This window comes from Bombina bombina, chromosome 8, assembly GCF_027579735.1.
Source record: "Bombina bombina isolate aBomBom1 chromosome 8, aBomBom1.pri, whole genome shotgun sequence".
NCBI classification, from domain to species: Eukaryota; Metazoa; Chordata; class Amphibia; order Anura; family Bombinatoridae; genus Bombina; species Bombina bombina.
This window is the reverse complement of record NC_069506.1, coordinates 195,683,197-195,755,285: the sequence shown is the minus strand read 5'-3', so window position 1 is coordinate 195,755,285 and position 72,089 is coordinate 195,683,197. Positions and strand designations below refer to the sequence as shown.

Below are 72,089 nucleotides of genomic sequence, written 5' to 3'. Positions count from 1 at the left end.
TCATTTATATGTCAGATACTAAGGTAAATATACCTAAACTTCTTCAGATTATTAACCAATTTGGCTCATTTTCAGACTGCAAAGTAAACACCACAAAATCAGAACTTCTATGGCTTAGAAGAAATAATAGCTCTCTTTCCCATATTCCTTTCCGAGTGGTCAAAGACTCATTTAAATACCTAGGGATTCTTATCCCAAATAAACCAGAGGACTTGTATACTCTTAATATACCCCCAATCCTATCAAACTTTAAGGATAAGCTTAGAACCTGGGAAAATTTACCACTCTCTATCTCGGGGCGAATAGCGTTTTTTAAAATGGTGCTTTTTCCTAAGTTACTTTACATTCTACAGAATACTGCACTAATGCTGTTACAGAGAGACATCCGAGCACTGAATAGTATGCTCAGCAGATTCATATGGCAGAATAAAAAACCTAGGATCTCTCTTGTCAAGCTATCACTCACAAAGAACTTTGGAGGTTTTGCTCTTCCTGATATCCGCCGGTACAATCTGGCTTTTTTGGCAAGAATTGTGGCAGACTGGATTTTTGGCAATGACTATGTTCTGAACAATGTTCTCGAGGAGAATATCTGCGATCCATTTCTGCCACGAGCACTGATACACTGTGAGTCAAAAGAGTGGCCAGTTGGTATTAGAAAACTTAAAATGTTTTCTAACCCACTAAAGGCCTGGCGGAAGATAGGAAAGCTCCTATCAATAAACTGTCAGGTTTCGCAGTACCTACCTCTCATTGGGAATCCAAAATTTCAGGCAGGCCTGGACTCCCCAGTTTTTAAAAACTGGCACTTACTAGGATTGGATAGGGTTGTAAATCTTGTCGACCGGGAGAGAAAATGTATTAAAACATTTGAGGAACTCAAGAATAATTTTAATCTTCCTAATAAGGACTTCTTTGCATATTTGCAGGCAAGGCATTTTATCCTAGAGTAAATGAGGGCAGCAAAGTGGCACTGCGAGATAGGTAGCCTAGAGGGCTGGCTAACTCTGGCAAAAAAAGGGCTCATGTCTATCACTCCATGCTACCATATTTTGGGAGCTGGAAAAGGGAATTTAATTCTGGAAAAAACTACTCATGAGTGGAATTTAATGCTACCACAAGAGAATTTAGAGACTAAACTCATACAAACGTCTATCTGTAAAGTATCACAGGCTACTCTTTCAGCTACCTGGAGGGAAGCACACCTTAAACTTCTACACAAATTCTATTTTACACCTGAAAAAGGGTATAAATTAAGAAATCCAAATTTCAATAAGTGTCCTAAGTGTTCTCTTTTTGCTGCAGACTTGGTGCACATGCTTTGGAAATGCCCACTGATTAGGCAGTTCTGGAGTAAACTAGAATTTTGGATGAAAGTATCACTCAAGATCTCTCCTCTGGCCCTCTCACTGGGTCAGGTTGTGTTTTTTTTTTAAAGAACAGGAATAGAACAGGAATAGAACAGGAATATCAGCCCAACGAAAAATTAATAACTGTATCTCTCCTGGCAGCCAGGTATGCAATCTTCAAGAAATGGAAACTAAGAGATCTACCAACCATCTTAGAAATTAAAAACTTTCTTAAAAGGCAATGTATAATAGAACAGCGAGATACTAATATAGATAAGGAATCTGATATTAGACAATTCTTTAGTAAATGGGCAGCATTTATTAAATCACTCCCGGCTCCAGAAATTGAATATATAATATTCCCTTTCCAAAATTCAGAACTAGTACTCTTGGGGATGTGGTGAGAGGGTTGGGAGGAGAGAGGGGTCGAGGGCGGAGGGGAATCTCTCCCCCCTTCTTTTTTGTTTCTTTTTTTTTTGTCGTTTTGTGTTGTTGGTGGGGGTTTTTTTTTTTTGTTTTGTTTGTTTGTCTTGCTTTATGGTTTACTGAAGGGTTAGGCAGGTACGAGTAGAGGGAAGTTTAGGTAGGGAGGTAGGTTCAGCAAGTACAAGCTACAATCCAAGTTATAATCAAATAAAATTAGGTTTACTATAAGCAGGGGAACGTTGAGAGGAAGATGAATTAAGATGGCAATTAAGAACTATCTTGTATCTACAAGATAGCCAAGCAGAGGGTTGAACATTGTTCTTGATTGGTAAAAGTAATAATCGGCTAGGTGATAAGTTATATATACCAATATTCTTTTTTTTTTTTTTTCTCTCTTCCTTTTTCCTTTTCTTCTTTTCCTTGCGATTTAACTTAATTAGGATTAACTAAACATTGTACTTAAGTCTGGATCTAAATAATGTTTATGATTAAAATGTGTCTTCCATGACGTAAACTACTGTTTGAATGTAAAACAATGAACATTAATAAAAAAGAATTTAAAAAAATAAATAAAAAAAAACATAATTTATGTAAGAACTTACCTGATAAATTCATTTCTTTCATATTAGCAAGAGTCCATGAGCTAGTGACGTATGGGATATACATTCCTACCAGGAGGGGCAAAGTTTCCCAAACCTTAAAATGCCTATAAATACACCCCTCACCACACCCACAATTCAGTTTAACGAATAGCCAAGAAGTGGGGTGATAAGAAAAAAGTGCGAAAGCATATAAAATAAGGAATTGGAATAATTGTGCTTTATACAAAAAAATCATAACCACCACAAAAAAGGGTGGGCCTCATGGACTCTTGCTAATATGAAAGAAATGAATTTATCAGGTAAGTTCTTACATAAATTATGTTTTCTTTCATGTAATTAGCAAGAGTCCATGAGCTAGTGACGTATGGGATAATGACTACCCAAGATGTGGATCTTTCCACGCAAGAGTCACTAGAGAGGGAGGGATAAAATAAAGACAGCCAATTCCTGCTGAAAATAATCCACACCCAAAATAAAGTTTAATGAAAAACATAAACAGAAGATTCAAACTGAAACCGCTGCCTGAAGTACTTTTCTACCAAAAACTGCTTCAGAAGAAGAAAATACATCAAAATGGTAGAATTTAGTAAAAGTATGCAAAGAGGACCAAGTTGCTGCTTTGCAAATCTGATCAACCGAAGCTTCATTCCTAAACGCCCAGGAAGTAGAAACTGACCTAGTAGAATGAGCTGTAATCCTTTGAGGCGGAGTTTTACCCGACTCGACATAGGCATGATGAATTAAAGATTTCAACCAAGATGCCAAAGAAATGGCAGAAGCTTTCTGGCCTTTTCTAGAACCGGAAAAGATAACAAATAGACTAGAAGTCTTTCGGAAAGACTTAGTAGCTTCAACATAATATTTCAAAGCTCTAACAACATCCAAAGAATGCAACGATTTCTCCTTAGAATTCTTAGGATTAGGACATAATGAGGGAACCACAATTTCTCTACTAATGTTGTTGGAATTCACAACCTTAGGTAAAAATTCAAAAGAAGTTCGCAACACCGCCTTATCCTGATGAAAAATCAGAAAAGGAGACTCACAAGAAAGAGCGGATAATTCAAATACTCTTCTGGCAGAAGAGATCGCCAAAAGGAACAAAACTTTCCAAGAAAGTAATTTAATGTCCAATGAATGCATGGGTTCAAAAGGAAGAGCTTGAAGAGCCCCCAGAACCAAATTCAAACTCCAAGGAGAAGAAATTGACTTAATGACAGGTTTTATACGAACCAAAGCTTGTACAAAACAATGAATATCAGGAAGATTAGCAATCTTTCTGTGAAAAAGAACAGAAAGAGCAGAGATTTGTCCTTTCAAAGAACTTGCTGATAAACCTTTATCTAAACCATCCTGAAGAAACTGTAAAATTCTCGGAATTCTAAAAGAATGCCAAGAAAAATGATGAGAAAGACACCAAGAAATATAAGTCTTCCAGACTCTATAATATATCTCTCTAGATACAGATTTACGAGCCTGTAACATAGTATTAATCACAGAGTCAGAGAAACCTCTTTGACCAAGAATCAAGCGTTCAATCTCCATACCTTTAAATTTAAGGATTTGAGATCCTGATGGAAAAAAGGACCTTGCGACAGAAGGTCTGGTCTTAGCGGAAGAGTCCACGGATGGCAAGAGGCCATCCGGACAAGATCCGCATACCAAAACCTGTGAGGCCATGCCGGAGCTACCAGCAGAACAAACGAGCATTCCTTCAGAATCTTGGAGATTACTCTTGGAAGAAGAACTAGAGGCGGAAAGATATAGGCAGGATGATACTTCCAAGGAAGTGATAATGCATCCACTGCTTCCGCCTGAGGATCCCGGGATCTGGACAGATACCTGGGAAGTTTCTTGTTTAGATGAGACGCCATCAGATCTATTTCTGGAAGCTCCCACATTTGAACAATCTGAAGAAATACCTCTGGGTGAAGAGACCATTCGCCCGGATGCAACGTTTGGCGACTGAGATAATCCGCTTCCCAATTGTCTATACCTGGGATATGAACCGCAGAGATTAGACAGGAGCTGGATTCCGCCCAAACCAGAATTTGAGATACTTCTTTCATAGCCAGAGGACTGTGAGTCCCTCCTTGATGATTGATGTATGCCACAGTTGTGACATTGTCTGTCTGAAAACAAATGAACGATTCTCTCTTCAGAAGAGGCCAAGACTGAAGAGCTCTGAAAATTGCACGGAGTTCCAAAATATTGATCGGTAATCTCACCTCCTGAGATTCCCAAACTCCTTGTGCCGTCAGGAGATCCCCACACAGCTCCCCAACCTGTAAGACTTGCATCTGTTGAAATTACAGTCCAGGTCGGAAGAACAAAAGAAGCCCCCTGAATTAAACGATGGTGATCTGTCCACCACGTTAGAGAGTGTCGTACAATCGGTTTTAAAGATATTAATTGAGATATCTTTGTGTAATCCCTGCACCATTGATTCAGCATACAGAGCTGAAGAGGTCGCATGTGAAAACGAGCAAAGGGGATCGCGTCCGATGCAGCAGTCATAAGACCTAGAATTTCCATGCATAAGGCTACCGAAGGGAATGATTGTGACTGAAGGTTTCGACAAGCTGAAATCAATTTTAGACGTCTCTTGTCTGTCAAAGACAGAGTCATGGACACTGAATCTATCTGGAAACCCAGAAAGGTTACCCTTGTCTGAGGAATCAATGAACTTTTTAGTGAATTGATCCTCCAACCATGATCTTGAAGAAACAACACCAGTCGATTCGTATGAGATTCTGCTAAATGTAAAGACTGAGCAAGTACCAAGATATCGTCCAAATAAGGAAATACCACAATACCCTGTTCTCTGATTACAGACAGAAGGGCACCGAGAACCTTTGTAAAAATTCTTGGAGCTGTAGCTAGGCCAAACGGCAGAGCCACAAACTGGTAATGCTTGTCCAGAAAAGAGAATCTCAGGAACTGATAATGATCTGGATGAATCGGAATATGCAGATATGCATCCTGTAAATCTATTGTGGACATATAATGCCCTTGCTGAACGAAAGGCAAGATAGTCCTTACAGTTACCATTTTGAACGTTGGTATCCTTACATAACGATTCAATATTTTTAGATCCAGAACTGGTCTGAAGGAATTCTCCTTCTTTGGTACAATGAAGAGATTCGAATAAAACCCCAGCCCCTGTTCCAGAACTGGGACTGGCATAATTACTCCAGCCAACTCTAGATCTTAAACACATTTCAGAAATGCTTGAGCTTTCACTGGATTTACTGGGACACGGGAAAGAAAAAATCTCTTTGCAGGAGGTCTTATCTTGAAACCAATTCTGTACCCTTCTGAAACAATGTTCTGAATCCAAAGATTGTGAACAGAATTGATCCAAATTTCTTTGAAAAAACGTAACCTGCCCCCTACCAGCTGAGCTGGAATGAGGGCCGCACCTTCATGTGGACTTAGAAGCTGGCTTTGCTTTTCTAGAAGGCTTGGATTTATTCCAGACTGGAGATGGTTTCCAAACTGAAACTGCTCCTGAGGATGAAGGATCAGGTTTTTGTTCTTTGTTGAAACGAAAGGAACGAAAACGATTATTAGCCCTGTTTTTACCCTTAGATTTTTTATCCTGTGGTAAAAAAGTTCCTTTCCCACCAGTAACAGTTGAGATAATAGAATCCAACTGAGAACCAAATAATTTGTTACCCTGGAAAGAAATGGAAAGTAGAATCGATTTAGAAGACATATCAGCATTCCAAGTTTTAAGCCATAAAGCTCTTCTAGCTAAAATAGCTAGAGACATAAACCTGACATCAACTCTGATAATATCAAAAATGGCATCACAGATAAAATTATTAGCATGTTGAAGAAGAAGAATAATATTATGAGAATCATGATCTGTTACTTGTTGCGCTAAAGTGCCAACCAAAAAGTTGAAGCTGCAGCAACATCAGCCAATGATATAGCAGGTCTAAGAAGATTACCTGAACACAGATAAACTTTTCTTAGAAAGGATTCAATTTTCCTATCTAAAGGATCCTTAAACGAAGTACCATCTGACGTAGGAATAGTAGTACGTTTAGCAAGGGTAGAATTAGCCCCATCAACTTTAGGGATTTTGTCCCAAAATTCTAATCTGTCAGACGGCACAGGATATAATTGCTTAAAAAGTTTAGAAGGAGTAAATGAATTACCCAAATTATTCCATTCTCTGGAAATTACTTCAGAAATAGCAACAGGAACAGGAAAAACTTCTGGAATAACCACAGGAGATTTAAAGACCTTATCTAAACGTTTAGATTTAGTATCAAGAGGACCAGAATCCTCAATTTCTAAAGCAATTAGTACTTCTTTAAGTAAAGAACGAATAAATTCCATTTTAAATAAATATGAAGATTTATCAGCATCAACCTCTGAGACAGAATCCTCTGAACCAGAAGAGTCATTAGAATTAGAATGATGATGTTCATTTAAAAATTCATCTGTATAAAGAGAAGTTTTAAAAGATTTTTTATGTTTACTAGAAGGAGGAATAACAGACATAGCCTTCTTGATGGATTCAGAAACAAAATCTCTTATGTTATCAGGAACATTCTGAACATTAGATGTTGATGGAACTGCAACAGGTAATGGTACATTACTAAAGGAAATATTATCTGCATTAACAAGTTTGTCATGACAATTAATACAAACAACAGCTGGAGGAACAGCTACCAAAAGTTAACAGCAGATACACTTAGCTTTGGTAGTTCCAGCACCAGACAGCGATTTTCCTGAAGTATCTTCTGACTCAGATGCAACGTGAGACATCTTGCAATATGTAAGAGAAAAAACAACATATAAAGCAAAATTGATCAAATTCCTTAAATGACAGTTTCAGGAATGGGAAAAAATGCCAAGGAACAAGCTTCTAGCAACCAGAAGCAAAGAAAAAATGAGACTTAAATAATGTGGAGACAAAAGCGACGCCCATATTTTTTTTAGCGCCAAATAAGACGCCCACATTATTTGGCGCCTAAATGCTTTTGGCGCCAAAAATGACGCCACGTCCGGAACGCCGACATTTTTGGCGCAAAAGAACGTCAAAAAATGACGCAACTTCCGGCGACACGTATGACGCCGGAAACAGAAAAGATTTTTTGCGCCAAAAAAGTCTGCGGCAAGAATGACGCAATAAAATGAAGCATTTTCAGCCCCCGCGAGCCTAACAGCCCACAGGGAAAAAAGTCAAATTTTTAAGGTAAGAAAAATATTTGATTCAAGTGCATTATCCCAAATATGAAACTGACTGTCTGAAAATAAGGAATGTTGAACATCCTGAGTCAAGGCAAATAAATGTTTGAATACATATATTTAGAACTTTATAAATAAAGTGCCCAACCACAGAAAATAAGACTTACTTACCCCAGGACACTCATCTACATGTTTGTAGAAAGCCAAACCAGTACTGAAACGAAAATCAGCAGAGGTAATGGTATATATATATATAAGAGTATATCGTCGATCTGAAAAGGGAGGTAAGAGATGAATCTCTACGACCGATACCAGAGAACCTATGAAATAGACCCCGTAGAAGGAGATCATTGAATTCAAACAGGCAATACTCTCCTCACATCCCTCTGACATTCACTGCACGCTGAGAGGAAAACCGGGCTCCAACCTGCAGCGGAGCGCATATCAACGTAGAATCTAGCACAAACTTACTTCACCACCTCCATAGGAGGCAAAGTTTGTAAAACTGAATTGTGGGTGTGGTGAGGGGTGTATTTATAGGCATTTTAAGGTTTGGGAAACTTTGCCCCTCCTGGTAGGAATGTATATCCCATACGTCACTAGCTCATGGACTCTTGCTAATTACATGAAAGAAAAATTGTATGCTCTGTCTGAATCATTAAAGAAAATAAAATGGGGTTTAATGTCCCTTTAGCAGTTTAACTGTGGTGCGCTTTGCCTCCTCCTGCTGGCCAGGAGTGATATTCCCAACAGTAATTACTCAAGCCGTGGACTCACCATATCTTAGGAAAGAAAAAGCCTTTTATTTTAGTACTGGCAGACTTTCTACCAGTACTTAAGAAGGCAGTAACAATTGTGAGGTGGGGGAGGGAAGAGAGCTGTTTGAGAGGGGTAAGGGAGGGATCAGGGGGTGGGATGTGTCAGGTGGGAGGCTGATCTCTACACTAAAGCTAAAATTAACCCTAACAAGCTACCTAATTAACCCCTTCACTCCTGGACATAATACAAGAGTGGTGTGCAGCAGCATTTAGCAGCCTTCTAATTACCAAAAAGCAACGCCAGTCATATATAGGTATACCTCACTTTACAGCGCTTCACTTTACAGAGCTTCGCTAATACAGCACTTTGTGGAGCTGAAGTTCAACCTCCAAGGATTTTGAAACAGTGCTGTAATCATTGTGAGAAAAGTGACTGGCACCATTTTGTTATGTGCAATTCACCCTTTTTACAGCATTACAGTGCAATCTGTGTCTCAGTGCTATAGTCTGGCACATTTTACTACAGTAACTGTCACTATTATACAGGTGCAGTATTTATTGAATACTAATTGAATACTGTGCTGTGCTAGTGTTAAACTAAACACAGCACTATTGCACCACTAATATATATTAGTTAAAACATGTTTTCAAGTTTTTAAACACACTAGCAAGTGAAAAGAAAGCTCAAACTGTCTTGTTTCACTTTAAGTCGGTTTTCACTTTACAGCGGGGCTCTGGTCCCTAACCCGCTGTATGAGCGGGTATACCTGTATGTCTGCTATTTCTGAACAAAGGTAATCCCAGAGAAGCATTTATAACCATTTGTGCCATAATTGCACAAGCTGCTTGCTAATAATTTAAGTGAGAAACCTAAAGTTAGTGAAAAAGTTAATGATTTTTTTTTTTTTATCGCATTTGGGGTGAAATGATGGCATGAAATATACCAAAATGGGCCCAGATCAATACTTTGGTTTGTCTACTAAAAAAAAAATATATACATGTGAAGGGTTATTCAAGGATTCCTGACAGATATCAGTGTTACAATATAACTATCGCTAATTTAAAAAAAAAAAAAAAAAAAAAAAAGGAAATTTATGCTTACCTGATAAAATTTGTTTCTTTTACGATATGACAAGTCCACGGATTTCATCCTTACTTATGGGATATCGCCTCCTGGTCAGCAGGAGGAGGCAAAGAGCACCACAGCAGAGCTGTATATATATAGCTCCTCCCTTCCCTCCCAAGGTGCAGTGGTGACTGAAGTTTAACAAAATTAAAGACCTGTCTTAAAAAAAAAAAAGACAGGGTGGGCCGTGGACTCGTCATATCGTAAAAGAAACAAATCAGGTATGCATAAATTTCCTTTTCTTTTACAAGATATGACGAGTCCACGGATTTCATCCTTACTTATGGGATACAATACCAAAGCTATAGGACACGGATGAAAGGGAGGGACGAGACAGGAACCTAAATGGAAGGCACCACTGCTCAAAGAACCTTTCTCCCAAAAACAGCCTCGGACGAGGCAAAAGTATCAAATTTGTAAAATTTGGAAAAAATGTGAAGAGACGACCAAGTTGCAGCCTTGCAAATCTGTTCAACAGAAGCATCATTTTTAAATGCCCATGAGGAAGCCACAGCCCTAGTAGAATGAGCCGTAATTCTTTCAGGAGGCTGCTGTCCAGCAGTCTCATATGCAAAACGGATGATACTCTTCAGCCAAAAAGAAAGGGAGGTAGCCGTAACTTTCTGTCCCCTACGTTTTCCGGAAAAAACAACAAATAATGAAGATGATTGACAAAATTCTTTAGTCGCCTGCAAGTAAAACTTCAGGGCACGGACCACTTCCAAGTTATGTAACAGACGCTCCTTCTTAGAAGGATTGGGACACAATGAAGGAACAATAATTTCCTGATTAATATTATTGTTGGAAACAACCGTAGGAGGAAAACCAGGTTTGGTACCTAACACTACCTTATCAGAATGAAAAATAAGATAGGGAGAATCACATTGTAGAGCCGAAAGCTCAGAAAACTCTACGAGCAGAAGAAATGGCAACCAAAAATAAAACTTTCCAAGATAACAACTTAATATCTATGGAATGCATAGGCTCAAACGGAACCCCTTGAAGAACCTTAAGAACTGAATTCAAACTCCAAGGAGGAGCAATAGGTCTAAACACAGGCCTGATCCTAGTCAGGGCCTGATAAAAAGATTGAACATCCGGAACATCTGCCAGACGTTTGTGTAGCAAAATAGATAAAGCAGAAATCTGTCCCTTTAAGGAACTGGCCGATAACCCCTTCTCCAATCCTTCTTGGAGAAAGCTCAAAATCCTAGGAATCCTAATCTTACTCCACGAGTAACCCTTGGATTCACACCAATAAAGATATTTACGCCATATCTTATGGTAAATCTTTCAAGTAACAGGCTTACGTGCCTGAATCAAGGTATCAATGACCGAGTCAGAGAACCGTCGCTTAGATTAAATCAAGCGTTTCATTTCTCTACAGCTGACTGCTTGGAGATTAGATTCAGATGATGGAATGGTCCCTGAATGAGAAGGTCCTGCCTCAACGGAAGCTTCTACGGTGGCAGAGAGGACATGTCCACCAGATCGGCATACCAAGTCCTGCGAGGCCATGCAGGAGCGATGAGAATCACTGAAGCCCTCTCCTGTTTGATCTGAGCAATCACCCGGGGAAGGAGAGCAAACGGTGTAAACACATAATCTAGGTTGAACGACCAAGGCATCTATCAGTTCGGCCTGAGGGTCCCTGGACCTGGATCCGTATCACGGGAGTTTGGCATTCTGACGAGATGCCAAAAGATCGAGCTCCGGCCTGCCCCATCTGAGAGTCAGCGTGGCAAAGACCGCCGGAGTTCCCATTCCCCCGGATGAAACTTCTGTATGCTCAAAAAAATCCGCTTCCCAGTTGTCTATTCCTGGGATGTAGATTGCAGATAGATAAGAGTGAGCCTCCGCCCACCAAATTATCTTGGATACTTCTGTCATCGCTAAGGAACTCCTTGTTCCTCCCTGATGATTGATGTAAGCCAATATCTCTGATGAAGGGAATTAGATAAATAAAGCGCTTTGAAACACTTAAGGTATTGTGCAATGGGAGGACCAATAAAGCATTGCCTGAAATCACTGGATATTTTATATGTGCCTATTTCCATACCTCATTTGTTGAGGTTTTTTTAATGTGAGTTTGTATTTGTCTGCTTTTATCTGTGATGTGGTATTATTAAAACGGTATTACACTATATATTTCTCTTTGGCTTTCTTCCATAGCATGGTGATTGAGATCGAAAGTTTCCATCTACCAGAACACCAAGAGAGGCAACCTACACTCACAGCACAGAAAGTTCTACTTGTCGGTGGTCACACCTCCTAGAGGGCTATATCTTCTCCAGCGTTATCGAATCATCCTTACCTCATATGATTGGGGGAACTTAATGTAAGTGCAAACCCAAAAGTCTTGTCTACTATATTGGGGACTATTTGCACGATTTTTTGAATTACTTGTATGTTTTTGTTAGTGATTATATTACTGTGGTAATTAAGAAATAATTTCCATGGTATTTAGACCATATTACTACATATACATATGGGTATTAGCTTAATTACCTAATAATTGTTCTCAGTCTTATATAGCTCCTTCTCTATTTTCTTGTGAGATATATATATATATATATATATATATAAAGAAAAAAAAAAGCATACATGGTGTAAGCCCAGGGCAGCAGCGGTCTTTATGCGTTTCAGATCGTTGCCTTAATCATATTCCCATTTCACCCCTCATGTATCATGTGACACCTATCGGCCAATCACAGAATGCGTATACTGTGCACTCTTGCACATGCTCAGTTAAAGCTGGTGCCGCAGATCATGTGCATATAAAACTACTGTGCGCATTTTTATTTAGGAAACAAACTGGAAAGTTTTTCTTTTCATGCTCCGTCTTAATAACGAAAGTTTAATTTTTGACTTTAGTGTCCCTTTAATTTATTAGAATAAATAAATCACACACAAATCTGAAAGGTGATACTCAAGACAATTTATTTATATCAGAAAGAAAATATACAAAGAAAAAAAACATTTTCTTAAAAAGGGGATAAGGATACTCCTTAAAAAAGACAATTATTTTTTTTATTATCTAAAAACGGCTACTCAGTTTGTTGGTTTTTTGCATAGTCCCAATCTCCCACATTGCCTTTTTGATGCAAACGTGGAGTAAGGAAGCACCAGTTTAAAAACCAGCATGTATATCTCCATGGAGACAGAGGTAATAGTAATCATGAATTAGTCTTGTATAGGAAACCGTAAAAACGGCACAGACTTTCAGCTATAGGCAAGAAGCAAAGTAATTGGCAATGACTAAAGTTCCCTTTTTGACCCTAAGCAACTACGGAGAAATAGTTCTTTTATATTAGAACTGTACTGTTATTGCTCACTTTTTATTATTATTTTCTACCCATGCAGAATTGATAGGCGAGAAAGACAAGGATTGCACAAAAGTACATTTAAAGAGACAAGCATTGTAAGTATACAGTATAAGTTAAGGTAAAACGATTGTCTACAACAACATTTTGAGTGTAAAAGTAGTTTACAAAGAAGTTTGTAATTTGACTTTAATCACAATCCTAAAAAGATTAAAGTGGAGCATATTAAAGGAGGAAAAAAAAGGCACTGAAATCTCTTCACTGCCAACTTCAAAGAAAATCACTGAACAGTTTAAAGCTGAGGTATAACGGTATCAAGTATATGCCCAGTAAGTTTGTGAATGCACAGTTATCCCCATCAACTACTTAAACACCCAAGTAAATATATGTTTTAAAGTGAAAACAAATCATTTTAAAGAATAATCTCTAACATTATCAAATAATAATAAAAAAAACAAGCTCACATATCTGGGATGCAGTCTTCATACTGAATTGGTCAGTCTTTCACTACTAGACTTAGTAGTATTGAGACTTAAAAATGCAAAGAGAAAATGCTCTAATTTTATTCTTGCGTTGTCTTGCATATAACTAATCCCCAAGCAGAGAAGTTAATGGGACATTAAAGGATCATAATAGATTGGATAAGCGGAGGGTTCCACTTGGGACCAGCAGTTCTCTGTGGGTCTTAAGCAGCACTTCTGTGTGTTTAACACAAAGTTGTGTAGGGTCAATAGCCTTAATATCCCATGCTCTAACAAATTATTGCATGTTATTTTTCGACTATTATGGCCCTTTAAACACTAAATGCATTTCATGCACCTCCCCCTAATTATGGGTACCGAATTTTAGAATCTAGGTTACACTGCAGGTATCTGAAGGAGAGTTGCTGCACATGTGCAAACACATCAGCCCTGTAATGCAATGAAAACTAGATTTCAACATAGCAGCACCAGTGACGAGGAGGGAAATAAGATAAATACTATGCTTATATAATTGTATTTAGTGTTTATGTCCCTTTAAACACATAATTAAAGTCTTCTCTAGTAAATGGAATTGTGTCTTAAAATGGCCTGTCGTGTCTAAAACCATGAATGTTTTGTTGACTTTTATATCCTTTTAATGATATGATCATGAAGTTTAATTTTAGGTAATCTCATCTGTGGTCAAGTGATGATACGTTAAAGCAGCACTGAAAAAATGTCCTATTGCACTAAAGTATAACTATGCCACTGCTTTAAAAAAAATGTATGTATACAAAAGAACGGAGTATAAAAGTAAATGTGTGGGGAGCTAAAAAAATATATATTATTTACATAACACGATAATACCAAAGTATACTTGTATCATATAAAATTATTTGTCGTTAAGTTTAAAGAGACAGTCTACTTGAACATTTTTATTCTTAAAAAAGAAATAATCCTTTTATTACCCATTCCCCAGTTTTGCATAATAAACGCTGTTCTATTAATATACTTTGTATCTCAATGATTGAGGTATATAAGCCTCTACAAATTGCCCCTTATTTCAGTGCTTTTAACAAAGTTGCAATTTAGCCAATTAGTGCTGGCTCATGCATAGCTCCATGGGAGTAAGCACGTTATCTATATAGTACACATGAACTAGCACCGAGGTGGTCTGCAAGGGCTTAAAAACAGGCAGAGCTTATAAAGTATATTAATATAACAATGTTGGTTATGCACAAAGCTAGAGAATGGGTAGTAAAAAGGTGTTATCTATCTTTATTTTATATAAAAAAGAAAAAAGCAGACTGTCCCGTTAAGCGTATAACTCAAGTAGGAACTGAAGTAATACATTTATTAAATTATAGAAAAAAAGTAGTTCTCATATTCCTAACAAGGCAACAGGATTACATATGTTCTTTAGTGCTTCACTCTCTACTACAGATAACTCATCTGTGTGCTTTTATCTGGGCCTGGTAATGGATGTGAGAAGAATTGGGCTTTAAAATATTTTTTTAAAGACTTAAAAGTTTAAAGAGGAAATTAGGAAACTTCTAATGTTGCAAATAATCACTGATTTGAATGAATCAAATAATTTAATACATATGGGCACTAAGTTTAAAAATGTTGACCTAGAAGGTTACAAAAAAAAAAAAAAAAAAAAAGAAAAACAAACAAATTAAAAAGGAACACTAAACTTAAATTTTTTCTTTTGAGAGTCAGAGCATGAAATTTTAAGCAACTTTCTAATTTACTTCTATTATCAAATTTTCTTCATTCACATGGTATCTTTATTTGAAATGCAAGTTTAGATGTCGGCCCATTTTTTGTGAACAACCTCTGTTGTCCGTGCTGATTGGTGGATACATTCATCCACTAATAAAAAAAAACGCTATCCAGAGTTCTGAATAAAAAGCTTAGATGCCTTCTTTTTCCAATAAAGATAGCAAGAGAACGAATAAAAATTATTAGGAGTAAATTAGAAAGTTGCATGCTCTATCTGAATCACGAAAGAAAAAAAATTGGGGTTCAGTGTCCCTTTAAGGGCTGGTCATGGAATTTCCATGCCAGGAAATGAAGACATTTATCAGGTAAGCATACATTTTGTTTTCTTTCCAATGGCATGGAAATACCCAAGCTAGAGGACACAGAATGGAAGGGCGGGAGAACAAGACAGGCGGACTTAAAGGGACAGTTTACTCAAAAAATTTCTCCCCTTTAATTTGTTCCCAATGATCCACTTTACCTGCTGAAGTGTATTAAATTGTTTACAAGTAGCTCCTTTACCCTTATATTGGCATTTGAAATAGTTGATTTAGCATGTGGTATCCCCACCTATTCTAAAAGTTTGTGGCCGCAGGTCCCAGCTATAGATAAGCTTTGTAAACACAGTCAGCAGAAGAAACTACACTCCAAGTGGGATATAGCAGAGATAAGGTAATACAATGTTAATTTTCCATTGTTCTCTCCAAGTACTGGTATTTGTTTTATGGAAAGATATAAGATAAAGAAGCAGGTATATGTACACAATGTGATACAGTAATGAGATCTGATTATACCTACAAGCTCAACCCAATTTATTAGGTTGTGGCTTCAAAACATAAAATCAGAGCTTTAATATACACAAAAAAAACAAAAAGCTATTTTTCATACATTTTTTCTCTGCAGTTGGTAAAAAAAAAAGCAATTGTAAACACATTAAGCGAAAAACCATTTTTCAGTATACTGTCCCTTTAAACAGAAGGCACCACCACTTGAAGAACTTTCCTCCCAAAGGAAGCCTCAGCCGAGGCAAAAGTATCAAATTTGTAGAATTTTGAAAAAGGTATGCAATGGAGGACCAAGTGCCTGCCTGGCAGATATATTCCACAGAAGCTTCATTTTTGAAGGCCCAGGAAGAAGAGACTGCCCTAGTGGAGCCGTAAAAAAAAAAAAAAAAAAAGTCGAAGTGGCCTTCTGACCCTTAAAGGGGCAGTCAACACCCAAAATAAACTTGATTTAATCATTTACTTGCCACACATCCTTCTTCCTATTCTGCAGTCCACAGTGAATCGCAAATTTTTTTTTAAAAAACCAACTGCCGTTAATGTAAAAAAAATTGAAGCCAAACTCCCCCTAAGTTTAAGTCATTTTGAAGATGATTGTAACAGCAAATCACATAAGTGTCGGCCACGACGTTCACACCCAATTGCGCATGCGCAGTTATTTTGTATCGTTGCTAGCGGCCTCTTTATTCAAGGAACTGTAAGAAGGTTCCTATTTCAGTGACGGACCGCCAGTTCTTTGCGCATGCGTTTAGCTAAAGGCTCGTCATCAAGTTTGGCGGGCACGAGAATATTTCAAACAAGCTCCGGGGAAGAAGACAATGGGAGGAGGAGTTTGGGTTCCATTTTTTTTTTTCAAAACGGCTCGTTGGCAAGCAAATGATTAAATCAAGTTTATTTTGACTGTCCCATTAAGCTTACCAGAGAAAACAAACAGGGCAGTAGATTGCCAAAAATCATTAGTTGCTTGGAGATAAAATTTTAGAGCACGCAGAATATCCAGGTTATGCAACAGGCGTTCCTTCTGACAAGAAGGATTAGGACAAAAGGAAGGAACAACAATTTCCTTATTGATGTGGCGATCCAACAGTACCTTAGGAAGAAATCCCAACTTAGTACGAAGGACCTCCTTATCCGCATGAAAAATAAAAAGGTAAGGGGAAATCATATTGCAGAGCCGAAAGCTCAGAAACTCTGCTAGCAGAAGAAATAGCGAGGATAAATAAAACTTTCAAAGATAACCACTCAATATCAACCGAATGCATAGGCTCAAACGGAGCATGCTGCAAAACTAGGATAAGACTCAATGGAGGAGCAACAGGTTTAAACACAGGCCTGAACAAAAAAGATTGAACATCTAGCACATCTGCCAGATGTTTGTGTAAAAACAGTGCAGAAATCTGACCCTATAGGAGTAATGACTGACAAACCTTTCTCCAGGCTATCCTGAAGAAAAGACAAAATGTGTGTGTGTGTGGGGGGGATCCTCACCAGACTCCAAGAAAAACCCCTTCAATTCACACCAATAAAAAGGTATTTGCGCCATACCTTATGGTAAATTTTGCGAGCAACAGGTTTACGAGCCTGAAGCATGGTATCAATGACTTCAGAAAACCCATGCATAGCCAAGACTAGGCGTTCAATCTCCAAGCAGTCAGGATCCAAGAATCTAGATTTGAGTGGAGGAACGGACCCTGAAGTAGAAGGTCCTTCCTCAAAGGCAACTTCCAAGGGGGAAGGGACAACATCTTCACCAGATCCGCAAATCAGATTCTTCGAGGCTAGGATGGGGCGATTAGAATCACAGACGCTCCCTCCTGCTTGATATGAGCTTTCACCAGAGGAATACGGGCAAACAGAGGAAACAGGTACACCAGATTGAAGTACCAGGGAACTGCCAGAGTGTCGATCAGAGATGCTTGTGGATCTCGACCTCTACCTTGGAAGCTTGCCTTTTAGACAAGACGCCATCAGATTCAACTCTGGAACCCCCCACCTGAGGGTTATCATTGTGAATACTTCCAGATGTAGAGCCCACTCCCTGGGATGAAAGGTCTGCTCAGAAAATCCACTTCCCAGTTGTCCACCCCTGAGATGTGGATGGCAGAGAAGACAATTGTGAGACACCGCCCACTGGAGAATGTGAGTCACCTCCTTCATAGTTAAGAAACTCAGAGATCCTCCCTGATGGTTGATATACGCCACCGAGGTTGTCCTATTGGAATCTGATACACCAGATCGAACTTAGTTGAGGCCAAGCTGTTAGAGCATTGAAGATTGCTCTCAACTCTAGGATGTTTATTGGGAGAGAAGACTCCTGAGTCCAAAGACCCATAGCCTTTAAAGAACCCCAAACTGCTACCCAGCCCGACAGGCTGGCATCTGTGGTCACAATCACCAAGGATGGTCTGAGGAAGCATGTACCCTTAAACAGATGGTCCTGAGAAATCCACCAAGATAGAGTCTCGAACTATTCTCAGAGAGATCCGAGTGGTCTCCGTTCCATTGCCCGAGCATGCATAACTGTATTGGTCTCAGATGGAAATGAGCAAAAAGGAATAATGTCCATGGAAGCAACCATTAGACCAATTAATATCATACATTGAGCCACTTATGGACAGATAGAGGACTGAAGTGAAAGACAAGAAGCTTGAATTTTCTGACATCCGGCAGAAAAATTTACATGGACTGAGAGTCTATGATAATTCCCAAAAAGCATACCCTGGTGTCTGGTACCAGGGAACTCTTTTCCAGATTTACTTTCCACCTGTGGGAACGAAGAATAGACAAGTCTCGTCTGTATAGGATTTTGCTAAATGAAAAGATGGCGCCTGAACCAAGATATTGTCGAGGTATGGTGCCACCGCTATCCCCTGAGATCTGACCACCTCCAAATTAGAAGTGTTTGTCTAGAAAGGAAAACAGTAAGTATTGGTGATGGTCCCTGTGAATAGGAACATGGAGATACACGGCCTTCAGGTCTATGGTAGTCAAACTGACATTCCTGAATCAAGGGTAGAATGGAATGTATAGTCTCCATTTTGAAGGACGGAACCTTGGGAAATTTGTTGACACTTGGGAGGCCCAAAACGGGTATACACAAAGCATCAGAGTTTAATAAAAATGTATCCCTAAAAATCCTGAGACCGGTGAAGTTCCAACCCGGTCTCAGGTACAGTTCAACATACAAATTAACCTCTCAAGAGCCAGTAAACTATCAAGAGCCTCTATTAAAACTATATATATTAGTTTATATAATAAATCCCCTGAAGCAGTGCCGAGCCACTATTGCCCCTCAGTGTATATCCTAAATTATTAAGAGAAAAGTAAACAGAGTCCCTGTCAACATATATTAACACCATAAGTGCTGTATCGTTCTCACCTAGAAGGCAAAAGCACTTACTTTGTGGATCCACTGCAGGGCAGGTACAGCAACACAGGTATGACAAACTTAGCCGGCACCTTACAGGGACCTGTAGAAAAAGAAAAACAGAGTAACCAACCCTGGTTTTCTATAGAGGGGTAGCATAAGTGTTATAAGGTAAGCAAAAATTACCTCACCATCTTATAACTGCTAAAAGCCACCATTACTCTTTCTAAAGAGGATTATATGGACACGGCATAGCCCCAATCCTTGCTTGCAGGGAAAAGTACCCATTAAAGGATTAAATACCTTCAGACACCATCTTCGCACATCCTCCCGATGTATAAGGCAAACAATGACTGGGGGCTTATAGGAAGTGAGAGTGATGCTTCACAGCACTGCTGGGGTGATCTTTGCCTCCTCCTGCTGGCCAGAAGTTGAATTCCCACTAGTAATTGGAATGGATTTGTGGACTCCCCATGCCATTGGAAAGAAAACTAAAATTTAAGAATTTAAAATATAACATTTAGCAGTGGTTTTAATACAATATACCCAAACCACAGGTCTACGTTTACTAACATTTATCGGTTAGCTAATGAGAGTCTAAGAATTTAAAATATAACACTTAGCAGTGGTTTTAATATATTAGAACCAAAACTACAGATCTTTTTACTAACATCTATCCAGTATCTACATTTTACATTTTTATTTGCAATCTTTCATTTGTAGGTTTTCAACCTTTAACCATACGTAAGATATTAAAAAGGATAGTACTTTCAAAGTAAAAAATTTATAGTAAGGCATTAGTCTGATATAGTGCGCTTGCTCCAGATGTCCACGTTTATACGTTGTATTATAAATAAATATAATGGTTCTGGCAGTAAGCAGTTCAGAGTGTATTTACAGGAGTGTACAATAAAAAAAATCTTAATTTAAATTTGATCATGCTAGTGACAAAAAGCTCTGTAATTTTAACAAAATGTTGACATATAATTAAAACAGTTGGTAAATACATGCAGGTGTAACTACGGTTTCAAAAGAAATTAAGCTATTTATTCAACTGGGGAAAAAAAAAAAAAAAAAAAAAACCTTGTCTATTTTTCACACATCCAAAAGTCCATTCATAAAACAGCGTTTCCACAGAAAATTTTGTCAGGCATTATGAAGAAGCCAATGGGGGAAAATTAATAATTTGCAATATTATAAAATGTTCTTATATAAAGGTTAATATAAGCTATCTAAAACAAATTGCATAATAAATTGATTTAATGATAATTTGTGTTGCTGAAAATAATATTTGCTAATTGTATTCTTAATATTGTCTTCAACTTTAGTTGGGTGGTAAAGACATTCAGATGGGTGGTGTGCCCATTAAATAGATCCTGTGGAGAACACTGGGTTAATATTTGTAAGATTCCCCCAATTAAAGCAACATTAAGATGTCAATAGATACTCAACGTTTAAAATAGTTGGGAATCTATATCACATAAATGTATATTTTACTAAACCAATTTTTTTTTTTTTTTTTTTTTTTTTAAACCATTTGCGGAGTATAAAGGCTTCCAAAATTGTACAGAATATTTTCAGTTTGTTAATGCACTTAATTTAAATGAATTGCACAGAACTGGTCTAAACAACTAGGTTTTACACATAATTAACAATATAAAGACAACAAAGATACAATGCTGCTTTAACACCCTGAGACACAAATGATTTTTTTTTTTTATTTAAATAACGGAATAAAGAGCTCAAGGTGCAAAACTGTGAAAAATGGCACTCAATACTATCTATTACAGCCCATAAATCTTTGCACAGCTTTAGTACTAATGCACATTTTCATATTTCAATCTTCGCCATTCCCAGATTCACATGATCTTATTCTTTTCTTAGTTTAGGGAAATGGGTAAAACAAGTTCAAGTATTAAATCGAGAAGGCTTTTAAAACCATTTTATCCTTTCTTTAAAAACAAAAAAAAGGCACAAGTTAATATTGGTTTAAAAAAAAAAAAAAAGAAAAGGAAAACACAAATAAAAAAAAACAAACACACATCCCCCTACTGAAGTTTGATTGCAGGTCGTAGTCTCAAAACCACTGCAGAACCACAATCATGTAGGTTTTCCGTCACTGAAAACTGTATACATGAATTCTTTAATCTTGACAGTGTCATAGGAGAATCAGGGCTCTGTGCTTTTGGAAGTATATCACTAAAAATAACTGGATGTAGAACTATGAATGACTTATTAGGACATTCTGTAGATGGCAAAGGAGGCTGTAAGAACACCAGCCAAAAAAACACTAACAGTTTGCCAAGTGGGGGTTCCGAAGTAAGACAGGAGACCTTCCTGTGAGAAAAAAAAAATACATTGAATGTAATTATATAATAAGAGAAAAACACTAAACTGACACAAAGGTGGTAGTGGCATCATCTAAAACACTGATTTAATATACCTTGAAATTACTTATTAGTATTTTGGGATGATATTAGGAGGTAAAGAAAACAAAGAAAAACAAAAAAGATGAGAACGTACCCAGCCTCCTTGATCCCTTATCCACTGTAAAACATGTTCTCTAAGATATTCCATGGTCCAGTTAATAATGGTACGGATCATGTGAGGAACATGCGTGCACAGTGCCTACATTAGAAACAAAAAACATAGCACAAACATATAAAATATATTAAATGTGACTGCAAAATGACAAGGCTATTGTAGTAAGCAGCAATGACTTCTTAGTCCTGACGGAGCATTCAAAAAGAAAAGCTACACCAAGAGATCCCTCTCTTCTTGAAGTCTGAAGCAATCATCAATATAATGGTATTTACCAAATTATAAACTGACACATAAAGGGTTTTAAAAGAACAGAAAGTGGCGTAGGGCTATGTACAGGGAGAGGGGAGGGGGTTGCATGACGCTGTACCTGTAACTGAATCATAACTGAAACATTTTGCAATAATGCAGCTTAATTTGATTCAAATGAGCATAATGTTACTTTTTATTTTTACTGATAACCCTATCCTCCTGAAAAAGGACCCTGCAAAGCAATCACAATCTTGTATTGATGTAACATGAACATTTGTTCTGGCCCTCACATAAATTAGAAGAGACGATGAAAGTACCTCCTTCTCCACATATATAGTAGAAAACCCTTTATCTAAACTGGGGCTGAAAAAGGATGGGATTTTGGAATATTTGCATCTATAAAAGGAGACAGCTTGTAGAGGAGATGGGACCAAATGTAAACAAGAATATCACCTGTCATTTAGGCAATATTTACATGTTAATATTCAACATACATGCAAACTAGAGGTAGATTTCGATTATTCTAAATACTTTTGTATACAGAGTACAATCAGAAAAACAACAGTACTGTCATAAGAAAAGGTAATATATTTAAATAATTGTATTTTTTAAATAAATATGAATGAAAGTCTCAATTTAGGAATAATTCTGGGATTTGTACCTATATCTATAGTCAGCAAAATGTATACATATATAAAGGCAATTTTTTGCTTGAGAGACGTTTATCTCGCTAAACAGGGTTCTGGATGTGAAGAAGAGATTCAGATTTCAATTTAAAGGGACATGAAACCCAAAAAAAACATAATTTATGTAAGAACTTACCTGATAAATTAATTTCTTTCATATTGGCAAGAGTCCATGAGCTAGTGACATATGGGATATACAATCCTACCAGGAGGGGCAAAGTTTCCCAAACCTCAAAATGCCTATAAATACACCCCTCACCACACCCACAATTCAGTTTAACGAATAGCCAAGCAGTGGGGTGATAAAGAAAGGAGTAGAAAGCATAAACAAAGGAAATTTGGAAATAATTGTGCTTTATACAAAAAATCATAACCACCATAAAAAGGGTGGGCCTCATGGACTCTTGCCAATATGAAAGAAATGAATTTATCAGGTAAGTTCTTACATAAATTATGTTTTCTTTCATGTAATTGGCAAGAGTCCATGAGCTAGTGACATATGGGATATCAATACCCAAGATGTGGAGTCTTCCACTCAAGAGTCACTAGAGAGGGAGGGAATAAAAATAAAAACAGCCATATTTCGCTGAAACAATCCACAACCCAAAAAAATAAGTTTATTTTCATTTTTGAAAGAAAAAAAAACTTAAATCAAAAAGCAGAAGAATCAAACTGAAACTGTTCTACCAAAAACTGCTTCCGAAGAAGCAAAAACATCAAAACGGTAGAATTTAGTAAATGTATGCAAAGAGGACCAAGTCGCCGCTTTGCAAATCTGATCAACTGAAGCTTCATTCTTAAAAGCCCACAAAGTGGAGACTGATCTAGTAGAATGAGCTGTAATTCTCTGAGGCGGGGCCTGACCCGACTCCAAATAAGCTTGATAAATCAAAAGTTTCAAACAAGAAGCCAAGGAAATAGCAGAAGCCTTCTGACCTTTCCTAGGACCAGAAAATAAAACAAATAGACTGGAAGTCTTCCTGAAATCTTTAGTAGCTTCCACATTATATTTCAAGTACTGAAGAGCCCTGATAATTGCACTGAGTTCTAAAATATTGATTGGTAATCTTGCCTCTTGAGATTTCCAAACCCCATGTGCTGTCAGAGATCCCCAAACAGCTCCCCAACCTGAAAGACTCGCATCTGTTGAGATCACAGTCCAGGTTGGGCAAACAAAAGAAGCCCCTTGAACCAAACGATGGTGATCTATCCACCATGTCAGAGAGTGTCGTACATTGGGATTCAAGGATATGAATTGTGATATCTTTGTATAATCCCTGCACCATTGATTCAGCATACAAAACTGTAGAGGTCTCATGTGAAAACGAGCAAAGGGGATCGCGTCCGATGCTGCAGTCATGAGACCTAAAACTTCCATGCACATAGCCACTGAAGGGAATGACTGAGACTGAAGGAGCCGGCATGCTGCGACCAATTTTAAACGTCTCTTGTCTGTTAGAGACAGAGTCATGGACATCTATCTGGAAGCCTAAAAAGGTAACCCTTGTCTGAGGAATCAAGAAACTTTTTGGTAAATTGATCCTCCATGTTTCCGAAGAAACAACACTAGTTGATTCGTGTGAGATTCTGCAGTATGTAAAGACTGAGCTAGTACCAAGATATTGTCCAAATAAGGAAACACCACAATACCCTGTTCTCTGATTACAGATAGTAGAGCACCCAGAACCTTTGAAAATATTCTTGGAGCTGTTGCTAGGCCAAATGGAAGAGCAACAAATTGGTAATGCTTGTCTAGAAAAGAGAATCTCAGAAACTGAAAGTGTTCTGGATTAATCGGAATATGAAGGTATGCATCCTGCAAGTCTATTGTGGACATATAATGTCCTCGCTAAACAAAAGGCAGAATAGTCCTTAGTCAACATCTTGAAAGTTGGTACTCTTACATAACTATTCAAAATTTTGATTTGAATAAATTTTCTTTCTTTGGCACAATGAATAGTTTTGAATAAAACCTCAAACCTTGTTCCTGAGGAGGAACTGGCATGATTACCCCTGAAGACTCCAGGTCTGAAACACACTTCAGAAAAGCCTGAGCTTTTACTGGATTTACAGGGATGCGTGAGAGAAAAAAACTTCTCACAGGAGGTCTTACTTTGAATCCTATTTGATACCCTTGAGAGACAATGCTCTGAATCCAATGATTTTGGACAGATTTTATCCAAAAATCCTTGAAAAAAACCTTAATGACTATGTGAATCTTGCTACCTACACTTCCCCTCTTAGTCACTATACTAATTTTGTCATAGGGAATATTTTGGACAGACCTACACCGGTCCAGTATTGCACTAGATAGTATAATTTTGTTTGAGGTCAATCCTCTTTTTTTAGATAGATTTTTGTGCAATCCGTGAACCATTTTTTGGTGTATATCTGCCTAAAAATCCCTCCTACTCTATTCTGAGTTTCTATGGTATACATTCTGGGGTCATTGTGGATATACAGCCATTTATTATTTGTTTGTGTTTTAATCTAAGTATTAATCACTACTTATATAGGCGTTTTTTATCATATTTTTTTTTTAATAAAAAATGTTAAGTTTTAATATTATATACCCACTGAATAGCCAGTTATACTAGTCTCCCTTTGCGAGTGCTCTACTTTCTGTTCGCTTGTCTCCTATTTTTTCTACATTTACTTGAACAGTGAGCACCCTTCCCCTGGTATTACTAGTCTATACTTCATTATATCAGATATTAGTATTATTGTCCCCAATTTGGGTGACTACTTTTATTGGTTAAATTGTGGTAAGCTAATACTTGACGGGGAATCATTAAATACAACTTCCATTACCACTATCCCTATCTTTATTATATATCCTATCTAAAGGATCCTTAAAGGAAGTTCTATCCTCCATAGGAATAGTGGTACGTTTAGCAAGAGTAGAAATAGCCCCATCAACTTTGGGGATTTTTTCCCAAAACTCTATAGATTTTGCTGATAAAGGATACAATATTTTAAACCTTGAAGAAGGAATAAAAGAATTACCTGGCTTATTCCATTACCTAGACCCCTAGAAATCATATCAGAAATAGCCTCAGGAATGGGAAAAACCCCTGGGGAAACCACAGGAGGTTTAAAAACAGCATTTAAACGTTTATTAGACTGAACGTCAATAGGACTGGTTACCTCAATATCCAAAGTAATTAACACTTCTTTTAATAAAGAACGCATATACTCTATTTTAAATAAATAAGTAGATTTGTCAGTGTCAATGTCTGAGGAAGGATCTTCTGTTTCAGATAGATCCTCATCAGAAGAGGATGAATTATGTTGTTGGTCATTTGAAATTTCATCAGCTAAATGAGAAGTTTTAAAAGACCTTTTACGTTTATTAGAAGGTGGAAATGCAGACAAAGCCTTCATAATAGAATCAGAAACAAATTCTTCAAAATTTACAGGTATATCATGCACATTAGAAGTTGAAGGAACTGCAACTGGCAATGTACTATTACTGATGGAAACACTATCGGCATGTAAAAGTTTATCATGTCAACTATTACAAATGACATTCAGTGGAATAATACTACAATTTTACAACAAATGCACTTAGATTTGGTAGAACCGATGTCTGGCAGCAATGTTCCAGCAGAAACTTCTGAGACAGGATCAGATTGGGACATCTTGCACAATGTAAGAGAAAAAACAACATATAAAGCAAAATTATCTATTTCCTTATATGACAGTTTCAGGAATAAGAAAAAAATGCAATAGCATAGGCCTCTGAAAGCAAAAAACAAGAGGCAAACAAACAAGGGGTATTGAAATAATGAAAAGTTTGGCGCCAAGTATGACGCACAACGTAACGTAAACTCTTTTTGGCGCCAAAAATGAGCGGAAATGACACACTTGCGTCACTAATGACGCCAACATGTGAAAGGTCTTGGCGTCACGTATGACGCCGGAAATTACGAATTTTTCGCGCCAAGAATGACGCAATAAAGTTTAGCATTTAACGCACCCGCGGGCCTAATACCCGCAATTGCAAGAAGTAGTCAATTGAAAAAAAACTAAACCCCAGGTAAGAAATACATTTCTTAAAAATGTTTACATTCCCAAATATGAAACCGACAGTCTGCAGAAGGAAATACATGAACCTGACTCATGGCAAATATAAGTACAATACATATATTTAGAAATTTATATAAATGTATAAAGTGCCAAACCATAGCTGAGAGTGTCTTAAGTAATGAAAACATACTTACCAAAAGACACCCATCCACATATAGCAGATAGCCAAACCAGTACTAAAACAGTTATTAGTAGAGGTAATGGTAAATTGAGAGTATATCGTCGATCTGAAAAGGGAGGTAGGAGATGAATCTCTACGACCGATAACAGAGAACCTATGAAATAGACCCCCGTTAGGGAAATCATCGTATTCAAATAAGTGATACTCCCTTCACGTCCCTCTGACATTCGCTGTACTCTGAGAGGAATCGGGCTTCAACAATGCTGAGAAGCGCATATCAACTTAGAAATCTTAGCACAAACTTACTTCACCACCTCCATAGGAGGCAAAGTTTGTAAAACTGAAATGTGGGTGTGGTGAGGGGTGTGTTTATAGGCATTTTGAGGTTTGGGAAACTTTGCCCCTCCTGGTAGTATTGTATATCCCATATGTCACTAGCTCATGGACTCTTGCCAATTACATGAAAGAAATTATTTCATAAATTTAGGTAGAACATAATTTAAAATAAAAAAACACTTTCCCGTTTACTTTTATTATCAAATTTGTTTCATTCTCTTTCTATCATTTGTTGAAGAAGCAGCACTGGTTTCTAACTGAACACATGGGTGAGCCAATTACAGTCGAATACATACATACATATACATACATACATACATACATACATATATATATATATATATATATATATATATATATATATATATATACACATATATATATATATATATATATATATATATATATATATATATATATATATATATATATATATATATATACACAGGTATACCCCGCTTATACAGCGGGTTAGGGACCGGAGCCCCGCTGTAAAGTGAAAACCGCCTTAAAGTGAAACAAGGCAGTTTTTGGTTTTCTTTTCACTTGCCAGTTTGTTTAAAGACTTGAAAACATGTTTGACTTAACTTATATTAAGGGTGCAATAGCACTACGATTAGTTTAACACTAGCACAGCACAGTATTCAATTAGTATTCAATAAATACTGTACCTGTAAAATAGTGACAATTACTGTAGTACAATTTGCCAGAATATAGCACTGAGACACAGGTTGTACTGTAATGATGTAAACAGAGTGAACTAAGCATAAAAAAATGGTGCCAGTCACTTTTCTCTCAATTTCATGATTACAGCACTGTTTCAAAATCCTTGGAGGTTGAACTTCAGCTCCACAAAGCGCTGTATTAGCGAAGCGCTGTAAAGTGAAGCGCTGTAAAGTGAGGTATACCTGTATATATATATTATATATATATATATATATATATATATATATCCCCACCAATCAGCAGCTAGAACCTAGATTCTTTGCTGCTCCTGAGCTTACCTAGATATACCTTTCAGCAAAGGATAACAAAAGGAAGCAAAATAAATAATAGAAGTATATTGGAAAGTTGTTTAAAATTGTATGCTCTGAATCATGAATGTCTAATGATAACTTTACTGTCCCTTTAACCCTTTGGCTGCTAAGCCATTTCCCACCTGGGTACTAATATTTTCCCTATTTTCAAAAATTATTCAATATTTGAATAATTTCACCTTAGGACAGCCACAAAAACAATGATATAGATCTGCATTTATGGTCTTACATCTCAGACAGCGTCCCTCTGTTTTATCCCATTTAGCTTTAACTTGTGGGGTAACATATGCATTATTTATGAATTTGGTATGAGATTCTCTCCATGATGAAGAAATTGTCGCTCTATCTACTAGATTGAAGCTTTGTTGTAATCTTTTTTTGGAAATCTGCCATACACTTGCTAACTTTTGAAGATTCTCACAACCAAGTGAGGAGATAATTATTTTGTATATTATTGAGATACTGTATTTACCAGCATTAAATAAAATTAAAGCAGGTTCCAATATATCCCAAGTGTTATATTATTCTGTATGATTTCCTGAATGTAATGCTGTATCTAAAAAAGCAAAGAAATCTCTGTTTCAAATGTCAAAGTCTTGTTTAAATTCGGAGAACCGTTTACATACCTTTGCTTCTAGGTCTATACATTGGTGTACCATTTTTATTCCTTTCAATGCACAATTTCTAAAGATTTTTGAGTCTAATGCTGGAGTGAAGTTAGGATTGCCGGTGATAGGTAAATATTTAGAAAAAGTTGGATTGATACCTAGTATTCTGAGCATTTTCTGCCATGCCATTATTACACACTGAATCACAGGAAACTGGCTAGTTTTAATAGGCCGTTTATCAGGTGACGTATGAAGAAGTGATGTAAGAGAATATGGAAATAACATATCTTCCAATGGGAGAACGGCATAATAATCAGCACTAACCAACCAATCTATTGCAATTTTACATATACACGATAAATTATACATTTCTATATCAGGTAGGGCGAATCCCCCATCAGTTCTAAAGAGGGACATTTTTTTTTTTTAAAAAAAAGCTATTGATCTTCTTTTCCCTTCCCATAAAAATTGTAGACATGCTCTTCTATGAGCAAATTTTTCCTTATCCCGCTTTATTTTGAGAAGGATCAGGGGGTAGTTGAAGTCGTACCATTGTTTGTAATTTTTCGATAATTTAATCCCTAGGTATGTAAAGGAATCTTTTTCTTCTTTGAATGGAAATGAAGTGGTATGAATCCTTATTTTTATTTAGCCAAAAAAATTCTGTTTTTAGTGTATTAATCTTATAGCCGGAAAAAGTCCCGAATTCTTGTAGTATCTGTATTAGTAAAGGTATATTTTTTTTGTGTTTGTTAATACTAGCAGGTCATTAGCATATAAAAGTGTTGTTATTCTTCTGGTGCCTAGTTTAATCCCATCTAATTATTTCCTAAACTGAATCGCAAGGGGCTCTAGAGCCAAGTTAAAAAGATATGGAGACAATGGGCATCCCTGTCTTGAGCCCTTAAGAAGGGAAAATTGTTCTGAAGATGTTCCATTAACCCCTTAACGACACGCGTCGTACAGGGTACGTCTTGCACAAACTGGTCTTTAAAGACCAGCGACGTACCCTGTACGACGTTGGGGCTGAAAGCGGCTGGAAGCGATCCTGATCGTTTCCAGCTACTTTCCGGTTATTGTAGTGATGCCTCGATATCGAGGCATCACTGCAATAACATTTTTCCCCATCCGATGCAGAGAGAGCCACTCTGTGGCCCTCTCTGCACCGGACATCGATGCCGCGATCGTTGGTGGGTGCAGACGTGGGAGGCGGGTGGGCGGCGATCGATGGCTTACCGGTGGGCGGGATCGTGGGCGGGATTGCTGGGGGGCGCGCACGGACGCGCGCGTGCACAGGGGAGGCGGGCGGGCGCGTGCACGGGGAGGGAGCGGGTGGGAACCATTACACTATGGAACAGTGGTTTCTATTTAGAGGGAGAGAGGGGGGATAAATATGTTAATCGAAGGGATCTGGGAGGGGGTGGGGGTTTAGTCTTGGGGGGGGGGGGGGAGCTACACTACAGAAAAGTGGGGAAAAAATAAAAAATATACATTTTTTTTGTAAACTGGGTACTGGCAGACAGCTGCCAGTACCCAAGATGGCTCCCAATAATGTAGAGGGGGAGGGTTAGAGAGCTGTTTGGGGGGGGGGGGGTCAGGGAGGTTTGGGGCTAAGAGGGATCCTACACAGCAGCATATGTAAATATGCTCCAAAAAAAAAAAAAAGATACCTTTTATTTTAGTACTGGCAGACTTTCTGCCAGTACTTAAGATGGCGGGGACAATTGTGGGGTGGGGGAGGGAAGAGAGCTGTTTGGGAGGGATCAGTGGGTCTGATGTGTCAGGTGGGAGGCTGATCTCTACACTAAAGCTAAAATTAACCCTGCAAGCTCCCTACAAGATCCCTAATTAACCCCTTCACTGCTAGCCATAATACACGTGTGATGTGCAGCAGCATTTAGCAGCCTTCTAATTACCAAAAAGCATTGCCAAAGCCATATATGTCTGCTATTTCTGAACAAAGGGGATACCAGAGAAGCATTTACAACCATTTGTGCCATAATTGCACAAGCTGTTTGTAAATAATTTCAGTGAGAAACCTAAAATTGCGAAAAAAAACTTACGTTTTTTTTAAATTTGATCGCATTTGGCGGTGAAATGGTGGCATTAAATTTACCAAAATGGGCCTAGATCAATACTTTGGGTTGTCTACTACACTAAAGCTAAAATTAACTCTACAAGCTCCCTACATGCTCCCTAATTAACCCCTTCACTGCTGGGCATAAAACACGTGTGGCGCGCAGTGGCATTTAGCAGCCTTCTAATTACCAAAAAGCAACGCCAAAGCCATATAAGTCTGCTATTTCTGAACAAAGGGGATCCCAGAGAAGCACTTACAACCATTTATGCCATAATTGCACAAGTTGTTTGTAAATAATTTCTGTGAGAAACCTAAAGTTTGTGAAAAAGTGAACATTTTTTTTTTTTATTTGATCGCATTTGGCGGTGAAATGGTGGCATGAAATATACCAAAATGGGCCTAGATCAATATTTTTGGATGTCTTCTAAAAAAAAATATATACATGTCAAGGGATATTTAGGTATTCCCGACAGATATCAGGGTTCCAATGTAACTAGCGCTCATTTTGAAAAAAAGTGGTTTTGAAATAGCAAAGTGCTACTTGTATTTATGGCCCTATAACTTGCAAAAAAAGCAAAGAAGATGTAAACATTGGGTATTTCTAAACTCAGGACAAATTTTAGAAACTATTTAGCATGGTTGTTTTTTGGTGGTTGTAGATGTGTAACAGATTTTGGGGGTCAAAGTTAGAAAAAGTGTGTTTTTTTCCATTTTTTCCTCATTTTATAATATTTTTAATAGTAAATTATAAGATATGATGAAAATAATGGTATCTTTAGAAAGTCCATTTAGTGGCGAGAAAAACGGTATATAATATGTGTGGGTACAGTAAACTAGTAAGAGGAAAATTACAGCTAAACACAAACACAGCAGAAATGTAAAAATAGCCCTGGTCCTTAAGGGAAAGAAATTGAAAAATGGCCGTGTCCTTAAGGGGTTAATAATGACCGATGCCCCGGCTGAATTGTAAATTGACCGTATAAGATGAAGGAAAGGGCCCCCGACTCCATATTTCCTTAAGGCCAAGAATAAATGGTCCCAAGTAATGGAGTCGAAGGCCTGCATCTTTTCCTCTAGAATGCTCTTTTTCCTTATCTTGTGAATAGTATAAATTTAATAATTGCAGTTTACGTAAGTTACGGGTAGAATTTCTCCCCGGCATAAAACCTACTTGATCTTTATGGATCAAGGATCCAATAATAGGTTTAATCCTCGATGCTATAATAGACATGAATATTTTATAATCACAATTTAGGAGTGATATTGGTCTATATGAGCTAATCTCCTCTGGATTTTTCTTTTCTTTTTTTTTTTTTTTTTTTAAGGACCAGTGTGATAAGTGAAGAAGCAAAAAATTTTAAAAATGGAATATTAATAAAATATTGGTTAAACAAGATAACTAGTAATGGAGCAATTTCTTCCGAAAGGATTTTATACAACTCAGCTGGGATCTGATCCTGTAGCCTTATTAGCTGCTGATGCTTTAATAGCATTGGTCACCTATAGTAATGTTATAGGTGTGTTCAGTTTATCTAGGCTAGTCCTGTCTAATGTTGGAACCTGTATTTTCCCCCAAAATTCCTCTTGAATTTGAGGGTTTATTGGCGATGCTGAATACAAATCTCGAAAATAACAAAATGCATAATTTTGAATTTCATTAATATGTGTAATTCTGCCTGTTTCAGTTTTAATGGCTTCAATCATTTCTCTCCTTTTTTTTTTTTTTATTTGGTTAGATTAGCTAAGTGTTTCCCTGCTTTGCCGCTATGCCTAAAGAAAAAGAACAGTCTTCTAAGGGCTTCCTGTGCCACTTTTTGTTCTAGAAAAAGTTCTTTCCTTTTTAATTTTACGATGTAGTTCCCAGGATTTATTAGATGGATCGCTAATATAAGTGTTATAACTATTACGTAGCTGACTAGCAAGTTCTATATCCTTTATTAAGTTTTTACGTTTCTGAATAACCAAATATGCTTTGATGTCACCCCTTATTACTGCCTTGAATGCTTCCCATAAGGTTTCTGTTTTAATTCCTGGTGTAGAATTGATCTTAATATAATCTGACACTTTAATTTTAACCATGCTTTAAATTGGACATTTTGTACAAGATATCTGAGAAAATAAAATCTATTAAAATAGACTTCTTGTGGCTTCCGAATTCTAAAATTAAGAGTAAGGATAGCATGATCTGAAATAATAATTTCTTGAATATCAGCTTTCAGTTCTAATCCGAGTATTTTATCACTTACCAAGAAGTAGTCTATTCTAGACATAGTTTTATACAAACGGGATTCACATGAGAATTTCCTTAAATCTGGATTTTAAATCCTCCAGATGTCTTTACTATGCAGTGTGTTACAGAACTTTCTAATTTACTTATATTATCTAATTTGTTTCATTCTCTTGGTATCATTTGTTGAAGGTGCAGTAATGCACTAATGGTTTCTAACTGAACACATTGCTGAGCCAATCACAATCGATATAGATATGCAGCCACCAATCAACAGCTAGAACTTAGGTTCTCTGCTGCTTCTGAGCTTGCCTAGATAAACCTTTTAGCAAAGGATAACGAGAGAAGGAAGCAAATTAAATGATAGAAGTAAATTGGAAAGTTGTTTAAAATGGTATTCTCTATCTGAATCGTGTAAGAATTTTTTTGGGTTTCATAACCCTTTAAAAATGTCATGCTGTATCTGAATCATGAAAGTTTAATTTTGACTTGAGTGTCCCTTTAACATGCAGTTTATGGACAAAACTGGACTATATTCAAATACATAGATTTTAACTTGGTAAGATTCTTCAGGATAATTTGGCTAAAATAGTTTTGTTTGTTGAAATAAATAAACATACAATTATTTGACTGCGCTGTAGAGACATTGACGGTTGCACCAAGTGTGCTACTCACGCAAAAAGTAAAAATAAACACTCCCTACAGAATGTAAGTGCATGTACAGGTCAAAAAGTTTATAGTTTAGCAATTAAGGTTGTTTGCACAGATTCTTCCAAATCTGAAGCAAGCTGTTTATAATGGAATCTTCTTTTGGTTTTGACAACTACATAGGTGACGCTTCACTCACCTTAAGGACAAGTTTACAGGCAAAGTAAAAGAGAGCCACCACACGTCCCCAGTTAAAATTTCCATCAGCAAACATCTGCGTAGCCACACGAAAAAACACCTCTTTCGGAGGGTTGTTTTGCACCTGTTCAATCATCCTGAGGGAGAAGAAACATCGGTAAGAAAGCATACACTGGTACACCATGATCACAAGTTTAGAATAATGGATACAAACTAAAAAGTACCTTTCATCAACACTTCAAAGATAATAAATAAGCTGTTCCAAGATATCTGGTTCTCGATTTTTTAATTGTTTTCTTTTTAAATAAACAATTTAAAAAAAGAGTGATCTGAAGAATAATAATCTGAACCCTAGATTACTGCTATACTTTATACAGTAAAAATTGAGAATAGAAATCACTATGAGCTGATCTGATTTAAAATGGGAATTAGCAAAAGTCAAATATAAGAAAAAATAAAAACACTTTAAATTGTTCTCATGTAACAGACAGTGCATGCACTTTTACAAAACTTTCCTACATATCTATATTACCTAATTTGCTTTGTTGATATCCTTTGTTAAAAAGCAAACCTAGGTAGAGTCAGGAGAAGCAATGCACTACTGGGAGCTAGCAGTTTATTTGTGACTGCACATATTTGCCTCGTCATTGGCTCAACTGATTTATTCAGCTAGCTCCCAGTAATGCAATGCTGCTCCTTCAACAAAGGATACTAAGAGAATTAAGCAAATATTATAAACAGAAATAAACTGAAAACTTGTTAAAAAAAAATTGTATGCGTTATCCGAATCATGAAAGAAAATGTGTTTCATGCCCCTTTACTTGCATCATTTGTATTTAGATGAATTCACATAAGAACTATTTTGTATCAAACTGAAATGCAAATGTTGCCCATCTTTAGGTGGCTCATTTCCTTGATGTTTGGTAAGAAATAGTAATTTTCAAAATGGTGCATTCTGCATTTTATTCTCCAAGACTTTCCATTTGTATAAATTTGTATTTTCTGTTATTTATTTATTTTTTTAAATAGTTTATTTAATTTTCGGCAGAAAGAAAAATTAAAGTAGAGCACAATCGCTCATGTAGTGCACCACGCAGGGTAATTCAAAATACATACATAACAGAGTAATATTCTGGTGGCAACACATGAAGCAAAGCACAAAATGTTGTTTATACACGTGCTTACCTAAAAAATAAAGGGTAGAACTGTATCTATACTGCACCTTATCTGGTGCGACAAACATGTAAGAAAAGGAAAGAAAAAAAAACAAAAAAAAAAACAACAAATAGATAAATATTTTACCCTTCCTCCACTGCATGCCTGACAACCCTAAAAACCATATCTTTCAATACCAAGCTACTGGGAATATTTCCCTCAGAATTAGGCCTTCAAAAAACTCTGATTTATGAAACGCTTTAGTAAGGATATATTGGATGGTAAGGGGGTATGTCTGAATAATTTTAATCCATTTATTGAAGAATCTTTGAATTTGTTTATTATGCAATTTTGAGGTGTTATATTGTTCAAAGATAATCTGTTGTTTTACAGCTTCCAAAAATATACTGAAAGAGGGAGGTTTTCTATGTTTCCAGCTTCTTAATAATAGATTGCGGACAATTAATATGATCGTATTAATCAAATCAGCGTTATGACCTCCTACACTTAAGAAAAAGATAATTTTTGGATCAAAAACAAAGTACTCAGGATAGAATTTATTTAACCATAAATTAACTTTTTGCCAAAATTGCCGCACTTTTGGACAATACCAGAAACAATGTAACAAATCTGCCCTAGGCAGAGAACATTTATAACAGAGGCCCATTTTATCCTGTGACCAAAGAGCCAGTCTTTTCGGGGAGATGTATGCATTATTGAGTAATTTTAAGTGAGATTCGTGCCAAGAGAAACGGAGGGGCGCTTCCACCAACCATTTAATACTCTTTTTTTAATTAAATCATGATTAATTTCTTCAAAGTGTCTCGACCAATACGAGATATATTGTTCGGAATTTAATTGGCCCTGCTTTGCCAGTAACATTTTATATAAGAGTGAGATAGAGTGTTTTCCTTGTTTATATACCCTCCGATTTCTGCAAAACATTCTGACCAATTTCCTAACTGTAGTTTCTTATTTAGAAAATGACGTATCTGTAAATAAGCAAAAAGATGCTTGTTAGGAAGATTAAATTCATTGGCAATGCTTTCGAAAGTTCTTATATTAGATTGTTCATCCAAGAGCTGTGTTATCTTGGAGAGTCCTTTATTATCCCATTCTCTGAATGGCTTACAGAAACATCCAGGTAAGAACTCAGGATTTCCTCTAATCAATAGAAAAAAATGATATATGGAAGTTAATCTTAAGGCGAGAACATAGCAGTTGCCAAGCTTTCACTACATTATAAATGCTGGTACACATTTTTATACTAGTTGGTAGCTGCTCACTGGGGCAGTGTAAAATAGTTTTGCATGAAAACGGGTATATAAAGGTCTCTTCTAAACTTACGTTAGTCAATGCCTCCACGGTGTGTAACCAGTCCACCCCATAGCTAAATTATATGACTTAATATCTGGGAAGGCTAAACCACCATGCTCCTTCTGCTGAGATAACTTTTTAATCAAAATCATCTGTCTCGACTTATTCCATAGAAACTTAACACAGGCCTGATTAAACAATTTAATATCTTTTGCCTTAATAAATAAAGGGAGATTATTCATTACAAATAATATCTGAGGGAACAAAATGTTTTTTATCATTGTGATTTTAGCTGAAAGAGAAATTGGGAACAATGCCCAGCATTGTAGCTTGGCTTTAATATTTACGAAGAAAGGAGTAAAATTAAGTCTATACCAGCTATTTGGGTCTCTATGTAATATAATTCCAAGATATCTGAAACTCTCAACCTCCTTTAGGTTGTATTGGCTCCTACTATCTTTATTTTTATATATCCATAAGATCTCAGATTTGGTGGTGTTTACCTTATAACCTGAAATTCTGCTGAATAATTCTAAGGCGCCAAATGCTATGGGAATATTTTTATATGTATGTTTAAAATATAATAGTAAATCATCTGCATAGAGTGACAAAACTAATTTCTGATCTCCGATATTTATCCCCTCAAGTTCTTGCCGAAGATAGATTGCTAAAGGTTCGATGGCCAGATTAAATTAAAAAAAATTATTTTAATACGTCTATAGTCTTAATTTAATATTTAAAAAAAATAAAATGATTACCACCAAGCGTTCCAGATTATTTACACCAGACATGGCAATGTGTTTACCCTAAATGATCAGAAAACGATAAAGCAGGGGTTGATCAATATGTACTTCAAAGGGAAATTGAAGTAAAAATTAAACTTTAAGTAATTGAGATAACATGTATATATTTTAAAAAAGCTCTGCAATTTAATCAAATTGGACCTTTCGCTTGTTATCCTTTGTTGACACCAAGTTCCCTTCTATAAAATACAAAGGTTGGCTCAGAAGCGTGCACATCTTGAGCTCCATGTGGCAGCAGTGTTTGTAACTATGTTAAGACACTGGGGTCTTTCCCCCCCCCCCAATTCCTGTAGCAAGCAAGAGGTCAAAGAATATCTAACACTTTTTATAACAGTTTGCAATAAAGGACCACTTCTTTAACAAGATTTTCTAATGCAAAAATGACATTGTCCAATTTGGCTCAGCATGTAATTGTTGCATTGCTAACCCTAGTTCTAGGGGCACCAAGACTTTTATTCCCCACAGAGAAGTTAGACACACAAGTAAAGTCACACTTGGGAGCCACAAGTATTGCTGTTCGAGATCAGAACAAAAGCAGATGACAAAAGCACATATGACTGCTGCTTCTGATTGACTCAATTGCTCAGGAATTTCAATGCTTGCAGCTTCAGAATTAAACTTTACCCATCGGTTTAGCCCCTTTGCAGGGATTAAAGACCCAAAATTGTTTGTTCCCGATTCAGATAGATCATATAATTTTAAACTAGTTTCCAACTGACTTAATTATCTTGGTATTCTTTGTTTAAGACGCAGTAATGCATTACTGGGAGCTAGCTAAAAGCCAATGACAAGCCACCAATCAGCAGCTTCTGAGCATACCTAGGTATACTTTTCAACTTAGTCTAGTAGAGCAGTGTTTTTCAACCAGTGTGCCGTGGCACACTAGTGTGCCATGAGAGATCCTCAGGTGTGCCACGGCAGACTGACAACAGTGTGACATATTTTTTAAACTTGCTTGTTTTTTACTCCCAGTGCAGGGGTAGTTTGTAGGAGGCATGGCATAATAGCACAATACATACAGTATGTGTGTGTTTGTATGTATGTGTATATATATATATGCTGTATTAGGCTACAACGTGTGATTTTTTTTTTAAATTTTGGGATGGTGGTGTGCCACAGGATTTTTTTAATGTAAAAAAGTGTGCCACAGCAAAAAAAAGGTTAAAAATCACTGTAGTAGAGCAAAAAATGTAACCGCTAACATGTCATATTACGTACTTTTTGTATTAGAATAAAACAAGTATTTGAGATGGTTAAATAAGAAGAAAAAGTGATGATATGCCATAACCATAGCCAATCCCAATACCTTTGCAGCTCCATATTCCCATCCAGCTCATCTCCTATTTTTCGCAAACACTCGCTCAGCCTCTTGGTAGAAGAGTCACCACATTGCAATTCTTCTGTATTCCCCAACTCTGGCACGTCTGCACTAGCCATATTGGGAGAACGTTGCACCCGATCAGCAATAAACCTGATGTGGGAGAAGATTAGGAGAGATTCTACTGCACAGCATTAACATCCCAATAATACACCAAGCCCTGTAAGGAGATACATTCTTCCAAAATAGGGTCAGGGAAAAGTTTTAGAGAAAATAAATTTGGAATACAATTAATGCATAAGAGCTTGAATCATCTTAGAGTCTAATATAGGAAGTTATGTATAGATAGGGGAATTAAAGAAATGTATCCAAACTCAAATGAAAATGGATAGTGAAAGAATATAATTTAAAGTATCAGTAGTAATACATAAAACAGATTGTATAAAAATAAACACACGCAGGATGCTTCTTACCCACGTAAAAGTAGACTTCCAGTCTGCAAGATCTGTTCTGATGATGTGGCTGTGAAAATGGAAACACAATTTACCAAATGATTTTTTTTTTATTTTTTTTTTAAATGTACATGCATACTGTTCTCCTCCGGACCTATTTAGGGCTCTATTTATTAAGCCCTTCTCTCCCATTCGACAGCAGGATCGCACAAACAAACCTGCAGTCAGGATTTATCTGATGACCGCTGTTTCCCTGCCTTGTTCTTCACCTGTCAGGTGCAGAATTTCAATATTTCGACCAATGGAGACTGACAGCTCCTACCCGAGCACAGCCAATCACACGGGAGCGGGGTTGCACACGAAGAGCACACAGTAGCGCTTATGTGCAGTGGTAAAATGCGGGCAGCACATTTCTGCCTGCAGAAGAGAAGCTAGGCAGACAAAGGTGAATATGTACAGCCCTGTCTGCCCGTGGATGATAAATCGAGCCCTTAATGTCCACCTAGATTTTATTGACCACCCAGCAAACATTTAAGGCAGTATTAAGCTAGGATTTGCAAATATTTTCAATGTTTGTTGCACAAATTATTATGAAATAAATGTGTGCTTTGGATAGTTTACATAACATTTTTACAAAGTATTATACTGCCCCCATCCGGCTACTTTATAATGCCACCTGACTGAAGAAAAGAAAAAAAAATCATCTTACTACGAGGCCCAAAAGTTAAAAATTTAGGAAACATAAATGTTTAAGTTTTCATAGTGGCTGAATATTTGGGAGGCGAATTTTTTTTTTTTTTTTTTTTTTTTTTTTAAATATGTCAAAATTCAACTCCTCCACGTAAATTAAAATATATTCTTTGATGGAAGTTAATTTTAAAAATTTCCAGTCTTTTTGACATTTTATTTGGAAAATATCTGTAGCATTAAAGGGACACTGAACCCAAATTTTTTTCTTTCATGATTCAGATAGAGCATGCAATTTTAAGCAACTTTCTAATTTACTTCTATTATCAATTTTAATTCATTCTCTTGCTATCTTGATTTGAAAAAGAAGGCATCTCAGCTAAGGAGCCAGCAAATGTTTGCTTCAGGACCATGGACAGCACTTGTTTATTGGTGCTGACCAATCAGCAAGGACAACCCAGGTTGTTCACCAAAAATGGGCCGGCATCTAAACTTACATTCTTGCTTTTCAAATAAACATACCAAGAGAATGAAGAAAATTTGATAATAGGAGTAAATTAGAAAGTTGCTTTAAAATGCATGCTCTGTGTGAATCACGAAAGAAATTTTTTTGAGTACAGTGTCCCTTTTAATGCTTGTTTTTGCTATTCAATTTCTTAGTTTTTTTTGTTTTATTGTAAAAAATGCGTCTGCCCACAGGATGTGTATGCATGGCGTGTCTGAATATTTGTATTTTGTTCACTTACACAACTAAAATAAGAAGCTTGCATTTATTCAACAGAAGTAAAACCTACACAGAAGCTACTCACATAGGAAACTAGCATCAAGCCTTGTTCTGACCCCATGTCACTGTCTCCTGATTAATTTCACTCGCCAGGTATCTGTTTTTTGGGTGTCTTCCATTAGAATAAGAATTAAACATATATCAGCGATGATACATTGAGCTGCTCCCCACAGGAAGTAACAAACGGACTTGTACAAATCGTATGGCATTTACAGACAGGAAAGGGAATACAGAAACGATGAGGAGCTGCCAGCCTGCTGGCGCACACAGAGTGACTGTAGATTAGATTGGACAGGCTTTTATGTGGTTGCCGCATTAGAGCGAACATAAAATCAGTTTTCTATAGCAATGCAATATACACAGAACAGCAGCAGTAAACTAGGCCCCCAGTTTCTGCTCCAGCAAATACTACAAAAACCCAAATCAACATTGACTTAAAAAGATGTGCGTTTGGAGGTTTCGTGACCTTGAGAATGCGGAAAGTGGCAGCCCTTCGTGCTGCTCAGCTATTTTCATTGCCAAATTCATTCTTGTGCAACAGCAACACACTACGATCTGGGCTTGCACAAGAATGAATTTGGCAACAAAAATAGCTGAGCAGCACGATGGGCCACCTTCTTCCACATACGGGGGTTCACAAAACGTTGGAATATACATCTCTGTTGACTTCCAGTAATAAAATGATCTTACTATGATACCAAGCTACATATCTAAGAATCCAGACCACAGTTCTAGACAAGAAACAATTTGTTTATATATTGTTTTATGTTTCAGGTATATGATAAATATGAAGCAGTAACAGTTCCGCTATACGGGGAGTTGCTAATTCTCCTAAATATAGCATGAAGCACCTATATCAGTATAGTTTATATGTATTTGGTTTTTGAGCGAGTCTGGATATTCCCCAATTAAGATGCCCTCTTTTTGGGTTTGCATTTTCAGGAAAGCTTGTGGACTTTATTCTTGAATAAGGATGCTGAAGGAGTTGCTGGGGAAGATCCATAAATTGATAATCACTGATTGATTTACTAGTATCTATATTGGTATACTGCCTAGTGTGTAGGTGATACCACTAGAATCTATGCAGTTTTACACAAATTTGTGTTACATGATTGCAAATTTAGCATCTTTGTTTGGACTGGTAATCACTACAAACCATGAAAAATTAAACTAATTATGTGAAGTATTTTTGATACTTTTATCCTTATGGCTAAAGTATCAATTAATAAATTTGGTTTTACTGAAAAAAATCTTATGGAGTATGTTTTGAAAGATAGGCTGTTTTCTCGTGTTGAAACTGTAAGCTAATTCTGCAAGCAAGTGCAGCTGCATTTTCTATACCAGATGATTCTAGAAAGATCAGAATACCTTTTTATATTGCAATTGAAAGATTTGCCAGTGTGAAGTTATATAGATACATACGTCTGGGGTTTGCGGTTTCTTTCGTTCAGAGAGGGATTGCCTGGTATTTCGGGGCTGGACTGTACTGTGAAGTCAGGATCAGACTGATATGCTCAGGAAAGTTCTTCTCTGTGAAAGGCACATGTTGAGCAAAAAGAGGCTGCTTCTTGGGTGGTAACAAGCCATAGAACAAGCCATTATGCTATTGTTCGTTCCCAGGTTGAGCGCTTCTCTCTTTTTATTTATGCAAATTATGACATTTAGGGAAGTCTCCCTAAGTGTGATGCGGGAATCCATTCCAGACGTGGACCCGTTGCTCAGTGTGTCTAGAGGGATATGGCTGCACCTCACCGACGAGGCCCACAATAGGCCGAAACATACGTCTGGGGTTTTGCGGTTTCTCTCTTTCAGAGAGGGATTGCCAGGTATTTCAGGGCTGGACTGTGAAGTCAGGATCAGACTGATATGCTTCAGGAAAGTTCTTCTATGTGAAAGGCACATGTTGAGCAAAAAGAGGCTGCTTCTTGGGTGGTAACAAGCCATAGAACAACTATTATGGTATTGTTCGTTTGCAGGTTGAGCTCTCTTTTTATTTATGAAGTTATATAGACAAGTCTAATTTGACCAATTCAATAGAAAAGATTTAAAAAAAAAAAAAAAAAAACCACACACTAGCTTGGCCGGCTTATTTGCCTGGAAGTTTTACATTTCTGATATGAAGGTAGGGACATGCATAAACAAAACCTGTCTCCTAACTAGTTGTCACAGTTGTTGGACGAGACAGCAAGAATTGTTGTTTGTGATAACTTCCTGTTATGAGTTAACATGCAATAGTTATGAACTGTATCAGCTTTAGGTTTCCAAGAAACCAACCAAGTTCAGCATCTGTTTATCCCTTAGATGTTTACCATTCAAATGGTAAATAAAGATTTGCAACCCGATTACAAATATAGTATCTTAAAAAAAGTATTGATGGTAGGAAAGAGGAAGGGAAGTGTAATCTCTTGGGTTGACTCATTCCATACCAGACTGTTTACAGAAAACACATCTACTGCTTGGCTATGTTTCAGGAGATCCGCAGCCCAGTAGTATTACATAAGTCTCAAAACAAAGGAATGAAAGGTATGATTCCATGAACCCTTCCTTATTATAATCAAGATTACAATATGGGGCACAACACACAAACAATGCTTGTTACCTATGATTACCATAAGGAATAGGAGTCAAAATCAAAACTTGCATGATTCAGATAGAGCATGTAATTTAAAAAGGGCCATAGTATATGCTGATCCAATCAGCAGCACTAGTAACACAGCCGAGTTGTGACCAACGCTGCTGATTGGATCAGCTGAGGTTTCCGCTCGGTAACCAGCAGTGCTCTGCAGGTCCAGAGGGGTACTTTTTAAAATGTGTGTTTAACCCCTTTGTGGGGGTTACACACACAGCAGTGAAAATTACATCCTGTAAAGAACTAGAGCATGTTATTTTTCGGCTATTATGGCCCTTTGAGACCCTTTTAAAATAATTTCTAATTTTAAAATGCACTTTGTCCTTTTGGAAGCTTTTGCTTCAAAAAGGAATATGTACATATCCTACACTGCGGAGGTCAATTGGAGTTTGGTGACTACACACATTGGTCTTTTCCCATTGACTCATCAGATGTTTTCAGCTAGCTCCAAGTAGTGCATTGCTCCTCTAGACCTTACTTTAACCATGTGCTTAACCCCTTTGCTGGGGTTAAACAACTATTTAAAAGCAATTATGCATTAATAGAATGCCCTAACATGATTATTTCCTTTATGCGCTTTTAATCGCTTTAAATATTTTCAATTTGAGGAGCCAAAGTTAAACTGAAGCAAAGGACTATTGAGAGTTCAAATTAAATCTCCAATCAATTCTTATTGGCAATTGAAATACTGAGTACAGAATAATTACAGAATTAACGGTTACAGTTTTTAAAATATTCTGCTAGAAAAATACAGTACATCCTCAGGTTGACTTCATCCCTTGTCAAAGTAAAAAAAAAAAAAAGGGGGGGGGATGGGCGAGCAATCAGGAAACTAAAAAGAATAAACACCAATGGTGGTTGATTAAGACGCCGTTGTGACATTTTTAAAAGTGGCAGCCATTAATATCCATCACACACTGCAAACAACATTAAAAGGAACACAAACGTGCAAAAAGGAAATGATTTAAAATATTAAAGCATTTTGTTATTACACTATTGCTTGTATATAACTGTTTAATTCCTGCAAAGGTGTTAAACACAAAGTCAGCTCCAGAGCAGCAATTAACTACTGGGAACTAGCAGAACACATGTGGTGAGCCAACGACAAGAGCCATGTATACATAGCCCCTAATCACCAGCTAAGATCTAGTATTGCATTGCTGCACATGAGTCTACCTTGGTATGCTTTTCTTTAAAAAAAATGCAAAAAGAACAAAGTCAATGTCATAATAGATACATGCAAGTTTAATTTTGACTTTATTCCCCTTTAATATGCAGTATAGTTACTTGGTATTTTTACTTTCCCTTTAAATAGCTATTTCATATATAGACTTTCACACACGTAGTACAGTTTTATCACAATAGCTTGTGCATGGAAAATATAAATAGTAGCAGACAAGAAATTGGACAATTTTGCCACACACATGTATTTGTATGTGTGTGTTAAATAAAAAGTGCACTTGCCTTTGTGTGCAACATTCTACAGGAGGAAAATTATTTAAAAAAATATGAAGGAAAACAAAATGAATCACCACATCACATGACAATATATGAAACCCCCTTTAGTGTCATGAGTAACAAGACACCACTGAAAGTGATCAAATAAGCAACTAAATAGAGCTGTAATTTACACACCTTAAAAATAAATAAATAAGGTGCTATGCATAATTCTTGTTAGTTGTATACCACTCCCAACCTTTTTAAAGGGATAATAAAAACAATTTTTGTATCTCACTATTCAGATAGAGCATACAATTTAGGCAACTATCTAATTTACTCCTATGATAATTTTTTCTTCATTCTCTTGCTATCTTTAATTGAAAAAGCAGGAATCTAAGTTAAAGGGACATTATACACTAATTGTTTCTTTGCATAAATGTTTTGTAGATGATCTATGTATATAACCCATAGTTGTTTTTTTTTATTATTCTTTTATAGCTTTGCTTATTTTTTTTAATAACATAGCTCTGATTTTCAGACACCTAACCAAAGTTTTAGGAGAATACTGTCAGATACCTACTCCAGCTTGCTCCTGTTTGTGTAAAGGGTCTTTTCATATGCAAAGGAAGGGGGAGGGTCTTATTTCCCAATTGCAGTGGGCTTTCCAGCTACTGCATTTTTTACTGGATTTTTTTAATCAGTATCTGTGCATCTTATTCTTTATAGTAATGTCTATTAGATGCAGTTATGTAAAAATTGGTATATACTGTGGATTAAACCCTAAGCCTGACTCAGATATATAGATATAGATATATATATATAGATATAGATATAGATATAGATATAGATATAGATATAGATATAGATATAGATATAGATATAGATATAGATATAGATATAGATATAGATATAGATATAGATATAGATATAGATATAGATATATATATATATATATATATATATATATATATATATATATATATATATATATGTATATGTTATACTACATAAGTAACCGAGAGTGACAATCACTGGTCATCTACTATTCATCCCAGTATTATACCTGACCATTAACTTTACATAATACCTAATCCTGGTGTAAATTACCCCCAGGGTTAATACACTGATCACCCCAGTATTCTCTAGTGGATTTTAAAGTACCCATTTTAAGATACCTAATAAAGTTTAATTATTTTAATAGTTTTGTGCTGATGCTAAACTTCTATGCCTATGATACGTATAACGTAAATGGGATTTGAGTGCTATTTGTGCATCATTTTTTGCAACTTTCTTTAGTTGTACAAGTATTTAAATTAAGTTAAAATGTCATTGCTTAAATAATGTCAAGCAGTTCTGTACATTTTCCACATTATTAGTAGCAGCATGTGCTAATCTGCTGGATGAGAATGCATCTCGCTTACCCCTGTACGCTATGGAGGCCTGCATGAGTAAAGTTATTACAAAATGTGTTATACCTTCTCAGAAACATTTTTGCAAATTAAAGTATATTGAAAAAAAAACATTTTAGGCCCAACTGATGCACAGGGTACTCCTACAACTCTTTTTTCCATGTTATTCTACAATCATGCATGTGGAACCTTTAAGAAAATGATACAATATACTAAAGATAAGCTATAGAGAGTAAAAAGTGTGAACTGAGGTATTTTATAATAGAAAATAAAAACTAAATATTATATTTGTGGCTTAAAAAGAACACTGCAATTGTGCGGTATGTACATACTGAGATGTAACAGAACATTTTTAGTTATTTTTAAAGAAAATCACATGATCATAACACCTGCCAACAATTTTGTAAAGCAAAAATGAAACTGCTGCTTACAAGAGTCCTATGATGAGGAGATTTAAAGGGGTACTTTAATCAGAGGGAGGGGTATTGAAGAAATCCATAAAATGCAAGTATCACTAATTTATAAACAAGTGTATAAATTGTATGGGGATTTATTAATATCCCTTTACAAAATGCTAGTAATTTAGTTTAAACATAATTACACATATAACACAAAAATGCAGTTTTGTATATTTTGTAGCAGTTTTTCAAGCTGAAATACAATTTTACTAGAATATGACAACCAGTCTGATCTTGTAACATTCTAAATGAACCAAAATAAACATTGTCATAAGCATTATTTGCTACTACTTGGAGTATGTAATCCCCAAGAGCAAGAACTCATAATTTAATGACGTTATAATTGTGCCAGACACCCAAAAAAAACTGTATAACAAACTATAGTAACTGGTCTCTTAACATCAGAGCTTTGTAAGACAGTGGGGATTCCCATTTGGTATCTCAAAGAAAGATAGGCGTTGGGAAATAGAGGGTAATTCCCTTAATTCAATTTCTGTCCCTGGTTTATTAGCTTTTTATTGTAATAAAAACAGCTAATAAACCAACTAGAGTATAACAGTCATACCTGACTATAGTTTTAAAACACATCTATATTAACATTATGGTTATTATAATTAACTATAAAATGCAAATAAGGATATTTCGATAACTGAGTTTGAGACTAAATGAAAAAAGGCGTGAAGATCTAAAGTAAGGTAAAGAGAGGCCTGCTTTGGTAGATGCAAGGTAAGTGTAGATACGCTACCTAGGTCCAGACATGACCCCCCTCTGCAGCCACCTATCCCTGGACTCACCTGACCCGTCGCCTTGACTTGTACTATTTCTGCCGCCTTTGTCACCGGCTCCTATATTTCCACTATCCTCCTCAGGCACGTCCCCACCGGGTCCCCTTTCCGCCATTCTTGCTAGAAAAAAAAATAATGTATGGGAGAGTAGGAGACTGATGCCACACGCCTAGAATATAGTACCGCCAACAACTGCAACTGGCCAACTGAGCATAAACACGGAAGCCAAGAGAACCTCTGCGTCATCACGCTGTGTCCTGCTTCCGCCATTTTGACAATGGGCTAAAAAAAAGTTCGTGTTTTATTATTACACTACTACATAGTTGTTTGGTTAGCTAATAGTTGGGAAATAGAAATACCCGTGACGATTACGAAATATTACATTTGAACGCTCCTGGACATTATAATATATATTAGTAGCGGCTTTAATTTATTACTACATCCATTACAAAAGTTGTTTTTTTCTCCCCAAATCCCAGATAAAATATGTATTTTGAGTGTGAGTGTGTTCTAATAAGTTTTAGAGTTATAGTTAGGATTCTGAAATTGTTGTGGGGAATACTATACTGGGATACAAGATACCGAGACACATAAATAATACGTCAAATATGTCCAGTCTCAGTATTTTGTTTATTTATTTATAAAATATTTTACCAGGAAGGATATATTGAGATTTCTCTCGTTTTCAAGTATGCCCTGGGGTGGTGTGACACTCCACTTGACATCTGCCAGTTATTACTATTAACAACATCTGCAAGCTCAGAAATCACCAAGGCAACACGTTCACATTTATCAAAACTAACACTTCTAACAAAAGCAATAACATTTTTTGAAATAATCAAAGTTTAAAGGGAGATGAAAGTCAAAAATACATTTTTACGATTCATACAGAGCATTATCAAATATAATTTGCTCTTATAGTATCCTTTGTTAAAAGCATATGTACATGTCATCAGAAGCAGCAATGCACTATTTGGAGCTACCTGATGATTGGTGGCTACATATATTTGTCTTTTATCACTGGCTCACCAGATGTGTTCAGCTAGCTCCCAGTATTGCATTGCTACCATGGAGACAACTTTAACAGTGTTTTATTCCCTTTGCAGTGGTTAAACAAATAGATGCGTTCAGGATTGCGTGTGAGTACGGTGTTAGTTTTTTTTTTTCACTTTTTGCTTCATTGACTTCTATGGGAAATACATTAAAGCGGTCACGATATTCTAACTTTGGCTTTTTGCGCCCCAGGTTAGCACTTGTGTGAAAAACTTTGTACTTTCAACAGTAATTTTGCACACCACACAATGCATGCAAAAGCTTACTGCTAGCGCAGTTAACGCACGATCAGGAGCGATACATTGCAAAATTGATAAGTCACTGTTGCTTGCATGTACTTTATAGAATTTCTTTGAGCTTTTATGTCACTTTAAGTGTGAGAATTAATAACTGCTGTTAAATAAAATGTTTCAATACAATGGGTTACTTTTTAATGCAAATATGTATAGTTAATTATATGAACATAAATATATTTTATTTTTATCTTCAAAAATTGTCATTGATGAACAGATTATAGCACATATTCATAAATAAAAATCTTTTACTAATACAGGTATACCTCACTTTACAGAGATTCGCTAATACAGCACTTTGTGGAGCTGAAGTTCAACCTCCAAGGATTTTGAAACAGTGCTATAATCATTGTGAGATTGCTAGAAAAGTGAATGGCACCATTTTGTTATGCTTAGTTCACTCTGTTTATAGCATTGCAGTGCAATCTGTGTCTCAGTGCTATAGTCTGGCAAATTTTACTACAGTAATTGTCACAATTTTACAGGTACAGTATTTATTGAATACTAATTGAATACTTGCTGTGCTAGTGTTAAACTAAATGTAGCACTATTGCACCCCTAATATATGTTAGTTCAAACATGTTTTCAAGATTTTAAACACTGAAAAGAAAGCTAAAAATGCCTTGTTTCACTTTAAGGCGGTTTTCACTTTACAGCGGGGCTCCGGTCCCTAACCCGCTGTATGAGCGGGGTATACCTGTACTTTAATGCAAATGAAATGTTAGGAATACATTTTTATAATATGGTAGGTATATTTCTGCATTTGATGTGACATTGAGTCATTTCTACCGAGCCCCAGAGGTGTCACACAAGATTTTTTTATAAATCGTGCGCACATTTTGCTAAATCGTGAGCACATTTTGCTAAATCATGCGCACATTTTGCTAAATCGTGTGCACATTTTGCCAAATCGTGAGCACGATATAGCCAAGGCGTGCTCACGATTTAGCCAAAGCGTGATCACAATTTAGCCAAAGCGTGCTCTCGATTTAGCCAAAGAGTGCTCACAATTTAGCCAAAGCTGCTCACGATTTAGCCAAAGCGTGCACACGATTTAGCCAAATCGTGCACACAATTTATAAATAATTATAATCATGCTATTCCACCTTAAAGGGACATTATACACTACATTTTTCTTTGCATAACTGTTTTGCAGATGATCCATTTATACAGTCCACCTGGGAGTTTTTTGTAACAATGTATAGTTTTGCTTATTTTTTATTAACATTGTGCTGGTTTCAGACTCCTACCCAAGCCTTAAAGTGTCAGATGTATACGTTCGTTTACAGACCACTGCTGGCTCCTGTTTGCCTAATCTGTCTTTTCATATGCAGAGAAGAGGGAGAGAGTATCTGCACCCAGCCCCTTTCACTGAGTGTTCTAGCTAATTTCCTCAACAGTTCTAAATTTGGAGATTCTAAGTTTTTAAAAGGTTTTATACTTGATTTTTAGATCAGTTTCTGTGCATATTCTTTTTTATAGTAGTGTCTATTACATGCAGTTATATGACAATTGGTGTATACTGTCCCTTTAAGCATGAATTTTCCCCCTTGTAGATCAGCCTGCTCCTCCCCTAGCTAGTCATGTTTTGATGACCTATCTACAGGAGGAGGAGCTGCCGCCCACCAGCTACTAGTTCTTTCAGTTCAGAGTTTAGTATGTCAGTAGAGATGGGAAGTCTGATTCATCTTGATTAATCAGTTCATTTCGGACGGTTCGTTTAAAGGGCCATAATACCCAAATGTTTAAACACTTGAAAGTGATGCAGCATAGTTGTAAAAAGCTGACTAGAAAATATCTACTGAAAATCTCTATGTAAAAAAGAAAGATATTTTACCTCAAAAGTTCCTCAGTAGCCACCTCCCATTGTAAAGAATTTCTAAGCAGCATTTTAGTGTGTCTGTCCTAGGACAGCTTAGGGGATGAGCCTCGTGAACTCTCATATTATTTCACCAATCAGGTAAAGGAAGCTTACTATGAAATCTCATGAGAGTTAAGTCAAATCTCATAAGATCACAGTAAGAGTTCATGACCTCAGCACTGCTGATGCTGATTGGCTGCTGTTCATTTCTTCATTTTTTTATTTTTTTTTACCTGCAGCTGGGAGCAGGTGAAGTATAACTTTTTACACAGAACTTACTCTGCTGAGCTGAGAAGATTGTGAGGTAAAATATCTTCCTTTTTACATAGAGATGCTCAGGTGATATTTTCCTGTCAGCTTTTTACAGTTATACTGCATCAGTTTCAAGTGATTTAGCATATGAGTATTATGTCCCTTTAACTGAACCAGTTCATGAACCAATTAATCAGTTCATTTGTTGGGCACATGATGCATGAGGGAGGAGCCTCAGATTCTCCTATTACGGATGCTCCATCAATCCGATTCCTGACTCCTGAATCACTGTCCGACTCGTCCTGACACACAATGCAACATTACATCTATTTCTTACTCATATTATATGGATAACCAGTCTTTTGTTGTATATGAAAAACCAAGGCAAATACATACAACATGGTGCATACAACAGAGTATGCTGCATATATTGTGTGGGTTCCAACACAGTGCATAGAACAGAGTATGCTGCATATATTGTGTGGGTTCCAACACAGTGCATAGAACAGAGTATGCTGCATTTTGAACTGTTGTATTTGCCTAATAGTTGCATATCTTACAAAAGACTGGTTATCCATGATCATACACAGGGAAGTGATATCCGCTTTATTTACATAATAGGTATCATAATAAATTTACATTAACACAATAACTATTATCCCAGAGCTCCGCATCAATATTAATGGGGTTAATTTAGGGGCAGTTAGGGTTAACAGGCATCCTTATGGTTAAGTTATTGTGAGGAGTATTTATAGTAAGGGACAGTAAGGGATAATTTAAGGTGCAGTTAGGGGTAAAAGCAGGGGTCTATTGAGAACTGCTGTGACCTTATATTTCAATCAGTGTACTGTTAACTGATGGCTAGATTACGAGTTATGCATTAGGCTTAAAAAGCAGCGTTAGCCGGTCCTAACGCTGCTTTTTAATGCCCGCTGGTATTACGAGTCTTGCAGGTATAGGTGTAACATAGTAACATAGTAGATGAGGTTGAAAAAAGACCTAAATCCATCGAGTTCAACCTATACAAATATATACAAAATATATACACAAAGCTCCAGTTAAACTTAAATAATCCCACTGAAAGGTGACCCATTTAATACTAGCAATCATATCCATGAATTTTGTTTATAGACAGAAATGTATCCAAACAATTTTTAAATATATCTAGGGTATTGGCATTCACTACCGCCTTTGGTAATGAGTGCCACAATTTTATTTCTCTTACAGTGAAAAAACGTTTCCGTTGCAGGAGATTTAATCTCCTTTCCTCCAACCTTAAATTGTGACCTCTGGTCACAAACAATTTTCTTGGAATAAACAGAGCTTCTGCCATCTCTGTATATGGGCCTTGAATATATTTATATAAAGTAATCATGTCACCGCCTTTTTTTCTAAAGAGAACAGACCCAGTTTGGCTAGCCTCTCCTCATAGGTTAAATTTTCCAATCCCCTTATTAACTTTGTGGCCCTTCTCTGAACTTTTTCTAGTTCTGCAATATCTTTTTTTGCGATTGGTCCCCAGAACTGCACTCCATACTCAAGGTGAGGTCTTACCATGGCTTTATATATTGACAGAATTATGCTTTCCTCCCTTGAGTCAATGCCTCTTTTAATACATGCTAGTATCTTATTAGCCTTTGAAGCTGCTGCCCTGCATTGTGCACCCATCTTTAGCTTTTTATCTATTACTACCCCCAAATCCCTTTCCTCCTGTGTATGGCTAAGTCATGTCCCATTTAAATAATACGTTGCCAGGTCCCGACGGGTTGACGGGGCGAATACTACAAACTTTTTAAGAAAGAACTGCTTCCCCACCTGACTAGCTTTTGTAATGGGATCATGGAAGGGCGGGAGATACCTTGGGAATTGCTTAAGGCCAAAATTATAGTGATACCAAAGATTGGAAAGAATGCAAAATTGTGCCAAAACTATAGGCCTATCTCCCTTATTAATCACGATATAAAAATTTTCGCTAAAATTATGGCAAATAGATTGAAACAGATATTGCCCTCCTTAATACACCAAGATCAGGTAGGTTTTGTACAGGACAGAGAAGCGCCAGACAATGTCAGACGAACGCTTACTCTGCTGGATTATTTGAGGGCGAAAGGAACTCCAGCTCTACTCCTGTCACTAGACGCGGAGAAAGCGTTTGACAGGGTAGACTGGAAGTTTATGTTTAAGGTATTATCTGCCATGGGCTTCCGAGGTGCCTTCATAAAGGCATTAGGAAGCATATATTCAAGACCGACAGCAGTGGTGGGGGCAGCAGGATATCTGTCAAGACAAATAGCCATTATGAACGGAACACGGCAGGGATGCCTGCTGTCACCGCTTATTTTCGCAATCTGAACCGCTGGCAGCATGTATTAGGAAAACGGAGGAAATCTCGGGAGTACAGGGAGGGTCTTCAGAGTCTTATTGACGATCACCAAACCGATGAGCTCATTGCCACAGCTCTATAAAGTTTTGAATGACTTCTCGGAGGTTTCAGGATATAAATTAAATTCCGACAAGTGCGAAGCGTTGGCACTTAACCTACCGCCACATACTAAGAAAACGATTTAATTAAATTTTGCATTCTCCTGGGCAAAGAGCTATATCACTTACCTAGGAGTTAAGGTAGGTGAAAACCTAACGGATCTTTACAAATTGAATTATACCCCAGTTTTAAAAGCTATTAGAGCTGATTTGAGGAAGTGGAGAAAGGGTAAGTTCTCATGGTATGGGAGATTAATGTCTATTAAAATGAACGACCTTCCTAGATTGTTCTACTTGTTCAGAGCCATACCGATTGGCATCCCCTTGCCAGAACTTGAGGCGCTTCAAACAGATATTTTGAAGTTTCACAATTGCTGAAAATGCACAGACAAGTAGGGGGAGTAGGGGTCCCGAATTTAGTGGAATATTATCAGGCCTCAAGACTGGCGCAGACGGCTATCTTAGGTAAACAATACAACGGATTGGTGTGGCCACAGATAGAAGCGGAGATAGCGGGTAACTCGAAAGCAGCGGATGTAATCTGGGATTTAGAAGCACTAACCAAATCAGGGGAATATAGGTCGCCAATAACACTTGAAGCAATTAGGCAGTGGAATAAAATCACGAAAGGGCTGCGGTTATGTGGGCCAAAGTCACTGGCAAGACCTGTCAGGTTCCTGTTGCCAAACGAATTAAGGAAAATAGTAGATAAATGGGCAAATAAGGGGTTATACAGGGTGGCTGACTTTTTATCTAACTTCAAATTGCTCACGTTTAATCATATCAGAAACCAAATAGAACCGGAACAGCTACACTGGTTTATATACCTGCAGATTAGTTCAGTGATTACAACATATACGTCGCATAAACAGAATTCTCAACTTACAGAACTTGAGAGAATGGTAATGGCGGCCTCTAGAGGGAAAAAAATGATATCTAGGATCTATGTATTAATTCAGAAAGCTAAACGCAATTCCAAGTTAGACATGACAGAGAGATGGGAGAGAGACACATTAGAGACGTGGGAGATGGATGACTGGAATAAATTCATATAAAGGATTGATTAGTGCAGACATGAGAGAAAATTGCATAAAGGTGATGTTTAGATGGTACTTGACACCAGAAAGGACAGCGCACTTTGCCACAACGCTAAATGGAAACTGTTATAGAGGGTGTCAAGAAAGGGGCACATTCAGGCACATGTGGTGGGACTGTCAGGGAGTCCAATCACTGTGGGGAAGACTTTCAGAGCTGATTAGCAAATTGTTAGAAGAGAGAGTATCTCTCACGATAACACAGGCACTACTTCATGATAAGGTGAAACCATTCAATGCAACAATTAATAAGTTTATCAAAATCCTCTGCACTTGTCTGAGAATCTGTATTGCCCGACATTGGAAGGTGGGGGTACACACATGGCAGGAGGTGGTGGGGAAAATAACAGAGACGTATACCATGTCAGAAGTAGCGGCATGGTCACAGGGACAACCAGAGCAGTTTCAGAAGATTTGGTTCTATTGGATGCTGAGATCAGAGCACTGTCTGAGATAGGCAGGAAAGTGATAGCAGTGGAGAAGAAAGGATCCGTAAATGATGGTCTAAATTGGGTCCTAGTAGTCAACTCAAGTAGTTATCCTCTCTGAGGAAGCAGATAGTAATGATATATAGAGTCATAGTATGTAAGTTATTAGCTTTTAGTAGCATAATATTAGCACCTCCTGGGAGGGAGAAGTGCTCTAGTTGGGGAGGAGGGGAGAAGGGGATGTTACTAATTGAATGTAATTAAAAGTACAGATTGGAGTGGATTATTTAGAAGCCTAAAGATGAACAATATCATAATGTCAAGATTCACTTCTTATTGGGAACGTTAATGTTTATGACAATATTTTTCAGAAATCACCTGTACAAGTGTGCTTTTAAGAGTGAGTTTGTTTTTGTTTTGACCTTAAAAATAATCAATAAAAATTATTTCAACATAAATAATACGTTGCCTGCTTATTTTTATTTCCAAAATGTAGAACATTGTATTTTCCCGTATTAAATCTCATTTTCCATTTACCTGCCCATACTTCTAATTTTTGCAGGTCCCTTTGTAACGAAAGTTCATCCTGCGCTGACCTAATGACCTTACTTAATTTAGTATCATTTGCAAAAATAGAGATATTTAATCCTAGCTCTAAGTCATTTATAAAAATATTAAAAATAATAGGGCCCAACATTGATCCCTGGGGTACTCCACTGATTACCTTTGTCCAATCTGAGTATGATCCATTTACTACTACTCGTTGCTCCCTATCTTTTATCCAGTTATTTATCCATAAACTAACATTTTCAGCTATTCCCAGTCCCTTAATTTTGTGCATTAATCTCTCATGTGGCACTGTATCAAACACCTTTGCAAAATCTAAGTATATCACATCAACTGATTCCCCTTTATCTATATTTTTACTTTCTTCCTCATAGAATCTAATTAGATTAGTTTGACATGATCTATTTCTCCTAAAACCATGCTGTTTAGAACTCATAATCTTGTTTACACGAATATGCTCATCAATATAATCCTTTATTATCCCTTCAAATATCTTCCCCACTATTGATGTCAAACTAACTGGTCTATAGCTTCCTGGATCATCCCTACTTCCCTTTTCGAAGAGTGGCACCACATTAGCTTTACGCCAATCCTTGGGTACCATGCTTGCCTGAGGATAATGAGTCTTGAAAAAATAAGAGTAGAGGTTTGTCTATAACAGTGCTAAGTTCCCTTAACACCCTTGGGTATATTCCATCTGGGCCTGGAGTTTTATTTACCTTAATATTTACCTTAATATTATCCAATTTGTTCCTGATATCCTCTATACATAACCCAGTTAATGGTATGGGCTGGCATGTGCTATTTTGTTCCAAAGTATCATCCAATGGTTCCTCTCTTGTGTATACTGAAGAAAAAAACTGGTTTAGTATCTGAGCCTTCTCTCTGTCACTGTTAATCATGCTACCCTCCCGCATTTTAATGTACCTATATTGTCTTTCTTAGATTTTTTTTGCTATTTATGTACTTAAAGGAACAGTCTAGTCAAAATTAAACTTTCATGATTCAGATAGGGCATGCAATTTTAAACAACTTTCCAATTTACTTCTATTAGCTAATTTGCTCAATTCTTTAGATATCCTTTGTTGAAGAAATAGCAATGCACATGTGTGAGCCAATCACACAAGGCCTCTAGGTGCAGCAACCAATCAGAAACTACTGAGCATATCTAGATATGCTTTTCAGCAAGTGATATCAAGAGAATGAAGCAAATTAGATAATAGAAGTGAATTAGAAAGTTGTTTAAAATGACGTACTCTTTCTAACTCCCGAAAGAAAAAAATTGGCTTTCATGTCCCTTTAAAGAACCTTTTAGGGTTAGATTTAGAATCCTTTGCAATTAATTTTTCATTTTCAATTTTTGGCTAATTTGATTGCTTTTTTGCATGCTTTGTTACATTCCTTATAAATATGGAATTTTGAGTCTGTACTATTTTCTTTGAATAATTTAAATACCCTACATTTTTTCCTAATTTCTCTTAACATATTTATATTCAGCCACATTGGCTTGGATTTTTTTTTTTTTTATTTTTATAACCATATGGTATTTGTTGATATGTATATTTATTTAACAAAGTTTTAAATGTTATCCATTTATCCTCTGTATTTTTATTAGAGAATGTCCCAATTTATGTTATTTAATGATATCCTTAAATTGTTGCTTTCTTAAAATTAAAAGTCTTGGTTAAACCTTTAAGACACTGCTTATGAAAATAAATTTCAAATGTGACCATGTTATGATCACTGTTACCCAAATGTTCTTTGACTTCTATGTTTGTTATTATATCTGTATTATTTGATAGCACTAAATCCAATATAGCGTTACTCCTAGTTGGCTCCTCTATTAATTGTGACAATAAGTTATCACTTTTTTGGCCAGACTTGGCAATACCGCAAATCCACTTACGTAAATTGTGTATCCTCATTTTTCAATGGGACTTGCATAGCGCCGGTATTACGAGTCTGCCAAAAAGTGAGCGGTAGACCCTCTCCTGTCAAGACTGGTACCTTATTTTAAAGTCAGTAGTTAAGAGTTTTACATTACAATGCCATAGCATAAAACTCTTAACTAATATGCTAAAAAGTACACTAACACCCATAAACTACCTATTAACCCCTAAACCAAGGTCCTCCCACATCGCAAACACTAAAAGAAAAATTTTAACCCCTAATCTGCCGAACCGGACATCGCCGCCACTATAATAAATATATTAACCCCTAAACCACCTCACTCCCGCCTCGCAAACACTAGTTACATTTTATTAACCCCTAATCTGCCGTCCCTAACATCGCCGCCACCTACCTACATTTATTAACCCCTAATCTGCAGCACCCAACGTCGCCGCCACTATATTAAAGTTATTAACCCCTAAATCTAAGTCTAACCCTAACACCCCCTAACTTAAATATAATTAAAAGAAAGCTAATTAAAAATTCCTATCATTAACTAAATTATTCCTATTTAAAACTAAATACTTACCTGTAAAATAAACCCTAAGCTAAGCTAGCTTAGGTTTTATTTTTATTTCACAGGCAAGTTTGTATTTATTTTAACTAGGTAGAATAGTTATTAAATAGTTATTAACTATTTAATAACTACCTAGCTAAAATAAATACAAATTGACCTGTAAAATAAAACCTAACCTAAGTTACACTAACACCTAACACTACACTATAATTAAATAAATTAACTAAATTAAATACAATTACCTAAATTAAAATAAATTAGCTAAAGTACAAAAAAAAAACACACTAAATTACAGAAAATAATAAACAAATTACAGATATTCAAACTAATTACACCTAATCTAATAGCCCTATTAAAATATAAAAAGCCCCCCAAAATAAAAAAAAAACCCTAGCCTAAACTAAACTACCAATAGCCCTTAAAAGGGCCTTTTGTGGGGCATTGCCCCAAAGTAATCAGCTCTTTAACCTGTAAAAAAAAATACAAAGAACCCCCCAACAGTAAAACCCACCACCCACACAACCAACCCCCCAAATAAAATACTAACTAAAAAAACCTAAGCTCCCCATTGCCCTGAAAAGGGCATTTGGATGGGCACTGCCCTTAAAAGGGCAGTTAGCTCTTTTGACGCCCAAAGTCCCTAACCTAAAAATAAAACCCACCCAATACACCCTTAAAAAACCTAACACTGGGGCGGAGCTTGGCCACGCTAGCTGATGGCCGCACATTAACTTAGCTCTGAAGCCCTAATGCTCTCATATAAGGATAATTGTGACCCTTAGCCTTTTTTCATCGGTCTGGAACCTTTTAAAACATAGGCAATCTTCCACAAAGCAGAATACCTGAAGTTGGTGCACTGTGCGGGGGTGACTCGTTTGCTACGCAGTTGGGCCTACCCGGCGAAGGTGCGCAGTGAGTACTCTACGTTGGGCTTAAGATCTGTGGAGGAGGCAAAGACCTTGCTACTACCGCCCTTTGAGCAGACAAGGAGATACAGCCCGATTCCTCATTAGCAACGAGCAGAGAGAACGGCAAAAGAGGCGGCGGCCTACATCGGTGCAAGAGATAACAACAGGACCCCTCGGCTGCCCTGCATGGACTTAGGGAGGCAAGCGCTACAGGTCTTCCTAATCAGTGTTAAGCTAGAACTTGCTGGAGTATCGCTGGTTAAGCTAACATACCTGTTTAACAGTTGGGGCTGGAGTGATTCCCTGGAACACTTTGCCACTGCTTGAGAGGTATATACTGATCGCTAAGACTCCAGATAAGGGTTATATAACACGCTGACTTAAAGTGACAAAGACTCAGCCTAGGCCTGTTGGGGCTAGTTTGCATGGGAGTATATACCGCAGGGCAATTCAAATACAAAGCAGCCACAGGTCGCGCACTCACATCTGGAGAATTAATTCTCATTTGCACATAAAAAGACCTAGCTGGGGATGTCCAATAAAAGTCCTTCAAAAGCACCTAAGGGCTCTCAATCCACTAGCATGGACAGTTATTTCATACCACCAGACCCATCTTCCTGCTCTAGCAGAGAGTCGGCTGAGGCTGGCAGAAGTGAGACCTTATCCTCAGCTCATAATGACGATCATAGGCAGCATGGATTTGTCACCATGGAGGACATTAAACATCTATCTTCAAAAGCTGATATTAAAGAAGCTTTGGCCTAGATTTAGAGTTGGGCGGTAGCCGTGAAAACCAGCGTTAGAGGCTCCTAACGCTGGTTTTGGGCTACCGCCGGTATTTGGAGTCAGTCAGGAAAGGGTCTAACGCTCACTTTCCAGCCGCGACTTTTCCATACCGCAGATCCCCTTACGTCATTTGCGTATCCTATCTTTTCAATGGGATCTTTCTAACGCCGGTATTTAGAGTCGTGGCTGAAGTGAGCGTTAGAAATCTAACGACAAAACTCCAGCCGCAGAAAAAAGTCAGTAGTTAAGAGCTTTCTGGGCTAACGCCGGTTTATAAAGCTCTTAACTACTGTGCTCTAAAGTACACTAACACCCATAAACTACCTATGTACCCCTAAACCGAGGTCCCCCCACATCGCCGCCACTCAATTACATTTTTTTAACCCCTAATCTGCCGACCGCCACCTACGTTATACTTATGTACCCCTAATCTGCTGCCCCTAACACCGCCGACCCCTATATTATATTTATTAACCCCTAACCTGCCCCCCACAACGTCGCCGCCAGCTACCTACAATAATTAACCCCTAATCTGCCGACCGCAAAGCGCCGCCACCTACGTTATCCTTATGTACCCCTAATCTGCTGCCCCTAACACCGACTACCCCTATATTATATTTATTAACCCCTAATCTGCCCCCCTCAACGTCGCCTCCACCTGCCTACACTTATTAACCCCTAATCTGCCGAGCGGACCGCACCGCTACTATAATAAAGTTATTAACCCCTAATCCGCCTCACTCCCGCCTCAATAACCCTATAATAAATAGTATTAACCCCTAATATTCCCTCCATAACATTGCCGACACCTAACTTCAATTATTAACCCTCTGTCGACCGAATCTCTCTGCTACTGTAATAAATGGATTAACCCCTAAAGCTAAGTCTAACCCTAACACTAACACCCCCCTAAATTAAATATAATTTAAATCTAACGAAATAAATGAACTCTTCTTAAATAAATTATTCCTATTTAAAGCTAAATACTTACCTGTAAAATAAACCCTAATATAGCTACAATATAAATTATAATTATATTATAGCTATTTTAGGATTTATATTTATTTTACAGGTAACTTTGTATTTATTTTAACCAGGTACAATAGCTATGAAATAGTTAAGAACTATTTAATAGCGAAAATAGTTAAAATAATTACAAAATTACCTGTAAAATAAATCCTAACCTAAGTTACAATTAAACCCAACACTACACTATCAATAAATTAATTAAATAAAATACCTACAATTAAACCTAACACTACACTATCAATAAATTAATTAAATACAATATCTACAAATAAATACAATGAAATAAACTAACTAAAGTACAACAATTTTAAACTAATTACACCTACTCTAAGCCCCCTAATAAAATAACAAAGCCCCCCAAAATAAAGAAATGCCCTACCCTATTCTAAATTAAAAAAGTTCAAAGCTCTTTTACCTTACCAGCCCTGAACAGGGCCCTTTGCGGGGCATGCCCCAAAGAATTCAGCTCTTTTGCCTGTAAAAAAAACACATACAATACCCCCCCACAACATTACAACCCACCACCCACATACCCCTAATCTAACCCAAACCCCCCTTAAATAAACCTAACACTAAGCCCCTGAAGATCTTCCTACCTTATCTTCACCATACCAGGTTCACCGATCGGTCCTCGGAAGTCTTGATCCAAGCCTCGGAAGTGTTGATCCAAGCCCAAGCGGGGGGCTGAAGAGTGACGTCCATCCTCGGGCTGAAGTTTGGATCCAAGTGGCGACTGAAGAAATCCATCATCGGGCTGAAGTCGGAAGTCCATCATCGGGATGAAGTCTTCTATCAAGCAGCATCTTCAATCTTCTTTCTTCCGGAGCGGAGCGGAGCCATCTTGTTCCCAGCCGACGCGGATCCATCCTCTTCTAACGACGCCTACTAGCCGAATGATGGTTCCTTTAAATGACGTCATCCAAGATGGCGTCCGTCGAATTCCGATTGGCTGATAGGATTCTATCAGCCAATCGGAATTAAGGTAGGAAAATTCTGATTGGCTGATGGAATCAGCCAATCAGATTCAAGTTCAATCCGATTGGCTGACCTGATCAGCCAATCAGATTGAGCTCGCATTCTATTGGCTGTTCCGATCAGCCAATAGAATGCAAGCTCAATCTGATTGGCTGATTCCATCAGCCAATCAGAATTTTCCTACCTTAATTCCGATTGGCTGATAGAATCCTATCAGCCAATCGGAATTCGACAGAAGCCAGGAGTTAATAAGTGTAAGGTTAGGGGTGTTTAGACTCGGGGTACATGTTAGAGTGTTAGGTGCAGACGTAGGAAGTGGTTCCCCATAGCAAACAATGGGGCTGCGTTAGGAGCTGAACGCGGCTTTTTTGCAGGTATTAGGTTTTTTTTCAGCTCAAACAGCCCCATTGTTTTCTATGGGGGAATCGTGCACGAGCACGTTTTTGAAGCTGGCCGCGTCCGTAAGCACCGCTGGTATCGAGAGTTGAAGTTGCGGTAAATATGCTCTACGTTCCTTTTTTGGAGCATAACGCAGCCATTCTGTGAACTCTAAATACCAGAAAAAAGCACGCGTAGCTAACGCACCCCTTTGGCCGCAAAACTCTAAATCTAGGCGTATGTTAGATGTTAAAAACATGTTTGGTGAACTCAAGAAAGATATTGTAGCAGTGGAGCACAGGGTCGTTCAAGTAGAAGAAATGCAGGAAACTTTGAGATCTGACCTCCAACATAAAGCCAGCTGTATACAAGCACATGATGCTACGGTGCAGAATTTGACTGATAGAGTAGAGGATCTTGAGAATAGAAGTCGGCGGAACAACTTGCGGCTTAGAGGGATCCCGGAGTCTGTCAGCCCCCCTGATATCAGTCAATATGTTCAAGAATTGTTTAAATTTATTAAGAACTCCCCTACTGCAGCAGATGTTCAGGTGGAAAGAGGGCACAGAGCCTTGAGGCCCAAGCCACCGGCAAGGGCTCCACCCAGGGACATTATTGTCAAGTTACTATCTTATAAAGATAGAGAAGACATCCTAAGGCACTCTAGGAATAAGCATCCCATTATATATTAAGGCGCCGAAATACAGGTTTTCACTGACCTGTGCCCAACGACGCTTCAGAAGCGTAGAGACCTGCGCTACATAACATCAGCGCTCAAAGATCAACAGATCCAGTACAGGTGGGGATTTCCCACTTGCATCATTGCCACGAGGAATGGAACAACTGCCATCTTCAGAACGACAACGGATCTTCAGGCTTTCAACCAAGCTTTGGGCTTGCAGATAAGGCCACTGGGTTATGGGAGTGAACCATGTTCCAGCCAGGCCCGATGCAGAATGTGAGGAAGGAGAGTATCGGCCTATTTAAAGCATTCCTGTAAACATTACATCGCATTGCCTGGAAAATTCAGATAAATGACTGTGACTTTGGCCTCCTTTGCACTCCGGACTAAGTGTCAGATAAGTCAATGTTTTTGTATATATCTGCTATAGTCTAATTATATTGCATAATGTGCACCTATAATGCTTATTGTTTTTTTTATGTGTGCTGAGTTGACATTAGAATAAACTAGCTCCACCATGAGGTGGTGCAGACCCTATTGCCCCTGGACTTTTTAGCTTAAAGTGTTGCTGCATCCTTTTGGGACTCTTCTTGTTGGACATTTACTGTGGGAAAAGCTGACAACTTTTAAGCGGGAGGGAGAGGAGTCTTCTGGTGGGGATTTATTGTTATAAATGTTGGGAACTTGTGATGATGCCTTACTGATACCACCCTATATAACTGTATATGCGTCTGTAACGCGGCACTTATATTACCTCCACAGAACATAACACATGAAATGACATACATCATATCTGAGGGACCTGCCATCACAAAGGTAATACTTCTATAGCAAGACATACATGTGGGTGGAGATCACGGGGCACATCCATACAGGCCAGACCCAGGTGTCTGACCAAATGATTCTGGGGTCTGCACATCAGCCTAAACTCATGTGATACATTTGGTGGGGCTCACATACCAAACAACTGCACATATTGACACTATGGTCACTTATCTGGGGCCACCATTTACTGAAAGGCATGCTGTGCTTGCTGGTATACTGAATGTCCTAACTTATTTGTTTATATATTGTTCATATTCATGGTTCTAGTTTTTATTTGTGAATCGTTTTCTCAGGGTTACAATTACCTACATTTGCTATTAGCTATATTTACACACCAATAGATGAGAGCATTGGGGTTACTACTCCTTGTTTAATACTTCCATTGTTTTTCTATTGTGAGACCAACACATTTACTTACAGCCTTGATTCCTTTGAAGCCACTAGGGGTGTTTGGTGTATTGACGCTCCTTAGGCTTTACTTCTCCTTTGGGCTCTATTTCTCTCTTTCTACTCCTCTTTTTCTTCCTTTCTTTTTGTTTTCTTATTCTTTCTGTTTTTCCCTTCCCCTTCTTCCCCCTCCAACCCCCACTTCCCTTTTTTTTTTTTTCCTCTCTCTCTCGCTCCTACACTCCCCTTACCTGGGTCAGATATGCAGACAAATAACTTGCACACACGGGTGCCGGGGGGGACGTCCCTAGATCTGATCACCATTAATGTTAAAGGGTTTAACAATCCAGGGAAGCGCTCCATAATCACCAGGGATTTGCAGATAATGGGTGGAGATATAATATTTATTCAGGAGACACATTTCTCTAGACTAAAAGAACTTAAATGGTTTAACCGTTACTACCCAACAGCTTACTTTGCATCAGGCCCTTCCAAGAAAAATGGAGTGGGCATATTATTCCGACCCACAGTTCCTTTCAAACTGGATCAGTCTTATACTGATCCTAATGGCAGGTATTTGATACTGACGGGCACCTTATATGGCAGGCCCCTAACCTTGGCTAACCTGTACTTTCCGAATAGCACGCAAGACCTGTTTTTCAGAAACATTGCACAGAAAATATTGGAAGTCCAGAATGGGACTCTTTATTTGGGGGGGGGACTTCAATGTATCATTAAACCCTAATTTGGACGCCTCTGATGGTCTCTCCAGCACTCCCCATAGGGTGATCAAACATCTTATTGGGTCCTTTAAGTATCTTGTCCTTCATGATATCTGGCGCACGCACCACCCGTCTGCCAAAAACTACACCTTCTTTTCACAACCGCATAGGAAATACACAAGGATTGACTACCTTTTTGCAGATTCAGCAGGGCTCTCCATCTCTTCTAATAGTTACATTCAGCCAATTACATGGTCAGATCATGCACCTGTGAGATGCACTATTGAGTGGCCTAACACTCCTGTGACCCCTTTTGTGTGGAAGATGGATGAAACCATGCTTGATGACCCGATCCTAAGACAAGATTTGCGTGTTAGGATGGAAGAATACTTCCGTTTGAACACCAATGATGCTATTGCTCATACAACGGTATGGGAGGCTCACAAGTGTGTCCTTTGGGGCATTTTGATTAAGCACAAATCTTCTGCTAACAAAATTAAACACAATCAGTACAAGGCCCTGTTGGCACGAGTAAATCAAGCTGAATTGGTGCACAAAGAACAACCTACCAATAAGATATTGCAGGACAGCTTGACTGTAGCTAGGACAGCACTCTTACACCACTTGCAAAAGGAACAACAGAAGAAAGCATTGATACTCCGCCAACAATTCTTTAAAGGCAATAAAGCGGGCAAACTTCTGGCGAGAGCTCTGGCACGTAAGAGATTAAGCTCATATGTGTATCAAATAAATGACCACAATGGGGAGACCCAAAAAGATAGTCAATCTATCGCGAATGCGTTCGGACGCTTTTATGAATCGCTTTACAATATCCATAATGCAGCAGGGAACCGAGATAATCTCCCTCAGAGGTCACCCTCCATATCGGATATAGTTAACTACCTTTATGAGGTGCCCATGCCGACCGTTGCGAAAGAAGATGCGGATCATCTAGAAACCACTTTTACAGCTGAGGAGATTCGGGGAGCAGTTAGTGACCTCCCAAGTGGAAAAAGTCCGGGCCCTGATGGGATTGGGACTCGGTATTATAAGGAATATATAGACATTCTTATACCACACATGCTCCGAATCTTTAACCACCTTTCGGAAACCCCGGTACTTCCGCACACGATGCTAGAAGCATACATCTCGGTCATCCCCAAACCTAACAGACCTGAAAATCAATTGGGCAGTTACAGGCCGATCTCTCTGCTGAACGCAGATGTTAAAATCCTGGCGAAAGTTATAGCTAACCGTCTTAAAAAATTCCTCCCTCAGCTGGTCTCCACAGACCAGGTGGGATTTGTTCCTGCTAGAGAAAGAGACAATACTCTTAAGGTCATACAGTTGATTTCCTACGCACACGCCAACTCTGCGTCGTTGGCACTTGTGTCAACGGACGCGGAGAAGGCATTTGACCGAGTAAATTAGGCATTTATGAGGCCCACTATGGTTAAGATAGGCTTCGGGCCGCACTTCCTAAACAGAATATTTGCACTGTACTCCAGTCCTAGCGATAGGGTCCGGGTCAATGGTATGTTCTTCGCTCCTTTTTCCATAACCAACGGAACAAGACAGGGCTGTCCTCTCTCACCTCTGCTCTTCGCTTTGGTCATAGAGGTCCTGGCTTGCAAGATCAGAGCGAATCCTGAGATCAGAGGCCTTACGGTAGGGAGGAAAGAGCATAAGTTAGCGATGTACGCTGATGACGTTCTGTTAACTCTAGCTGATATTGATTCTTCCCTTCGAGCATCGCTGGTGGAATTTGAAGCATAAGGGAAGGTCTCTTGAACCCTAACAAATCAGAGATTTTGAATATTAGTATACCTCAGGAGACGTTTGAGAGGACACAACAGTTCTGTACACTTAAGGTTGTACCTAAGCATTTGAAATATTTTGGAATCATGTTAGCCTCCTCAGTAAAAGAAATTGTAGACGTGAACTATAAGCTCATTAGAGATGATGTTGCCAGAGATTTGGCAGCCTGGAAAAACAAATCCATCTCCTGGTTAGGCAGGATACATGTCACAAAGATGAATATCTTGCCTAGAGTTTTGTATATCATGCAGACGATCCCCCTTTCATCTGCTCTGCACCTTACTCATCAGATTCAATCTTCAATAGAGGAATATATTTGGAACGGCTTAAAACCTAGAGTCAGCAAAAAGATGCTCTACCTCCCAAGAAGTAGGGGGGAGCGGGTGTTCCCCTCCTAGCTGAGTATCATAAAGCTATTGGCTTACAACGCTTGAAAGAATGGTGCCATAATTCGGCAGATCGGGCATGGATAGGGGTAGACAACAAAATTCTACAGAGAGGTAACACTGGAGCCCTTGCTTGGATAGAGGCTACACAACGACCTTGCGAGGTCTTGCTATATCCATTAATCGAAGATGTGTTTCAGATATGGGATAAAATTTTCAGAACCGAGAGTTATGTATCATCTGCAGTTTCGCCTCTTTTTCCAGTATTTGAAAACCCTAGCATAGATCTGGCATACGGAGCCAGAGGCCCGGGCTTCCCGTATCCCTTGTCCTCAGTGGCCGTGTCAAATGCCTTTCACCAAGGCAATACTAAGACTGAAGAAGAACTAATGGAATGGGATTATGTTAGGTAGTCGAATCAAATTAGATGTTTCCATAGTATTAATAAAAAAAAACTAATTGCCTGCTTAAAAAAAGACAGAAGGATGTGAAAATATTTTATAAAGAAATGACAGAAAAATATGTATTTGAAATTGTACAATTCATAATTCTTTACAGAGTGCACAACTATTTTGTTCTGAGAAACTAGTTTTTAACCTGAAAAATTAACTAATTTCTGTTCAATATATACTTTAAATATAATATAATGTATGTACACCTATTCCACCTACAATAATTTGAATATAATTGCATTGTATTGTGAAAGGATAAATATACTTTGTGAGCATTGCAATACTAAATGTACTGTTTGTCACATAACATAATGCTAACATTCATTGGGTCCATGTGACTGAAGCTGAGGTCCACACTTACCAGTCTGTCTCTATTAATCCTAACACTGACTGAACTGAAACTGAAAGTAATATTTGCTGTTGAGCCCGATCTGTAAGTGGGAGAATTCATGCTTAAGGTGGAATAGCATGATTATAATTTATTATAAATCATGCTCACGATTTAGCTAAATTGTGCGCACAATTTAGCTAAATAGTGAGCACGATTTAACTAAATCATGCACACAATATAGCTTAATCGTGTGCACGATATAATAAATCATGCGCGATTTAGCAAAATGTGTTCACTATTTAGCTAAATTTTGAGCATGATTTAGCAAAATGTGCTCACGAATTAGATAAATTGTGAGCACGATTTAGCAAAATGTGCTCACGATTTATAAAAAAAATCTTGTGTGACACCTCTGGGGCTCTGTACATTTCCAATATAGTCAGTAGTGTTTTTCGGCTCCAGATATGTTTTTTTTTAACATCAGAACAATCACAATGCAATCACCACCTGTGACGAACCAAGGTTATCCAACCCTGCGCCAGTCACTTATTTGGCACAGAAAGTGTTATCAGACCCCTTCTACTCTCACTAATATGTCACAAACTAGCCACACCAGACCAGCTTGTGATTTAGTTCAGTGGGTGCAAGGGTTAACAACACTCTCTAGTCTGTACTAGACTTTAAAGAAATGCCCAAACTCCCCTTTAATGCCACCCACACTAAACTAACAATGCCGCCACCACTTATGATTTATTAAAGGGAAAATCCTAAGGAAAACCCCAGCCTTGCACATGAACTTTCTGAGTACAATTTATCAGAAAATAACCTAAATTATACAGTTCTAATATTCCAGTCTCTTTCAGTAATGTGGTTCAATTATTAGACAAAGGCCAAACTTAATAAAATAATTATTTATTATGCCAAAAATTTTATGCACAATGCATTATTAATAAAAAGTTGTTACAAATAAAATTATACATTAGCAAACAGTTTTCAAAATAAAAAGAAGAAAATTAGAAACCTTACACTGTACTAGTCTTTGGAATCTGTTACCAGAGAGATGGCATGAAGCAATTGGGTCCTTACTCTGTGTTGTCACAGCCTCCCTTGTAAGAATGACATCTCATAGCTGAAAAATAAGATTCTTATACCTATTTTCCATAGATCAGATTGCCTGACCACACCCTCCTGGGCGGGCTAAGAAAACCCCCTTGTCTTTAAACACATATAGGCATTAGACCAATGTCCTTTTATTGACCTCATCAGGATATGGGTGAGAAGCACTGTGGTATCTCTGGAGCTGACAGATTGACTCAATGCATACACAATAACATTTGGAGGAAGGTTTTTTTTAGAAACTATTTATGAGGAGTTCTGGCACATCAAAGAAAACACAAACAAACCCAGTACACATCTATTTTTAAAAAACAAACAACTGTTCTTAGTTCACAACTAAGCATAATTAACATGTAAGACTGCTGTTTCCCTCTTTTTTGGTTTGCTGTGTCTTATCTTGCTCTCACCCATATTTTTTATTGGAATATACTCTCTTTTCTGTAGCTCAGTAGCCTCCTGTCTTTTTTCCTTTGGCTTTTGCGGCTGTCCTCCGCTTGTTTGGCTGGCTCCACACACCCCTTCTTTGAGTGGGTCCGCTCTACCCCCTTTCCCCTTACCCGGCGGACGCTTCCTGTAGCAGCACTTCCCTTCGCTACACTAAGCAGAATTAACCCCTTCTGCGCTAACTTCTGAGGTATTCGTGACACCTCCCCCAATAAGAGACGCAAAAGGGGGTGGCTACAAGCCACTCCAGCTGCATATCAAAGAGGACACTCCTCCTGGCGTGAAAGACCCTCAGCGTTACCATGCATACTGCCCTTTTTATGTTGGATGGTAAACTCATGTTGTTGTAGAGCTAGGCTTCACCTGAGGAGTTTACCATTTGAGCCAGCTACCCTATGTAACCAGTGTAAGGGGTTGTAGTCAGTTATCACTGTAAACTGGCGTCCATACAGAAAAGGCTGTAACGTTTGCAAGGCCCAAACTATAGCAAGGCACTCTTTTTCCACAGTGGCATATGCCACTTCTCGTGGAAGTAATTTCCTGCTGAGGTACACAATGGGGTGCTCCTCACCTTTCTTATTCACCTGACTCAGCACAGCCCCTAGCCCATAGTTGGAAGCATCCGTTTGCACTACGAATCTCCTGTGGAAATCAGGGGCCTGTAGTATAGGGGAGTCCGTAAGGGCAATTTTCAATGAATTAAAAGCCCTGTCACACTCAGGGGTCCATTTGACTGTTTGAGGTAGGCTTTTTTTTGTAAGGTCTGTTAGGGGTTTGGCTATGGTACTATAGTGTGGCACAAACTTTCTATAGTACCCTGCGGTACCCAGGAAGGACATAACCTGTTTCTTTGTCTAAGGGGTGGGCCAGGCCATTATGGCTTCAGTTTTACTTGGCTCAGGGCGCAGTACCCCTCCTCCCACCAGGTGACCCAAGTACTGGACCTTCCGCATGCCCAGCTTACACTTATCTTGGTTAGCCCAGCAGTGGCTATTCAGTCCTATACACTGGCTAAATGTGTGAGGTGTTACTCCCAGGTATCACTGAACACTGCAATATCATCCAGGTATGCAACAGATTGCCCCTCTAGCCCCTCCGATAATTGGTTAACTTAACTGTTGGAATGTGGCAGGGGCATTTTTCATCCCAAAGGGCATCACTTGGAATTCATACAACCCAAAAGGAGTGATAAAGGCAGACCTCTCTTGTGCTTCTGGGGTCATAGGGATCTGCCAGTATCCCCTGCTGAGATCCATGATACTAAGAAACTTGGCCCCTGCTAGCCTGTCCAGTGGTTCATCTATGCGAGGCATAGGATAGGCATCAAATTCAGTCACTAAGTTTAGCTTTCTGTAATCTACACAGAACCTAGTGGTTTTGTCCTCCCAGCTCTAGCATCTCCTCTATCTCCCTTTTTATGTCAGCACTGATCTGCAAGGATACCCTGTATGCTGTTTGTCTGAAGGGAATGGTGATTCCCAGTATCTACTTGACGTGTGACTAAGTGTGTCCCGCCAGCACCCTCTCTAAGATCCATCAGTACCCCCTGTAAGAACCATCAGCACCCTCTGTAAGACCCATTAGCACCCCCGTAACACCCCTCAGCACCCTCTGTAAGACCCACCAGCACCCTCTGTAAGACCCATCAGCACCCCCTGTAAGACCCATCAGCACCCTCTGTAAGACCCATCAGCACCCTCTCTAAGACCCATCAGAACCCTCTCTAAGATCCATCAACACCCCCTGTAACACCCATCAGCACCCCCTGTAAGACCCATCAGCACCCTCTCTAAGACCCATCAGCACCCTCTCTAAGATCCATCAGGACCCCCTGTAACACCCATCAGCACCCCCTGTAAGACCCATCAGCACCCTCTCTAAGACCCATCAGCACCCTCTCTAAGATCCATCAGCACCCCCTGTAACACCCATCAGCACCCCCTGTAAGACCCATCAGCACCCTCTCTAAGACCCATCAGCACCCTCTCTAAGATCCATCAGCACCCCCTGTAACACCCATCAGCACCCCCTGTAAGACCCATCAGCACCCTCTCTAAGATCAATCAGCACCCTCTGTAAGACCCATCAGCACCCTCTATAAGACCCATCAGCAACCCCTGTAACACCCATCAGCACCTTCTGTAAGACCCATCAGCACCCTCTGTTACACCCATCAGCACCCCCTTTAAGACCCATCAGCACTCCCTGTAACACCCATCAGCACCCCCTGTAACACCCATCAGCACCCTCTGTAAGACCCATCAGCACCCACTGTAACACCCATCAGCACCCTCTATAAGATCCATCAGCACCCCCTATAACACCCATCAGCACCCTCTATAAGATCCATCAGCACCCCCTGTAACACCCATCAGCACCCTCTGCAAGACCCATCAGCACCCCCTGTAACACCCATCAGCACCCCCTGTAAGACCCATCAGCACCCTCTGTAAGACCCATCAGCACCCTCTGTAACACCCATCAGCACCCCCTGTAACACCCATCAGCACCCTCTGTAAGACTTATCAGCACCCTCTGTAAGACCCATCAGCACCCCCTGTAAGACCCATCAGCACCCCCTGTAAGACCCATCAGCACCCCCTGTATCACCCATCAGCACCCCCTGTAACACCCATCAGCACCCCCTGTAACACCCATCGGCACCCCCTGTAACACCCATCAGCACCCTCTATAAGACCCATCAGCACCCTCTGCAAGACCCATCAGCACCCCCTGTAACACCCATCAGCACCCCCTGTAACACCCATCAGCACCCCCTGTAAGACCCAGCACCCCCTGTAACACCCATCAGCACCCCCTGTAAGACCCATCAGCACCCTCTCTAAGATCAATCAGCACCCTCTGTAAGACCCATCAGCACCCTCTATAAGACCCATCAGCACCCCCTGTAACACCCATCAGCACCTTCTGTAAGACCCATCAGATCAATCAGCACCGCCTGTAAGACCCATCAGCACCCCCTGTAACACCCATCAGCACATAAGACCCATCAGCACCCCCTGTAACACCCATCAGCACCCCCTGTAACACCCATCAGCACCCTCTATAAGACCCATCAGCACCCTCTATAAGACCCATCAGCACCCCCTGTAACACCCATCAGCACCCCC

At 38.2% G+C, this 72,089-nt stretch overlaps 1 protein-coding gene across 1 annotated transcript; it reads right to left on the bottom strand.

Moving 5' to 3' along the window:
- Positions 1 to 12,389: 12,389 nt before the first annotated feature.
- BAX (BCL2 associated X, apoptosis regulator) lies at positions 12,390 to 47,466 on the bottom strand. The gene is made up of 6 exons (XM_053690823.1): positions 47,233 to 47,466; positions 39,053 to 39,101; positions 38,568 to 38,732; positions 33,988 to 34,123; positions 21,687 to 21,791; positions 12,390 to 21,500 (listed from the first exon to the last, which is right to left on the bottom strand). Exons 1-6 carry the CDS (start codon positions 47,336 to 47,338, stop codon positions 21,399 to 21,401), a joined length of 663 nt encoding a protein of 220 aa, XP_053546798.1. The 5' UTR covers positions 47,339 to 47,466; the 3' UTR covers positions 12,390 to 21,398.
- Positions 47,467 to 72,089: the final 24,623 nt, after the last annotated feature.

Excerpts from the sequence above, each read along its gene's own strand:
- BAX (XM_053690823.1), bottom strand. The coding sequence starts at position 47,338 with ATGGCGGAAAGGGGACCCGGTGGGGACGTGCCTGAGGAGGATAGTGGA. Across the intron at positions 34,124-38,567 it reads GGGAATATGGAGCTGCAAAG|GATGATTGAACAGGTGCAAA; the intron begins GTATTGGGATTG and ends CTTCTCCCTCAG. Across the intron at positions 21,501-21,686 it reads TAAGGGATCAAGGAGGCTGG|GAAGGTCTCCTGTCTTACTT; the intron begins GTACGTTCTCAT and ends TTTTTCTCACAG.